At 44.6% G+C, this 72089-nt stretch overlaps 1 protein-coding gene and 1 pseudogene across 1 annotated transcript; both read left to right on the plus strand.

The window, feature by feature from the left end:
• Positions 1-774: 774 nt before the first annotated feature.
• On the plus strand, positions 775-32846 carry LOC141075794 (uncharacterized; annotated as a pseudogene).
• A 23635-nt stretch (positions 32847-56481) lies between these two features.
• On the plus strand, positions 56482-68054 carry LOC141075815 (uncharacterized). Its single transcript, XM_073562955.1, has 3 exons — positions 56482-56574; positions 56774-56864; positions 66416-68054. Exon 3 carries the CDS (start codon positions 66565-66567, stop codon positions 67855-67857), a length of 1293 nt encoding a protein of 430 aa, XP_073419056.1. The 5' UTR covers positions 56482-56574; positions 56774-56864; positions 66416-66564; the 3' UTR covers positions 67858-68054.
• Positions 68055-72089: the final 4035 nt, after the last annotated feature.

Below are 72089 nucleotides of genomic sequence, written 5' to 3' on the forward strand. Positions count from 1 at the left end.
CAGGAGTTAATCAGCCTGGAAGCAACTTAGGAATCTCTTTATGCAGATGGGTTGTGTAGTCTCCTTCCTAGCGCTTATCTGAGGTACTTGCAGTACTGAGTTACACTGAAGTTCCCCTTGCTTGCTCTCTTTTAGAACTCCCCTTGTATGGCAGACAGCCGTAGCCTCCTTCTTCTCTGGCTCACATTCGTTGCTGCTGTGCCTCCGAGTCTTATGTGGGAACAGAGCATTTACAGCCTCCTGTTCCTCCGGTTTCTGTTTCCGGAACATCAGCATCCATACAACCTTGGAGACCAGAATCCCGTCCATGCGCTACAGCTAGAAGTGAGCCTGAATTCCGCTCAATCCTCCAGCTCATCTCTCCCACATCCACACACTTCGCCTTCTCCACACGAACTCACTAACTTCCCTTTCCTGGCCACAGAGAGCAGCTCCTCAGCAGTTTGGGTTCAGAGCTCACTCTGCTGGCCTGGAGTGGGAACTGTGCTGTGTGCTGGATTTACCTGACAGAGAGTTCCTTCATTGCTTCCAAGCAAGACATCACACTCCCTAGGAAGAAGGTAATGCCACTGTGGCGACCATACTCCTGGGGGTGCCACAGAAGCACTCGGCTGAGTGGTTCTGTTCTGAATTTAGACGTTGGGCAGCTGAGATTTCTTGGAGTGATGCCGCCCTTTGGGGGTTCCGTAGAGGCCTGTGTGAACGTCTGAAGGATGCCCTGGCACTTCATCCACCACCTGACTCCCTGGAGGATGCATGACCCAAGCGGTTTGTATGGATCGCAGACTGCGGTCAAGAGGCGTTATACAACTCAAAACATCGTTATTCTCCAGTCGAGGTGATACCTGGACTCCTCCTGTGGCTATGGAGGTGAGTGCTGTCACCTGTGAGGAGAAGGAAAGAAGACGCCGCCAGGAGAAGCAGTTGTGCTTCTATTGTGGGGAATCTGGATATTGGAAGAAGGACTGCCCTTCCTGTCCGTCGTCCTCCAAGGTGGCGGGAAATGACTAAGTCTGGGTAGTAGTCGAGGAGGCTACAAAGACAATCAGGTACACTTTTCCTCACTTGCAAAAATTTTGCTTCAGTTGGAACTGGAACTTGATGATGGTCCTGTTCAGACTACCACCTTTGTTGACTGTGGTTCTGTTGTTAACCTGATTGATACCCATATTATGACTCTTAATAAGATAGGGACAGTCAGCAGGATCCTGTTAAACTTGTGACAATTGACTCGTCCCTTCTTACCCAGGATGGTATCTGTTTCAGGTCTGAACTTTTTTCTCTGAAAGTGGGTCCCACTCATGTGGAAAAACTAAGTTGTCTTGTGTTAGATAACTTGCCTGTGGGACTGGTACTGGGGATGCCTTTGCTTCAACGCCATAATCCTACCATTGATTGGGTAATGGGGGAGCTCACTCAATGGGGATGCAAGGATAAATGTTGTAACCTGAGACCTCTTGTTAACTCTGTTAAATCCGTATCTGTGTCATCTGTCGGTCTGGAAGGTATTACGGAATACCTGAAGGATTTCGAAGATGTGTTTTCCGAAAGCAAGGCTGAGGTGCTGTCACCACATAGACCATACGATTGTGCCATTGATTTACTACCTGGAGCCAAGTTACCTAAGGCTCGGTTGTTCAATTTGTCTGGGCCAGAGTGCCAAGCCGTGAAGGAGTACATAGCTGAGAGTCTCCGCAAAGGGCATATCAGGCCTTCTGTTTCACCCGTGGCAGCAGGGTTCTTCTTCTTTGAAGAAGAAAGATGGTGGTTTGCGGCCGTGCCTTGACTTTCGGGAACTTAACAAGATAACGGTTCGGAACACTTACCCGCTTCCCCTCATCCCTGACTTAAGGCCCCGTCACACACAGCGATCTTGCTAGCGAGATCGCTGATTTTGTGACACATCAGCGATCTCTCCAGCAAGATCGCTGTGTGTGACGGGGATCAGCGACCGACCCCCCTGCTGGTTATCGCTGATCGTCGTTGAATGTCCCGGGCCATTTTTTGAACGCTGGTTTCTAATGTAAACGTCAGGTAACTAGGAGCCCCGCGGCTCTTGGATACCCGCTGTTTACCTTGGAAATGAGCGTGCACGCTGGTTTCCAGGGTAAACAGCGGGTATCTAGGAGCCGTGGGGCTACTAAAAAGAGAAGCAAAATGGATTTTGGATTGTGATGCACAAGTTCCCCTTGGCCTCAATGATAGATTTAATATGTGTGGCTTTGATCTATGTTATATTTCTTTTAATCTTATATATTAATCATCTCACTGTACTCACTTTACATGTTTTGCACTTCTCAGTTAACCATTCCCTAACCCTTGTTAAAACGAAGTGGTGTATCCACCTGACAAGCATGGACCGGCAGAAGTGCTAAGCAAGTGCGAAACGGCCGTAGTCCGTCAGGCTCTCTCCTCTGTATAGCTCCCTGCTACCTGCACGCCGCACTCTAATATGGTCTGATGTCACGTTTCACCATGGAATAAACTTGCAAGAAGGATCTGGGTGACAATTCTTTCAATTCCTTATGATTACTGTTATACGTATACACAATGGTGATGAATGGAAGCCCGCATTCAATACACGGGAGGGTCATATTGAAAATTTGGTGATGCCATTCAGATTAAACAATGCTCCGGCAGTCTTTGAAAATTTCATTTTTTTTCTCCCCGATGGGTAGATTTGCGGTAGTTTACCTGGATGATATATTGAGTTACTCACGTCCTCTGCAGGAGCATCATGAGCATGTCAGACAGCTGGAGTGGGAAAAACATTACCCAGCAATCCCTTTTTGACATTTTGAAGACTTCCATCGTTGAAAAATGTCCTAGCACCCAGAAACATAGAAGAGAAGAAGGAAGATTTGCTAAAAATCGCCAGTCTCCCGAATAAAATCATTACATGCAATCTGAAAACTTGCCTCTGTTGTGACTCGATCTGCCATGGTCTCTCTGAATTCACCCTTATTTCTACTGGTGAAATTTTCCTGACCAAAACTCCCATGTCATGTTCCACCAGTTATGTTATATATGTGATTATATGCTCATACCAGAAATTATATGTGGGAAGGACGACCCAACCCCTCCACAAAAGGCTGAACTCACACCGTTCCAATACTCCATAGGGTTTTCTCCAACATGGGCTTTCACGTCACTGCACCATCAAACACAAGAAAGATTCCACACAACTGAGAATATTCCCCACAGAGGAGATTCCCCCACAGGGTCAGAATCGCATTGGACAACTACATCGGGAAGAAATCTTCTGGATTTATAAACTAAACCCCCTTACTCCAAATGGCCACAGTGAGATTACAGATGTTACAGAGCCTCCTGCTGCACCAACCTGGGATAAGTCAGATCATCGCCGGATCCCCGAACTCCTCCTGTGACCCGGCTCCACCAGCGCTGCCGATTCCCCCCCTCCCGGGTTTACTGAATTCAGACTGTGGGACAGACCCCCATTTGACACATTAACTTTTGCCTTATTTTCCTCCTGAAACTTTGGGGTGCGTCTTATGGCCCGGTGCGGCTTATAGTCCGAAAGATACAGTATATTTTTATTCATTCTTTTAGGTGACCTCACTTCATTCATAGGCACTTTATAATATAATTATTGTATGTAAGTGTGTTCTGTTTTCTCATGAACTATAATTTACCTTTGTGTGACAGACTTTCTCATGAACTTTGACATTTTGTGATTTGTTGGCGTTTTTTCATTCCAAAGACATACTGATAGGGAATTTAGATTGTGAGCCCCATCGGGGACAGCGATGATAATGTGTGCAAACTGTAAAGCGCTGCGGAATATAAGTAAATAAACGTTTTTAATGAAAATCTCCATCTCCGATCGTCTCCATCAGCAGCGCAGGTACAGACACATTATACCCGGATCAGCTCTTCTGCTCGGTCTTTGGCCCCGGGTCCGGCAGCAGCTGATTTATGCATTGAGCATGGTGTAAAGGCGCCGCTCCATCAGGTGAGTGTAATACTCCCCTACTCTCATTACATCTGGTTATCAGGTAAGACCCTATTTTTCACTTGTTTGTTCCTCAGTTTCTCGACTACAAGAAATCTCTGTAACACTTTCAGGTCACTTGGCTAAAACCAATGAAGGGACTGCTGGGACCGTAACGGGGTCCATCTGAAACCCCAATGCAGAAGCCACATGTCCTGAGAACTGGACCTGCTGGACCACAAATTGTCATTTCTCCAGGTTACCAAATAAATAGTTGTCACGTAGAACCTGGAGACCCTGTCTGACATGCTCAGCATGCTCCTCCAGAGGACGCGAGTAACTCACTATATCATCCAGGAAAATTACCACAAATCTACCAATCAGTGACAAAAATATAATTACTGACATTGTCACAGACTGCCGGAGCATTGGTGACCCCGAATGGCGGCATCAGGTTGGGTTTTCTTACAGCGAATATTGGATTTATGTTGGGGCCCCCTGTCCCTGACAGCCGGTGTCGTTTCCCCTACAGAGGCTAATCCACAAGGACACTGAGGAGCGAGACTCGGGCGAGTTTCTCCCAAGTGTGACCCCGGCCTCAGCCGGACTCTGGAAGGGGGGAAATAACCGAGATTTGGGGATTTTAGCTCCTGGTGTGGAGTCGATAGCACAATCATATGCCGCCATATAGTAGACGGCCGGTAACTGGTGAGAATTCCCTCCTGTGTGGGGTCTATTTCCCTCCAGAGAAATCACACGTTACATTCCACACATAACACTGTGCAGAGAAGGCGGCGCGGGGTAATTGTGCCAGTAATGAGGGGCAAATAATGGCGGGAATGTCACTGACTGAGGAGAAGGCTCCATAGAGCGTCTTCACTCCGGAGATCATGTGACCCCTGACTCCTCCCCTCCTGTGACCTCATCACAGGTCCTGTGCACAGAGCAGCCATATATGTGGAGTACGGCTCTGCAGGTTAGTGATGGGCAGTCCGGCTCTTCTGGCTCCTTTCCCCACTTTTCTCCCTCCTGTCCCTTCACTATAAAGCCTGGGCCTCATTATACAGCTGTACAGGGGTCTAGTGAAGGCTTTTTAGCCCTTTCCTCAGACTGTAGCTCCTGAGAACAGACCCTCACTCCTGTCCCTTCACTATAAAGCCTGGGCCTCATTATACAGCTGTACAGGGGTCTAGTGAAGGCTTTTTAGCCCTTTCCTCAGACTGTAGCTCCTGGGGACCCTCACTCCTGTCCCTTCACTATAAAGCCTGGGCCTCATTATACAGCTGAACAGGGGTCTAGTGAAGGCTTTTTAACCCTTTCCTCACACTGTAGCTCCTGGAAACAGACCCTCACTCCTGTCCCTTCACTATAAAGCCTGGGCCTCATTATACAGCTGAACAGGGGTGTAGTGAAGGCTTTTTAGCCCTTTCTTCAGACTGTAGCTCCTGTAAACAGACCCTCACTCCTGTCCCTTCACTATAAAGCCTGGGCCTCATTATACAGCTGAACAGGGGTGTAGTGAAGGCTTTTTAGCCCTTTCCTCAGACTGTAGCTCCTGAGAACAGACCCTCACTCCTGTCCCTTCACTATAAAGCCTGGGCCTCATTATACAGCTGTACAGGGATCTAGTGAAGGCTTTTTAGCCCTTTCCTCAGACTGTAGCACCTGGGATCAGGCCCTCACTCTTGTCCCTTCACTATAAAGCCTGGGCCTCATTATACAGCTGTACAGGGGTCTAGTGAAGGCTTTTTAGCCCTTTCCTCAGACTGTAGCTCCTGAGAACAGACCCTCACTCCTGTCCCTTCACTATAAAGCCTGGGCCTCATTATACAGCTGTACAGGGGTCTAGTGAAGGCTTTTTAGCCCTTTCCTCAGACTGTAGCTCCTGGGAACAGGCCCTCACTCCTGTCCCTTCACTATAAAGCCTGGGCCTCATTATACAGCTGTACAGGGGTCTAATGAAGGCTTTTTAGCCCTTTCCTCAGTCTGTAGCTCCTGGGAACAAGCCCTCACTCCTGTCCCTTCACTATAAAGCCTGGGCCTCATTATACAGCTGTACAGGGGTGTAGTGAAGGCGTTTTAGCCCTTTCCTCAGACTGTAGCTCCTGGTCACCATGTGATCTCACCTTAATCCTAACAAGCTAATTAAGGTGTGAAATCTTGGTCAAAATTATCTCAGTACACAAATCTCCAAGGGTGCCCAAAGTTTTGCATCGCCTCTTTTTCCAGTTATGAAATTGTAAAAAAGTCTATATATATATTTTATAATTATTACTTTTGCCTAAAATGCAAAGGCCATGTGTCATCTTAGAGGTTCGGCCTTTTAGAGATCATTTCATCTTCATCTTACTACTGCTCACAATAACAGTCATTTTGACCCGGGGCGCCCACACTTTTACATGCCGCTGTCAATGCTTCGTCCCGCTGGTGCTCAATATTTAATAGGGTCTCGCTATTAAACTTAATGAAAAGTTCGGTGAATTTCTTTGAGCTGTTATTACTAGAGATGAGCGAATATCGTCGGAGAAGTTGTTATTGGCTAATATCGCTTACCGAATAGCTGCATCGGGACCCCGGATCCCTGGAGCGCTCCCGATAATCAGCTGCATGTGTCGCCCTCCATGCAGGTGCTGTGACTATCACACAGCGCGACACACGCAGCTGATTATCCGGAGCGCTCCAGCACACTGAGTCCTGCACACACTGAGGCCCCTGATCATGTGACCCCTGACTCCTCCCCTCCTGTGACCTCATCACAGGTCCTGTGCACAGAGCAGTCATATAAGTGGTGGACACTCCTGGATCTTCTGCTTTCTGGGCCGGTTCCTCCTGTGAGTCCTATTAACCCTTTCACTCGCTGTATTCTTTCTGACAGGACAATATCTGAATTCGGATAGTGTGACAGGAATTTCAGCAATGTGGAAGGAAAAAATGACAATTTTACTTTATTTCCTCACAAAAATGTGACTTTAGCCCCAAAATTGTCAGCGTAACAAATCCTTATTTCCCCACTGTAGTTTGTAGACTCCATATACAGATCCCTTAAGTGTGAAAAGAGCTGAATTCCCCACTTAAGTTATTGCATTTTGGAAATTGCCCCCACTGGGAATTTATCTCCAGGTAAAGGCACAATTGTGTCTCCATGGGGGTTGTGCTCACAGCCCAACATCGTGTGGCCTCCAAAGAAATGCCACCCCGCACCATTACTGACCACTGCCAAACCGGTCATGCTGAAGGATGTTGCAGGCAGCAGATCGCTCTCCACGGCGTCTCCAGACTCTGTCACGGCTGTCACATGTGCTCAGTGTGAACCTGCTTCCATCTGTGAAGAGCACAGGGCGCCAGTGGAGAATTTGCCAATCCTGGTATTTTGTGGCAAATGCCAAGCGTCCTGTACGGTGTTGGGCTGTGAGCACAACTCCCATCTGTGGAGGTCGGGCCCTCAGACCATCCTCATGGAGTAGGTTTCTAACGGTTTGTGCAGACACATGAACATTTGTGGCCTGCTGGAGATCATTTTGCAGGTCTCTGGCAGTGCTCCTCCTGTTCCTCCTTGCACAAAGGTGGAGGTAGTGGTCCTGCTGCTGGGTTGTTGCCCTCCTACGACCCCCTCCACATCTCCTGGTGTACTGGCCCGTCTCCTGGTAGCACCTCCAGCCTCTAGACACTACGCTGACAGACACAGTAAACCTTCTTGCCACAGCTCACATTGATGTGCCATCCTGGATGAGCTGCACTACCTGAGCCACTTGTGTTGGTTGTAGAGTCCGTCTAATGCTACCACGAGTGTGAAAGCACAACCAACATTCAAAAGTGACCAAAACATCAGCCAGAAACATTGGTACTGAGATGTGGTCTGTGGTCCCCACCTGCAGAACCACTCCTTTATTGAGGGTGTATTGATAATTGCCAATAATTTCCATCTGTTGCCTATTCCATTTGTACAACAGCATGTGAAATTGATGGTCAATCAGTGTTGCTTCCTAAGTGGACAGTTTGATTTCACAGAAGTTTGATTTACTTGGAGTTATATTCTGTTGTTTAAGTGTTTCCTTTATTTTTTTGAACAGTGTATATAGATAGATAGTTTTTCTTTACGTTGGAGGGCCCAATTCCAGCTATTGCTGTGGGACCTGTGATTTCTATCTACTCCACTGTGTACAGGATAATAGAGTATAATAAAGTAGTTATGGACGTGACGTAACTAACATTGTGCAGTGACTCTGCTTTCCATATAGTGATGGATATTTCTTGTTGCTGAAACTGTGATATTTTTTCCACTTTAAACCTTTTTAAACCCCTCTGATCAGTGCGATCATACAACATACAAGCCTCTGATGGCTCCGGTGATGCCCTGTACTCCTGTAGTGCCGTGTGTCATCACTGCCTGTCAGTGTAATACTAACGGCCCCATACACATGAGATCAGAGTTGGCTGAACGGACATTTGGCAGACGGCGATCTCTCCCGACTCCCCCATACACACAAATATTCCAGCTTTCCTGTGGTCTGTATGACAGAGTCGCCTCCAGACTCCTCTAGAGGAGGATTATCTACTGCAGGGGTGGGGGACATCCGGCCTGCGGGCCGTATACGGCCCGCCATATCATTTTGTGCAGCCCAGAGCCGCTTTCCCCACTTTCCCTATTTTTTGGCCGCGGGTCCTTTAAGAATTGCGCGCGGTATCTTGCCGTGCTTTTCCCATCAGTGGGGACTCGGGAGACTCCTGCTGTGCGGCTCCAGGAGAGGGAGAGTTATAATCCTGCTGCAGCAATAGACGAGGGGGCTGCATTGTCAGCGAGCCTGCACCAGGGAGACGCCGGACTCCGTGCACAGGCTCCATCCACTGCTGAGCAAGATAGCAGAGCTGAAAGTGTCACGTCCTCCTGTGCGGCTGCAGTGTGCAAGGTAATCACGATACCTCAGGCCCCATGTACCCCCATGTGCTGTATACCTCAGGCTCCATGTACCTCCATGTACTGTATACTTCAGGCCCCATGTACTACCCATGTACTGTATACCTCAGGCTCCATGTACCCCCCCTGTGCTGTATACCTCAGGCTCCATGTACCCCCCATGTGCTGTATACCTCAGGCACCATGTACCCCCCATGTGCTGTATACCTCAGGCTCCATGTACCACCCATGTGCTGTATACCTCGTCTCCATGTACCTCCCATGTGCTGTATTCCTCAGGCTCCATGTACCCCCCCATGTGCTGTATACCTCAGGCTCCATTTACCACCCATGTGCTGTATACCTCAGGCTCCATGTACCCCCCATGTGCTATATACCTCAGGCTCCATGTATCCCCCATGTGCTGTATACCTCAGGCTCCATGTACCACCCATGTGCTGTATACCTCAGGCTCCATGTACCCCCATGTGCTGTATACATCAGGCTCCATGTACCCCCTGTGCTGTATATCTCAGGCTCCATGTACCCCCCATGTGCTGTATACCTCAGGCTCCATGTACCACCCATGTGCTGTATACCTCAGTCTCCATGTACCCCCCATGTGCTGTATACCTCAGGCTCCATGTACCACCCATGTGCTGTATACCTCAGGCTCCATGTACCACCCATGTGCTGTATACCTCAGGCTCCATGTACCACCCATGTGCTGTATACCTCAGGCTCCATGTACCCCCCATGTGCTGTATACCTCAGGCTCCATGTACCCCCCATGTGCTGTATACCTCAGGCTCCATGTACCACCCATGTGCTGTATACCCCAGGCTCCATGTACCCCCCTGTGCTGTATACCTCAGGCTCCATTTACCACCCATGTGCTGTATACCTCAGGCTCCATGTACCCCCCATGTGCTGTATACCTCAGGCTCCATGTACCCCCCTGTGCTGTATACCTCAGGCTCCATGTACCCCCCTGTGCTGTATACCTCAGGCTCCATTTACCACCCATGTGCTGTATACCTCAGGCTCCATGTACCCCCCATGTGCTGTATACCTCAGGCTCCATGTACCCACCTGTGCTGTATACCTCAGGCTCCATTTACCACCCATGTGCTGTATACCTCAGGCTCCATGTACCACCCATGTGCTGTATACCTCAGTCTCCATGTACCCCCCCATGTGCTGTATACCTCAGGCTCCATGTACCCTCCATGTGCTGTATACCTCAGGCTCCATGTACCCCCCATGAGCTGTATACCTCAGGCTCCATGTACCCCCATGTGCTGTATACGTCAGGCTCCATGTACCACCCATGTGCTGTATACCTCAGGCTCCATATACCCCCCATGAGCTGTATACCTCAGGCTCCATGTACCCCCATGTGCTGTATACGTCAGGCTCCATGTACCCCCCATGTGCTGTATACCTCAGGCTCCATGTACCCCCCATGTGCTGTATACCTCATGCTCCATGTACCACCCATGTGCTGTATACCCCAGGCTCCATGTACCCCCCTGTGCTGTATACCTCAGGCTCCATTTACCACCCATGTGCTGTATACCTCAGGCTCCATGTACCCCCCATGTGCTGTATACCTCAGGCTCCATGTACCCCCCTGTGCTGTATACCTCAGGCTCCATGTACCCCCCTGTGCTGTATACCTCAGGCTCCATTTACCACCCATGTGCTGTATACCTCAGGCTCCATGTACCCCCCATGTGCTGTATACCTCAGGCTCCATGTACCCCCCTGTGCTGTATACCTCAGGCTCCATGTACCCCCCTGTGCTGTATACCTCAGGCTCCATTTACCACCCATGTGCTGTATACCTCAGGCTCCATGTACCCCCCATGTGCTGTATACCTCAGGCTCCATGTACCCCCCTGTGCTGTATACCTCAGGCTCCATTTACCACCCATGTGCTGTATACCTCAGGCTCCATGTACCACCCATGTGCTGTATACCTCAGGCTCAATGTACCCCCCCATGTGCTGTATACTTCAGGCACCATGTACCCTCCATGTGCTGTATACTTCAGGCTCCATTTACCACCCATGTGCTGTATACCTCAGGCTCCATGTACCCCCCATGTGCTGTATACCCCAGGCCCCATGTACCACCCATGTTCTGTATACCTCAAGCCCCATAAATGGGGTTACCGTAATGAGCAGGTTAGTAGCGCTCTGAACCTGCCTGGCTCCTGCATATAAAACCCCACTGCTGGGAGGAAATGAACTCTAAAGGCCCCGTCACACACAGCGAGATCGCTGATTTTGTGACGCCACAGAGATCTCGCCAGCGACATCGCTGTGTGTGACATGCATCAGCGACCAGCCCCCCCGCCGGGTATCGCTGATTGTGCTCGAATGTCCTGGGCCATTTTTTGATCATTGGTCTCCCACTGGCCAGCGCGCATCGCTGCATGTGACAGCGAGAGACCAACGATCAACGACGCTGGGAGCTGGTATCCAAGATATATAGATACCCGCTGTTTACCTTGGATACCAGCTTACTAATGTTTAAGACAGTTATTAATGAGTGATGAGCGAGTATAGTCGTTGCTCGGGCTTTCCTGAGCATGCTCGGGTGTCCGAGTATTTTGACATGCTCGGAGATTTTAGTTTTCGTCGCCTCAGCTGCATGATTTATGGCTGCTGGACAGCCTGTATACATGTGAGGAATGCCTGTTTGTTAAGGAATCCCCACATGTATTCAGCCTGTCCAGCAGCCGCAAATCATGCAAATGTGTCGACAGAAACTAAATTTCCGAGCACGCCAAAAAACTCAGAGGACACCCGAGCATGCTCGGGAAAACCCAAGCAACAAGTATACTCGCTCATCATTATTAATGAATTTATACGACCCCGAACGCTATTATAAAATTCCAAATGGCCCTTGGCACAAAAAAGGTTCCCCACCCCGATCTACAGGAAGAACAAACGGATTATCCTCTGAAATTCAGGATGCCGGATCCTTCTCTGCCCTGACATCACCTGTCGGGAGGCCCCCAAATACATTTTATTGTCGGTCAAACGCTCCGAAATCAGTGCTTTCATGGAACTTTAGTCTAATGTGTATGTGTCAGGGGTGCTTCAGTGGCACCGCCACCTCAAGTAACAAGGACACAGATAGCGTGCACGTGAAGGACTCTTACCCGCAGCCACAGGAGTCTTGGCGTCTAACGTGGGTAGGAGCAGAGTAGCTTGAGGACCTGTGGGAGGTGGAGCAACGATGAAGAGCTAGGTTGTGACCGCAGGGAGCGGGGCTTAGCGTCCTACTGCTGCAGATGATGTAGTATACTCGCTACAGGAATACTGAAGTAGAGGAGAGGGGAACTCAGGTCAGGCAAGCCAGGAGGTCATACACAGGGCGGGCAGCGAGGTACAGGAGGGATAATCACAGAAAGGTCAATACGTAGCCGGGGTCATACACAGAGCGGGCAGCGAGGTACAGGAGGGATAATCACAGAAAGGTCAATACGTAGCCGGGGTCATACACAGAGCGGGCAGCGAGGTACAGGAGGGATAATCACAGAAAGGTCAATACGTAGCCAGGGGTCATACACAGGGCGGGCATAGAGGTACAGGAGGGATAATCACAGAAAGGTCAATACGTAGCCAGGGGTCATACACAGAGCGGGCAGCGAGGTACAGGAGGGATAATCACAGAAAGGTCAATACGTAGCCGGGGTCATACACAGGGCGGGCAGCACGGTACAGGAGGGATAATCACAGAAAGTTCAATACGTAGCCGGGGTCATACACAGAGCGGGCAGCGAGGTACAGGAGGGATAATCACAGAAAGGTCAATACGTAGCCCGGGTCATACACAGAGCGGGCAGCGAGGTACAGGAGGGATAATCACAGAAAGGTCAATACGTAGCCGGGGTCATACACAGAGCGGGCAGCGAGGTACAGGAGGGATAATCACAGAAAGGTCAATGCGTAGCCGGGGTCATACACAGAGCGGGCAGCGAGGTACAGGAGGGATAATCACAGAAAGGTCAATACGTAGCCGGGGGTCATACACAGAGCGGGCAGCGAGGTACAGGAGGGATAATCACAGAAAGGTCAATGCGTAGCCAGGGGTCATACACAGAGCGGGCAGCGAGGTACAGGAGGGATAATCACAGAAAGGTCAATACGTAGCCAGGGGTCATACACAGAGCGGGCATAGAGGTACAGGAGGGATAATCACAGAAAGGTCAATGCGTAGCCGGGGTCATACACAGAGCGGGCAGCGAGGTACAGGAGGGATAATCACAGAAAGGTCAATACGTAGCCAGGGGTCATACACAGAGCGGGCAGCGAGGTACAGGAGGGATAATCACAGAAAGGTCAATACGTAGCCAGGGGTCATACACAGAGCGGGCAGCGAGGTACAGGAGGGATAATCACAGAAAGGTCAATACGTAGCCGGGGTCATACACAGAGCGGGCAGCGAGGTACAGGAGGGATAATCACAGAAAGGTCAATACGTAGCCGGGGTCATACACAGAGCGGGCAGCGAGGTACAGGAGGGATAATCACAGAAAGGTCAATACGTAGCCGGGGTCATACACAGGGCGGGCAGCACGGTACAGGAGGGATAATCACAGAAAGTTCAATACGTAGCCGGGGTCATACACAGAGCGGGCAGCGAGGTACAGGAGGGATAATCACAGAAAGGTCAATACGTAGCCGGGGTCATACACAGAGCGGGCAGCGAGGTACAGGAGGGATAATCACAGAAAGGTCAATACGTAGCCAGGGGTCATACACAGAGCGGGCATAGAGGTACAGGAGGGATAATCACAGAAAGGTCAATGCGTAGCCGGGGTCATACACAGAGCGGGCAGCGAGGTACAGGAGGGATAATCACAGAAAGGTCAATACGTAGCCAGGGGTCATACACAGAGCGGGCAGCGAGGTACAGGAGGGATAATCACAGAAAGGTCAATACGTAGCCAGGGGTCATACACAGAGCGGGCAGCGAGGTACAGGAGGGATAATCACAGAAAGGTCAATACGTAGCCAGGGGTCATACACAGAGCGGGCATAGAGGTACAGGAGGGATAATCACAGAAAGGTCAATACGTAGCCGGGGTCATACACAGGGCGTGCAGCGAGGTACAGGAGGGATAATCACAGAAAGGTCAATACGTAGCCGGGGTCATACACAGAGCGGGCAGCGAGGTACAGGAGGGATAATCACAGAAAGGTCAATACGTAGCCAGGGGTCATACACAGAGCGGGCAGCGAGGTACAGAGTCAGAATACAAGAGACGTTAACCGTGACAGGACCAAGTCAAACACCAAGCAAGCATACGAAGACAGGCATGAAGCACAGACAGAACAGGGTCAGACACACTCAGCCAGGAGTATAAAGGACAGGGGACGGCTCCTCCATGAGGCTATAAGAACCCTCCCCAGATCCGCAGAGAGGCTTCCCAGATTAACCTCTGCACCGCTTAACCTGGAGCCTCAGTAAACCATGACAGTATGGGGGCGTTATAAGGTAACTTATTGGACGCTGCCTCTGGCCCGGCCTAATAGACCTTCATACATTGCAGCCCAGACCCCATTATTAGGCATGTAAGTATCGGAGTAACTAGGCCGCCCCATACTATCGAGTACTTGGAGGCGGGGGGCATTCAGCCAAACTCTGTCACACCTTCTTAGATGCCATGTTTGCTTCTCACAGCAGCAAGTGGTTAAACTGTCAGGGTTTTTGTTGCAGCCTCACCTGTGCCGTCCCTGCGGTGTACATCTATGTTCTGGGGACCAAAAAGATTCATTTCTTTTTAATAAATGTTTAACATGTGAAAAAGTATAAAATGTGTCTTCTGCTTTTTTCTTAATTTTTTCTTCTTACAAGAATTATTGGAGCCAATTTTCTTTAGAAACATTTTAATATCGGCTTTTTCTGGAGTTTTTCTTGTAATATAGGAAAGCCTAAGGCCAGAAATAATCCCCATAAATCACTGTACATGGAGACTTTGGGATCAGATCATTTCTGTCCGTTGTGTTTGTGGAAACAAAAAGTCTTTTCTAAAAGCCTCAAACGTCTGTGTGTGACTCAGAGCTGAGATCTAACGTGAGAGAAGATTCCAGTGCGGGGAAGACGGGAAACCTTCATATAGACGGCCGGTGGGGATGGAGGCAGTGACCGACACTGGCCAAATCTGTCTCTAGAGCCGCAGTAGAAGATGAAGATGTCGTCCTCATCATGAAGGAGTTATTTCTCATGTCGCGTGTAATGAATATCTCCTGCAGTATTACTAATGCCGATTCCAGTGTCGGTAATGAGAGGAGAATTAGCGTTATGGAAGATGAGTCTATGAGGAACGTGTTCAGCTGCCGACTCCGAGGAGGAAACTGCTTGTTGTCTGTGGCCTAAATATATAGGTTTTATTAGTAGATGTCAGGGGAGAAAACTAAACCCTGTAAGATAATAAATCTCCTCATATGTTTCCCTTATTATCTCCAGTAATTGTATTATTACACAGGATTCTTATGATGTTACATCGGATCATCTTCTTCTCATTCAGGTCTCTACAATATCGGATCCTCTCAGTGAAGATCTTCTACAGAAGAGAATTTTCCTGATTTACCCATCAAAGATGGATATGGACAGAGACAAGATGGCGGAGAGGATGTTACACCTCACCCTAGAGATCCTCTTCCGTCTCACTGGAGAGGTGAGAGATTCTGATGACGTCACATTACATCATTCTTATCTATGGGAATAACAGATGGACAGAACTGGAGAGGTGAGGACTCTGGAAATGTCTGTAGTGAGATTTATTAATGTGTCTCTCCATAACCAGGATTACACAGTGGTGAAGAAGACCTCTAGTGATCGCTGTCAGGACCCTGTGTCTGAGGGATGGGGAAGACCCCTGAGCCCAATCACGGGGCCTCCACCTCACCCCCTGATCCATGAGGACATCAATGACCAGAAGATCCTAGAACTCACCTACAAGATGATTGAGCTGCTGACTGGAGAGGTGACACTGCTGGGAATGCTGGGACATTATACAGTAACGCTATGAAGGGATCGGGGGGATGACGGTATCATTGTATGTGTCAGGTTCCTATAAGGTGTCAGGATGTCGCTGTCTATTTCTCCATGGAGGAGTGGGAGTATTTAGAAGGACACAAAGATCTGTACAAGAACGTCATAATGGAGGTTCCCCAGCCCCTCACATCACCAGGTAATAGACAGGACTAAATACACACGGCCTATAATTATCTGTATGTAGAGAATGAATTCAGTCCCTGTATGTGTTTCCTCCAGATCTATCCAGTAAGAGGACAACACCAGAGAGATGTCCCCGTCCTCTTCTTCCACAGGACTGTAACCAAGAAGATCCCAGTGCTCCTCAGGATCATCAGGTAGATGGAGAGAAGGTGTCAGGAGATCTCCCCTATGATGTGTAGACGGCTGTGAAGGTCTTGTGCTCAGTCTTGCTTTATCCACCAGTATTATATGTTTTATACTTGTGTAATGAGAGCGGTGGAGATGGCAGAATTAGAGCTGACACCAGTTACCGGAGGTAAACTTTTTACCTCCGATCACAAGTGAGTGGTCACGCTATCTTCTGACAGCGCAGGAACCCCGACTCTGTGACCGGCGGGGATGATTTTACCGCCGATCAGAAGCGCTACGTCGGTGTTTACCACACTGTCACACAGCGTGGGAAACCCCAGCTTTTGTGCTGTGCATGGTTGGCTATGTTCTGCGATTAAATCGGTGAATATTGCAAATTCAGCAAACGTGAGCCAAACCCAACATTGAAATATTCGCTCATCTCTCGCCATAGTACTGTGTGAGGTGCTGTGGGGGCGTCATACTGTGTGGGAGACCTCATACTGAGCTACATGGCCACACAGGAGAACAATTTCCTTGTGATGAGTCAGATAGAAAGTGAGAAATCCAGGCCTTTGGTCAATCTGATTGCCGTCCTCCTGAATTGATATGGTGTTGTGTGCCAGGAGGGAGACATCGGATAGTACGTTCTGAGGGAAAGCAAAGATATAATGGCAGTAAAGGTACTGTCACACTTAGCGATGCACCAGCGATCCCAACCAGCGATATGACGCGGTCAGGATCGCTGGTGCATCGCTAAGTGGTCGCTAGTGAGCTGCCACACAGGCAGATCTCACCAGCGACATCGCTAGGGACGGGGGTCGCTACTTACCTGTCAGACGCGGTGGTCCTGCGTCCTCCCGCCCGGCTCCACGCTCGTCGCTCGTCTCTCCACAGGAAGCTGACGACGAGAAACAATCCAGGACGTTCTCGCGCGATCAGCGATAACCAGCGGGGGAGCGGTCAGAGGTAAGTATCAGACACAGTGATATCGCTAGCAATATCGCTATAACGTCACAAGTTATAGCGATATTGCTAGCGATATCGCTTAGTGTGACAGTACCTTAAGAATTCGGATTCCAGGCAGGGAGCATAGCGGAGACACAGAGCAGGAAGAGGTCATTAGCTCAGTTTTGCTGCACTATTGTGGCTTATAACAAAAGTTATGTACTGCCGCATGTCACCGGAAAGTTCCTGACTGCATAATGCAGAAGAAGCATTCATAAAGTGTTGTGCCTGCCGTCTGATGTATATACTTCTCATCAAGGTCTTGTTAAGTGAAGGAAAGTCTAGTTTTGAACTTTGGTCTCCCTCATTCGTCTCCATACCATCTGGTCTGGGCCTGCAACGACAGCAGCAATCTGCGGAGTCGGGAGATTGGACTCTGCCAAATATATATATAAGTTGAAGAGCCTGGTGTTGCCCCGCCATAGTAACTAACTATGGTTAGTTATAGCAAATTATAATGATTATCCTCCATCCCATAGTCCAGTGCCCATATACCCATCACACATCCTCCATCCCATAGTCCAGTTCCCATATACCCATCACACATCCTCCATCCCATAGTCCAGTTCCCATATACCCATCATACATATCCTCCATCCCATAGTCCAGTGCCCATATACCCATCACACATCCTCCATCCCATAGTCCAGTGCCCATATACCCGTCATACATATCCTCCATCCCATAGTCCAGTGCCCATATACCCGTCATACATATCCTCCATCCCATAGTCCAGTGCCCATATACCCATCACACATCCTCCATCCCATAGTCCAGTTCCCATATACCCATCATACATATCCTCCATCCCATAGTCCAGTTCCCATATACCCATCACACATCCTCCATCCCATAGTCCAGTGCCCATATACCCATCACACATCCTCCATCCCATAGTCCAGTTCCCATATACCCATCATACATATCCTCCATCCCATAGTCCAGTTCCCATATACCCATCACACATCCTCCATCCCATAGTCCAGTTCCCATATACCCATCATACATATCCTCCATCCCATAGTCCAGTTCCCATATACCCATCACACATCCTCCATCCCATAGTCCAGTGCCCATATACCCATCATACATATCCTCCATCCCATAGTCCAGTGCCCATATACCCATCACACATCCTCCATCCCATAGTCCAGTTCCCATATACCCATCATACATATCCTCCATCCCATAGTCCAGTGCCCATATACCCATCACACATCCTCCATCCCATAGTCCAGTGCCCATATACCCATCACACATCCTCCATCCCATAGTCCAGTGCCCATATACCCATCACACATCCTCCATCCCATAGTCCCGTGTCCATATACCCATTACACATAGACTCCATCTCATAGTCCAGTGCCCCTATACCCATCACACATGCTCCATCTTTTAGTCCTGTGCCCATACACCGATCACACATCCTCCATCCCAGAGTCCAATGTCCATATACCCATCATACATATCATCCATCCTATAGTCCAGTGCCCAAATACCCATCACACATCCTCCATCCCATAGTCCCGTGCCCATATACCCATCATACACATCCTCCATCCCATAGTCCAATGCCCATATACCCATCATACATTTCCTCCTGCCCATAGCCCCATGCCCATATACCCATCATACATAGTCCAGTGCCCATATGCCCATCATACATATCCTCCATCCAATAGTTCAGTGCCCATATACCCATCACACATCCTCCATCCCATAGGCCCGTGCCCATATACCCATCACACATCCTCCATCCCATAGTCCCAAGCTGGGTGGCGCTGAGCAGGGAGTTCCTGGAGATGTGCTGTTGTGTAACCTGGCAGTGTTGCTCTGTGTGCGGCCGCTGATGAAACGATTTTCTACGCCGCTAACAATAGAGTGTGGCAGGAATAGAGGAGGTGTTGATTCATTTCTGTTATGTGCTCTCTGCTCCTTTCTGGGGCCAGACAATGGCTGGGAGCTCATGTTCCCGGGGATGCTAGATTTCTCCCACCCGGTCAGTGTCTGCTGAGGTGTTGTGGAGTGGGAAAATTGTTGCTCATAGCAACCAATCACAGCTCAGCTTCTTTTAAACAGCTCTGGTGAAATGAAAGATGCTTAGTGATTGGTTGCTATATGGAGTGGGCGTGGCTTGATACACACACATACATACATACATACATACACTCAGCTTTATATATAGATAAAGGTTTTTTTCTTTACGTTGGAGGACCCAATTCCAGCTATTGCTGTGTGATCTGTGATTTCTATCTACTCCACTGTGTACAGGATAATAGAGTATAATAAAGTAGTTATGGACGTGACGTAACTAAAATTGTGCAGTGACTCTGCTTTCCATATAGTGACAGATATTTCTTGTTGCTGAAACTGTGATATTTTTTTCCACTTTAAACCTTTTTTAAACCCCTCTGATCAGTGCGATCATACAACATGCAAGCCTCTGATGGCTCCGGTGATGCCCTGTACTACTGTAGTGCCGTGTATCATCACTGCCTGTCAGTGTAATACTAACGGCCCCATACACATGAGATCAGAGTTGGCTGAGCGGTCATTTGGCAGACGGCGATCTCTCCCGACTCCCCCATACACACAAATATTCCAGCTTTCCTGTGGTCTGTATGAGAGAGTCGCCTCCAGACTCCTCTAGAGGAGGATTATCTACAGGAAGAACAAACGGATTATCCTCTGAAATTCAGGATGCCGGATCCTTCTCTGCCCTGACATCATCTGTCGGGAGGCCCCCAAATACATTATATGGTCGGCCAAACCCCCCGAAATCAGTGCTTTCATGGAGCTTTAGTCTAATGTGTATGGGGGCGTTATAAGGTAACTTATTGGACGCTGCCTCTGGCCCGATCTAATAGACCTTCATACATTGCAGCCCAGACCCCATTATTAGGCATGTAAGTATCGTAGTAACTAGGCCGCCCCATACTATCGAGTACTTGGAGGTGGGGGGCATTCAGCCAAACTCTGTCACAGCAGCAAGTGGTTAAACTGCCAGGGTTTTTGTTGCAGCCTCATCTGTGCCGTCCCTGCGGTGTACATCTATGTTCTGGGTCCCAAAAAGATTCATTTCTTTTTAATAAATGTTCAGGGTTTTTGTTGAAGCCTCAGGCTATGTGCACACGCTGCGGTTTTTGCTGCGGTTTTTGCTGCGGTTTTGGCCGCTGCGGATGTGCAGCAGTTCTGCAGACAGTGGACAGTAGCATGTTATCCTATGGGATTTACATTCTGCTGTGCAGATGCTGCAGATTTTTAACTGCGGAAAAGCTGCGGTTTTGAATCCGCAGAAAGAATTGACATGTCAATGGTTTCTGCGGATTCTGCTGCAGTTTGCCACCTATTCCATTGTCCAGGTGGCAAAACCGCAGGTAAGAATCCGCAGACCAATCCGCAGTGTGTGCACATGTGTCTTCTGCTTTTTGCTTATTTTTTTCTTCTTACAAGAATTGTTGGAGCCAATTTTTCTTTAGAAACATTTTAACCCCTTTCCCCCAAGGGTGGTTTGCACGTTCATGACCAGGCCAATTTTTACAATTCTGACCACTGTCCCTTTATGAGGTAATAACTCTGGAACGCTTCCATGGATCCCGGTGATTCTGACATTTTCTCGTGACATATTGTACTTCATATTTGTGGTAAAATTTTATTCATATAACTTGTGTTTATTTGTGAAAAAAGCGGAAATTTGGCGAAAATTTTGAAAATTTCGCAATTTTCTAACTTTGAATTTTTATGCTCTTAAATCACAGAGATACGGCACACAAAAAACTTGATAAATAACATTTCCCACATGTTTACTTTACATCAGCACAATTTGGGAATCAAAATTTTTTTTAGTTAGGAAGTTATAAGGGTTAAATTTGACCAGCGATTTCTCATTTTCTACAACACCATTTTATTTTTACGGACCACATCACATCTGAAGCCACTTTGAGGGGTCTATATGATAGAAAATACCCAAAAGTGACACCATTCTAAAAACTGCACCCCTCAAGGTGCTCAAAACCACATTCAAGAAGTTTATTAACCCTTCAGGTGTTTCACAGGAATTTATTAAATATTTTTTTAAAAAAAAGAACATTTAACTTTTTTTCACAAAAAAATTACTTCAGGTCCATCTTTTTTTATTTTACCAAGGGTAACAGGAGAAATTGGACTGCAAAAGTTATTGTGCAATTTGTCCTGAGTACGCTGATACCTGATATGTGGGGGGTACCACTGTTTCGGCACATGGCAGAACTCAGAAGGGAAGGAGCGCTGTTTGACTTTTTCAATGCAAAATTGGCTGGAATTCAGATCGGACGCAGTGTCACGTTTGGAGAGCCCCTGATGTACCTAAACAGTGGAAACCCCCCCTATTCTAACTTCATCCCTAACCCCAACACACCCCTAACCATAACCCTAGCCCTAATGGGAAAATGGAAATATTTTTTTTTTATTTTATTATTTTTCCCTAAGTAAGGTGGTGATAACGGGGGTTTGATTTACTGTTTATGGCGGTTTTTATGTTTGGCGGCTGTCGCACGCTAAAAGACCCTTTTTATTGTAAAAATAGTTTTTGCATCACCACATATTGAGAGCTATAATTTTTCCATATTTTGACCCACAGAGTCATGTGAGGTCTTATGTTTTGCGGGACGAGTTGACGTTTTTATTGGTACCATTTTCGGGCATGTGACATTTTTTGATCGCTTTTTATTCCGATTTTTGGGACACAGAATGAACAAAAACCAGCGTTTCCTGAATTTCTTTTGGGGGAGTGCGTTTGCACCGTTCCGCGTGCGGTAAAATTGATAAAGCAGTTTTATTCTTCGGGTCGGTACAGTTACAGCGATACCTCATTTATCTCTTTTTTTATGTTTTGGCACTTTTATGCACTGAAAACAATTTTATATAAAAAATAATTATTCTGTGAGCTATAACTTTTATAACTTTTATATTTTTTTGCTGATGATGCTGTATGGCGGCTCGTTTTTTGCGGGACAAGATGATGTTTTCAGCGGTACCATGGTTATTTATATCCGTCTTTTTGATCGCGCGTTATTGCACTTCTTGTTCGGCGGTATGATGATAAAGCATTATTTTTTGCTTCGTTTTTTATTTTTATTTTTTAAGAGGTTCAACAAAGGGGTTAATTAGTGGGACAGTTTTATAGGGCGGGTAGTTACGGATGCAGAGCTACCAAATATGTGTACTTTTATTTATTTTTTTTTTAAAAAAATGAATTTATTAGGGAATATATATATATATATATATATATTTTTTTTTTTTTTTTTAAATTTATTTAGTGATTTTTTTATAAATTATTTTTAAACTTTTTTTTTAACTTTATTACATTGTCCCAGGGGGGACATAAATGTCATGTGACAGATCGCTGATCTGTCACATCACAGATCGTTGTGAGAGATCAGCGATCTGTCACAGACAGTGCTGCAGTCTTCCTCATGCTGGCGCTTTGCAGGCATGAGGAAGCCGCCTCCCTGCAGGCCCCGAAGGTCCCCGCCGCCATTTTGGATTCGGGGACCTGCAGGGAAGGAGGCCCCCGCAGCAGTGATGCACATCGCGCTGCTGTGGGGGTCTCAGGGAAGCACGGAGGGAGCCTCCTTGCCGATGCATCCCTAAACCCCCGTTACACTGCGAACGTGTTTGATCGCAGTGTGCCAGGAGTTAACGTGTCGGGGCAGTTCGTGACCGCCCCTGATACATAGTGTCGGGTGTCAGCTGTGATAATCAGCTGACACCCGGCCGCGATCAGCTGCATTCCCCCCGTGAGTGCAGCTGATCGCGCTAGACGTACTATCCCGTCCTTGGGACTTAGGTCCCAGGTCACATGGACAGAATAGTACGTCTAATGTAGGAAAGGTGTTAATATCGGCTTTTTCTGGAGTTTTTCATGTAATATAGGAAAGACTAAGGCCAGAAATAAACCCCATAAATCACTGTACATGGAGACTTTGGGATCAGATCATTTCTGTCCGTTGTGTTTGTGGAAACTAAAAATCTTTTCTAAAAGCCTCAAACTTCTGTGTGTGACTCAGAGCTGAGATCTAACGTGATAGAAGATTCCAGTGCGGGGAAGACGGGAAACCTTCATATAGACGGCCGGTGGGGATGGAGGCAGTGACCGACTCTGGCCACATCTGTCTCTAGAGCCGCAGTAGAAGATGAAGATGTCGTCCTCATCATGAAGGAGTTATTTCTCATGTCGCGTGTAATGAATATCTCCTGCAGTATTGCTAATGCCGATTCCAGTGTCGGTAATGAGACGAGAATTAGCGTTATGGAAGATGAGTCTATGAGGAACGTGTTCAGCTGCCGACTCCGAGGAGGAAACTGCTTGTTGTCTGTGGCCTAAATATATAGGTTTTATTAGTAGATGTCAGGGAAGAAAACTAAACCCTGTAAGATAATAAATCTCCTCCTATGTTTCCCTTATTATCTCCACTAATTGTATTATTACACAGGATTCTTATGATGTTACATCGGATCATCTTCTTCTCATTCAGGTCTCTACAATATCGGATCCTCTCAGTGAAGATGTTCTACAGAAGAGAATTTTCCTGATTTACCCATCAAGGATGGATATGGACAGAGACAAGATGGCGGAGAGGATATTACACCTCACCCTAGAGATCCTCTTCCGTCTCACTGGAGAGGTGAGAGATTCTGATGACGTCACATTACATCATTCTTATCTATGGGAATAACAGATGGACAGAACTGGAGAGGTGAGGACTCTGGAAATGTCTGTAGTGAGATTTATTAATGTGTCTCTCCATAACCAGGATTACACAGTGGTGAAGAAGACCTCTAGTGATCGCTGTCAGGACCCTGTGTCTGAGGAATGGGGAAGACTCCTGAGCCCAATCACGGGGCCTCCACCTCACGCCCTGATCCATGAGGACATCAATGACCAGAAGATCCTAGAACTCACCTACAAGATGATTGAGCTGCTGACTGGAGAGGTGACACTGCTGAGAATGCTGGGACATTATACAGTAACACTATGAAGGGATCGGGGGGATGACGGTATCATTGTGTGTGTCAGGTTCCTATAAGGTGTCAGGATGTCGCTGTCTATTTCTCCATGGAGGAGTGGGAGTATTTAGAAGGACACAGAGATCTGTACAAGGACGTCATAATGGAGGTTCCCCAGCCCCTCACATCTCCAGGTAATAGACAGGACTAAATACACACGGCCTATAATTATCTGTATGTAGAGAATGAATTCAGTCCCTGTATGTGTTTTCTCCAGATCTATCCAGTAAGAGGACAACACCAGAGAGATGTCCCCGTCCTCTTCTTCCACAGGACTGTAACCAAGAAGATCCCAGTGCTCCTCAGGATCATCAGGTAGATGGAGAGAAGGTGTCAGGAGATCTCCCCTATGATGTGTAGACGGCTGTGAAGGTCTTGTGCTCAGTCTTGTTTTATCCACCAGTATTATATGTTTTATACTTGTGTAATGAGAACGGTGGAGATGGCAGGATTAGAGCTGATCATAGATGGGACTTCTCCATCTGTCTGTGACTTTTACAATATTTGTTTCAGGGTGAAGATCTGACCCATATTAATACTACAGAGACAGATGTGAGAGATGATGAGTGGTGTAAAGAGGAGATTCCCACATATGACTACCCAGGTGAGTAGTAACCATTGAATGCAGAGAAGTCACAGATTCCTCTCAGTCACCGGCTGTGGCTGCTTTATCGGTGGTGTAGTCCGGCCGTATTACCATGATCACCATTTTGCCTCTAGACCACAACATTCTCCTCCACCCAAAACTGTTCAAATGACTTTGGGCATTGAAAGCCCTTTTCTATAGAACTTACAACCAATTACATTGTTTTCCATCGTAAGGAATTCAGATTACTGCACAATCTCTCCTGAAATGGGGAGCAATATTATTTCCTCTAATCTTCTGCTCAGGATTCATAGTAGCTCCAATGGTCCACCATAAATGAGGGCAACTCTGGTTTACTGTTGTGTAATCTGTATTTGTAGTTTTCAGTTAATGAGATTCTCATTCTCTGGGGCGGGGCTGTGGGCGGGGCTGTGGGCGGGGCTTTATGTGGTGCTCTGATTACATACTCATCTGTATTGGCTTATGACAGGTCGCTGACCCCTCACTGACCTGCCCCCATTATTACATAATGCATATAATAGCATTGATATTATTGGTGATAATGCCTATAATATTGTGGCTATTGTGAGGCTTAGAAAAAAATTACATCCAGCAAAATGTCACCGGCGATGGCGGCACCTGCGCAGTAGCATCTATATCAACTATATCAATTTTTATTGTTAGGAAGTTATAAGGGTTAAAAGTTGACCAGCGATTTCTCATTTTTACAACAAAATTTACAAAACCATTTTTTAGGGACCACCTCACATTTGATGTGAGTTTGGGGGGTCAATATGACAGAAAATACCTAAAAGTGACACCATTCTAAAGAGTGCACCCCTCAAGGGGCTCAAAACCACATTCAAGAAGTTTATTAACCCTTCAGGTGCTTCACAGGAATGAATGGAATGTGGAAGGAAAAAATAAACATTTACTTTTCTTTCACACAAATTTTCCTTTACACCTAATTTTTTTTACTTTCACAAGGGTAACAGGAGAAAATGGACTATACATTTTGTTTTGCAATTTCTCCTGAGCATGCCGATACCCCATATGTGGGGGAAATCTACTGTTTGGGCGCACGGCAGGGCTCGGAAGGGAAGGCGCAGCATTTGACTTTTTGAATGTAAAATATGCTGTAATAATTAGCAGTTGCCATGTCGTGTTTGGAGAGCCCCTGATGTGCCTAAACAGTGGAAACTCCCAAAAAGGGACCCCATTTTTTAAACTAGACCCCTTAGGGAACTTATCCAGATGTGTATTGAGCACCTTGAACCCACAGGTGCTTCACAGACGTTTATAACATGGCGCCATGCAAATAAAAGAAAAAAAAAAAAAGATTTTTCACAAATCTTTTTGGCTCCATATTTTGCATTTTCATAAGGGTAACAGGAGAAATTGCTCCATACAGTTTGTTGTGCAATTTCTCCTGAGCACGCCGATACCCCATATGTGGGGGTAAACCACTGCTTGGGCGCATGGCAGAGCTTGGAAGGGAAGGAGCGCCATATTGGAGAGCAGATTTTGCTGGAATTGTTTGTGGGTGACATGTCACATTGTCAGAGCCCCTGAGGTGCCAGAACAGCATAAGCCCCCAAAAGTGACTGCATTTTACCAAATACTTCCCTGAATGAATTCTTCTAGTGGTGCAGTGAGCATACTGACACCACCGCTGTTCCATAGAAAATTATACCATTGGGCAGTGAAGAAGAAATAATTACATTTTTACCACTAAAATGTTGTTTTAACCCCAGATTTTACATTGGAAAATAGGTAGATAGGTAAAGGGTCACTCCACCCATAGATGAATTCCCCCCTGAAGTGACCCCATTTTGGAAATGACACCCCTCTGGGAATTCATCTATGGATATAGTGACCATTTTCACTACATGGATGATTTCCAGAAACTCGTAGAAGTTTCAGAGCAAAAATTGCCAAAATGTCATTGTAGTGCCCAATATATTGTGCCCAGCTTGTGTCTCTGGAGACCTCCCCCCACCCACCCCCGGAAATTGTTACGTCAGCTCTACTCAAATGTGTCTGTCACTAAATAAAACAAATGCTTGAATGTCAAAACAGTTCAAAAACGTGGTTCTGTGTGGAAGGTTGTAAAGCCGTCATGGAGGCATAAGGCTGGCAATGATGGGCATTGTGGGTAATAATAGCGGGGATCATGCCTCATTCCTCTCTAGGAGCATACACGACATCTTCTCTGGGGGTTCTTTCTTGTTTCAGTTACTGGGATGAGTGCAATAAAATGTCGCTCAGTGAGTCTTCTCACATCTTCACATTCTAAAGGATTGGCGGGGACAAAATTATCAAAAACAAGATTTTCAGTGACCTTTTCCTGATAATCAAGGAAAGTATCTGCATTTCCGGCTTTTTTGTATAACACAAAAGAATTATATGTGGCCACCTGAAACAAATACATGACTAACTTTTTATACCAGATATATGATTTTCTTGATACCTGGTATGGCTGTAGAACCTGATCTGCAAGGTCCACACCCCATATATTTGTTGTAGTCAATGACAGACACAGGTTTTGGAGTAGTGGATCCCTGTTGGTCTGCAGTGGCCCTTGTGGCATCTGTGTGGATCGAGCTCAGGATAAAAATATCTTTATCCTTATACTTAAGGACAAGCAGCTCTCCATTGTGTAAAGCCCCTGACTGCCCCTTTCAGAACTTTTTGCTGACCAATGATTGTGGAAACCCCTGACGGTTTTTGTGAATGGTCCCACAAGCCCCTATGTTATGTTCAACCAGACTTTTAAATAGGGGTATGCTGGTGTAGTAGTTGTCAACATACAGATTGTAGCCTTTTTGTAAAAATGGAGTTATCAGCTCCCCAACCATTTTTCCAGATGTCCCCAGATAAGTAGGGCATCCTGGTGGGTTTACTTGGCTATCTTTCCCCTCATAAATGTGAAAAGCTGATGTGTATCCGGTTGAACTCTCGCACATTTTATAGAGCTTTATTCCGAACCTTGCCCTCTTAGAAGGAATAAATTGCTTGAGGTGCAGTCTTCCTTTCAATTTTACAAGGGACTCATCAATGGAAATGTTTTCTGTTGGGGTGTAGAGCTTTAAGAACTTTTCTGTCAAGTCTTTGATGATGGGTCTGATTTTGAATAGTCTGTCATGTTCTGGGGCATCTCTGGGCAGGTATTGACTATTGTCATTAAAATGCCAAAATCTCATGAGCATTTCATAATGGGTCCTAGGAGAACGGCAGGAAACATACGGGTGGCTTGAACAGGGCGGTTGGACCAATAGGACCGAATGCTCGTTTTTTTAACAAGCCTCATAATGAATGTAAGTCCTAAAAATTTTTTCATTTCTAGGACATTAGTTGGTGTCCATAAATTTGACCTAGCATAATCTGATCGTGGATTCTGGCTGATGAATTGGGACACATATAAATTTGTAGGACAATATGCTCTAGCAAGCTATCTGTCAGAAACAAATTTAAAAAAATAATTGGTCCAAAATTTTCCACCTCCACATTTATACCAAGAATGGCATTAAAATTAGGGATGAATGGAGTACCCGAATCCGAAGCCTCCCATCTGGGAAATGCTACATCAAGAGGCAAAGCCCCTTGGACATTGGTGTGCGGCAATTCCCGAGCACTAGGGACAGCGCTAGTACTGGGCATTGTTCCCTGAGTTGGAGACATTTCTCCAGAAGCGCTATTTGTCCTTCTTGTTGTACTGGTCCTTGTGTGTGAGGATGGACCAGAATCACTGCTCATTTCTGAGCTATCACTGTCGCTGCTACTAAAGCCCTTGAAATCCACATCGCCATCTGACACTGCACTTTCTTCACTGTCAGAACATAAAAGTGCATAAGCCTCCTCTGTACTATAATACTGACGGACCATTTTATTCATTTTTATTTTTTTACCGAAAATTGAAAACTACGACGTGACCAAATAATTGGGGAAGCATTTGAGTAAAGCCTAATTCTTTAGCCTAACCCTAACTTTAGAAGAAACCCTAGCTTTAGTCCCAACACTAACCCTAACTATAGCACTAACCCTAACCTGCCTTATCTGTATTGTTACTTTATAGCACAATCGCTGACTGACACAGCTGTTGGCAGCAGCACTTGTAACACTGCTTCTCCTCTAATCTCTCACTGACAGGAGATCTGAGGAGAAACAGCGTTTTTATGGGGCAGATCGCTCGGGAAAGTTGATTGCTGCAACAAACTTTCCTAGTGATTTGACTCATTGGCTGGTGTGACGCTGACGTCATCAGGACCTGAACAAATCAGGTCTCGATGAGGTCATGGATCACAAGAAGCGTTGTGCGGTGAAATCCCCTAGTTATAAGGTACGTGGGGTCCCGATGAGCACAAAACTGCCGACCGTAGACAAACGTCCACACTGCACAAAGTCCTGCTAGCGCCGATGTTTATGTAACGTTGGTGGTCATGAAGCGGTTAAGTTAAGGGTACCATCATTTCTGTCTAGGCCTATTTCATGATTTTTATTTTTTTTTTAATTCTGTGGAAGCATGGTTGAAAAGCAATGTCTGACTTTCATTTGCTCATTTTCATTTTTATTTATTATTACTTTTGTCAGATTCAAGTTATTTCTGTGACCATTGTGGGTTTTTCTGTCATTAAACGAGGGGTACCAACAATTTTGACCACGTGTGTAGGAGGATTGAATATTTTGACTCCACAGCCACTTTCTGGAAATTAACACACAGTGGATGTTGGAGAGTGAAAATTACACATTTGCCATTTTCTTACCCAGCACATAGTGCCCAGATTGTGCTCCAGGAGACACCACAAATTAAGTGGATTCTTCTCACTATAATATTGCTAAATACAGGGATCCTAAATGTTGTTTGCGCACACTGCAAGACTCCGAAGTGAGAGTGGATTTTGCCGGATTGGTTTATAGAAACCTTGCTGCTTTTCAACAGCCTTTGAGCCACTAATAGTGTGGGAACCTCTGTTTTTCCATTGACAGATGATGGACCTGAGTGGGGACTTGTTTTTTGTGAGATGAGAATTGGTATTATTTTCACCTACATAACATTGATTGGTTTCTTTATATTTGATATTTGGGAGGCAGAATGAACAAACAGTTGAACACCACACACTACTGGCTCATCCAGCATGGTTTTCTATTAGACTGTGAACTGTCATTGTCTTGGTAAATAATTAAAGTTTTTACATAGCTTGCCATTTTTATGTACAGTTTAAGTAGAAATGTTCAAAAATATTAAACTCAAGGATATTTTATTAAAAATAATTGATTTTTTTATCTTAGCAGATGACTGTACCAGGAGATCAGAGGGACAGCTGACATCTTCAAGTTTTAAATCTGATGATCTTGAGATCCTACAAGATACAACTGAAGTGAATGCCATTACTCCAGATATACCATCATCCATTCACAGCAAAGATCTGTCATCTGATCCTATGAAACAGGTCCCATCTTCTGATTCATTACTGACTACTAAGGAGAATCAAAGTCACAAAAGAGGCAATGAAAAACAAACTGCTCCTAAGGCAAAGAAGCTTTTTTCCTGTTCAGAATGTGGGAAATGTTTTGCACGTAAATCACTGCTTGTTGCTCACCATAGAACTCACACAGGGGAGAAGCCTTTTTCCTGTTCAGAATATGGGAAATGTTTTAATCAGAAATCGGTTCTTGATAGACACCGGAGAGCTCACACAGGAAAGAAGCCTTTTTCCTGTTCAGAATGTGGGAAATGTTTTACACATAAATCAGATTTTGTTACACACCATAGAACGCACACAGGAGAGAAGCCTTTTTCATGTTCAGAATGTGGGAAATGTTTTCACAAAAAATCACTTTTTCTTATTCACCATAGAACTCACACAGGAGAGAAGCCTTTTTCCTGTTCAGAATGTGGGAAATGTTTTAACAAGAAATGGCATCTTGTTAGTCACCAGAGAACTCACACGGGGGAGAAGCCATTTTCCTGTTCAGAATGTGGGAAATGTTTTAACCAGAAAAGGAATCTTAATGAACACCAAAGAACTCACACAGGAGAGAAGCCTTTTTCCTGTTCAGAATGTGGGAAATGTTTTAACCAGAAATGGCATCTTGTTAGTCACCAGAGAACTCACACGGGAGAGAAGCCATTTTCCTGTTCAGAATGTGGGAAATGTTTTAACCAGAAATGGCATCTTGATCGCCATCAGAGCAGTCACACAGGGGAGAAACCTTTTTCCTGTTCAAAATGTGGGAAATGTTTTAACCAGAAAGGGAATCTTAATGAACACCAAAGAACTCACACAGGAGAGAAGACTTTTTCATGTTCAGAATGTGGGAAATGTTTTAACCAGAAAGGGAATCTTGATATACACCAAAGAACTCACACAGGGGAGAAGCCTTTTTCCTGTTCAAAATGTGGGAAATGTTTTAACCAGAAAGGGAATCTTAATGAACACCAAAGAACTCACACAGGAGAGAAACCTTTTTCCTGTTCAGAATGTGGGAAATGTTTTAACAAGAAATGGCATCTTGTTAGTCACCAGAGAACTCACACGGGGGAGAAGCCATTTTCCTGTTCAGAATGTGGGAAATGTTTTAACCAGAAAAGGAATCTTAATGAACACCAAAGAACTCACACAGGAGAGAAGCCTTTTTCCTGTTCAGAATGTGGGAAATGTTTTAACCAGAAATGGCATCTTGTTAGTCACCAAAGAACTCACACGGGGGAGAAGCCATTTTCCTGTTCAGAATGTGGGAAATGTTTTAACCAGAAATGGCATCTTGATCGCCATCAGAGCAGTCACACAGGGGAGAAACCTTTTTCCTGTTCATAATGTGGGAAATGTTTTAACCAGAAAGGGAACCTTAATGAACACCAAAGAAGTCACACAGGAGAGAAGACTTTTTCATGTTCAGAATGTGGGAAATGTTTTGCACATAAATCACTGCTTGTTACTCACCATAGAACTCACACAGGAGAGAAGCCTTTTTCCTGTTCAGATTGAGGGAAATATTTTATCCGGAAAGAGAATCTTGTTAGACATCAGAGCAGTCACACAGGGGAGAAGCCTTTTTCCTGTTCAGAATGTGGGAAATGTTTTGCACGTAAATCACTGCTTGTTACTCACCATAGAACTCACACAGGGGAGAAGCCTTTTTCCTGTTCAGATTGTGGGAAATATTTTAACCGGAAAGGGAATCTTGTTAGACATCAGAGCAGTCACACAGAGAAGCCTTTTTCATTTTCTTATTGTGGGAAATATTTTACTTGGAAATCAACTGTTAATAAACATCAGAGATGTCACATAAGGGAGAAGCCTTTTTTATGTTCATAATGGTGAAATAGTTTTAACGGCGAGTACTCCAGCAGCTGTGCTCTGCTTGTGAGCAACGCATTATGTCCCTGCCATGTGCTGCTTCCAAGCATAAAGCAGTTGCTGGTATCAGAGCAGGATTCAGCAAGGGAGCGCCGGGTAGGTAAGTGTAATGCTTTTTTCTTAATGTTTTGTGATGGGGCCATGGATACCAGGATGGGGGCCAATTATAAGGATTGGGCTATGCATAGCAGGACTGGAATGGGGTGCCAGTCATACCCCAAATAGTGATGGTGCCCTGCATACTAGGAAGAGATGGGGGCCCTGCATACCAGGATAAGGATGGGGGCCATGCATACTACGATGAGATGGGGCACTGCATACCAGGAGCGGGATGGGGCCAATCATGCCACAATAGGATGGGACCCTGCATACTAGGATAAGGATGGGGCCATGCATACTACGATGAGATGGGGCACTGCATACCATGAGTGGGATGGGGCCAATCATGCCACAATAGGATGGGACCCTGCATACTAGGATAAGGATGGGCCCATGCATACTAGGATAGGGATGAGGGATCTATGTATACCAGGGTAGGGATGAGGGGGCCATGTGTATCAGAATAGGGATGAGGGGACCATATATACCAGGATAAGGGATATTAAGTACAGAATTAATCACATTTTTTGCTTCAATTTTTTTTTTCCTAATTTCCTCAAAACCTAGGTGTGTCTTATAGTCCAAAAAACACGGTATATATATATATTTTTTTCTCAGTGAACTCATTCCTTATGTTTGGCCTCATTAAAATAAAAACACTCATACTCCGCTGGCGTGCCGGCTCCACTTCAGCGGTGTTGAGACTCACTGTCCCGGGGCTTATGTGAGGTTCTCACATCACACGAGCCCTGCACCCAATCAGCGGCAGCTTCACTGCTCCTTCCTTCGGACATATTGAACATCAACATGAAGCCAGGGCTGCGGCTGCTCTCTGACGGCTTCATGATGCTTGATTTGTCCGAAGGTGGGGACAGTGACATCAGCGCTGATTGGGCACAGGGCTCACATGATGTAAAAATCTCAAAAGAGACCCAAGAAAGCAGGTACCGACAACCTTTTTAAACATCAAAAATCCCACACAGGGAAAAGTCATTATTATACCTAGAGTGTGAGAAATGAATTACAGGAAAATCGTATTTTGTTGACCTTCAAAAATAACTCAGACGAGGAGAACCTATATATATTATTCACAAATTGTACAAAAACATGATGCACGCGGCGTGCGTTCAAGATGGAATATTATATGGGAGTTTTATAGAATAAATTCAAGGTGAGAATATTATATGGGAGTTTTATAGGATAAATTCAAGGTGAGAATATTATATGGGAGTTTTATAGGATAAATTCAAGGTGAGAATATTATATGGGAGTTTTATAGAATAAATTCAAGGTGAGAATATTATATGGGAGTTTTATAGAATAAATTCAAGGTGAGAATATTATATGGGAGTTTTATAGGATAAATTCAAGGTGAGAATATTATATGGGAGTTTTATAGGATAAATTCAAGGTGAGAATATTATATGGGAGTTTTATAGGATAAATTCAAGGTGAGAATATTATATGGGAGTTTTATAGGATAAATTCAAGGTGAGAATATTATATGGGAGTTTTATAGGATAAATTCTAGGTGAGAATATTATATGGGAGTTTTATAGAATAAATTCAAGGTGAGAATATTATATGGGAGTTTTATAGGATAAATTCAAGGTGAGAATATTATGTGGGAGTTTTATAGGATAAATTCAAGGTGAGAATATTATATGGGAGTTTTATAGGATAAATTCAAGGTGAGAATATTATATGGGAGTTTTATAGAATAAATTCAAGGTGAGAATATTATATGGGAGTTTTATAGAATAAATTCAAGGTGAGAATATTATATGGGAGTTTTATAGGATAAATTCAAGGTGAGAATATTATGTGGGAGTTTTATAGGATAAATTCAAGGTGAGAATATTATATGGGAGTTTTATAGGATAAATTCAAGGTGAGAATATTATATGGGAGTTTTATAGGATAAACCAAATACCAACAGAAAATAAACGACCCAAAACAAATATCAGTAAAAATAACTCCTCTTCATTAGGTAAAGTATGAAAGAATTGCTCCATATTCCGATACCCGTCGCATCTTCATTTTTCATGATCTTGCGTTGGGTGAAGGCTTATTTTTTTGTGGGCCGAGCTGACGTTTTTAATGATACCATTTTGGTGCAGATACAATCTTCTGATCGCCTGTTATTGTATTTTAATGCAATAGTGTGGCAACCAAAAAAACTTAATTCTGGCATTTTTTTACTTTTTTTCTCATTACGTCGTTTAGTGATCGGGTTAATTCATTTTTTATGTTGATAGATCGGGTGATTCTGAATGCAGCAATACCAAATATGTATATTTTTTTATTGTTTTATTTTAAATGGGGCAAAAGGGTGAATTTGAACTTTTATATTTTTTTTACATTTTTTAATATTTTTAAAAACATTTTTTTTTTACTTTTGGCATGCAGCATTGTTCCTTAATTAACCAGACAACTATTTTTTAGCAAACGAAGAATAATAGAATGTTATCTGTATATTGGCTTTAAATTTAAGTGTTGATTTCTGGTTGGTCAAGAAAACAGACTTTTGTTTGTGTAAGCCGGTGATATTGACTTTTATTGTGCGCTTATCCTTGATCACTGGTGATGTTTGCTGATATGCTAATTATGCCTTGTGTTATGGAGCCAGTTTGTTGACTTCTGTAGCAGAGAGGGAAAAACTATGCAAATAGTTTAAGTAATTAAGTAATCCTACTTGTTCTCATCTCCATTCTTACCCTTTATGTAAATACTGAATGAGGGACACTTGTTAAGTGTGCAAATAGGTTACAGGCCTCTGTATAAAGAGACAAAGAGAGATAGAAACAGCCAGAGAGATTCTGCCAAGACATCTATACATCCCAAAAGGACCAGAGACAGGACAGCAGCCATTTACATCATGGCTCCATCACGAAGGTCACGGATCTATCATTCCATAGGAAACAACCTAGGGGGTTTCAGCCTTGGTTGGAAGAATACAGATCTGCTCCATTGACCATCGCTGAACCATGGATATGTTTGGAGAAGCCAGGTTGTGTTCCTCAGATCAACTGGCCTTGCACCTTGTATGGACTCAATGGACTGTCATCTTCCTACACTTGTTGTTACCCCGTCTCTGTGTTCGTGCCACAGGTGGAGTAGTTGACAGCTGACATGTGCCGAAAAAGATGTGGGCTCAGCGACGGAGCCCACATCAATGGAAGGGAGTCCGACATTGGCGTACATTTATGCCCAATGTCGGAAAGGGATTAAAGGGGATTGTTTTTACAGAGACAGAAGTGGTAATCAATCATGTATACATACAGATAATTACAAAACTACACAGCTTCTAATGGTAAATAGTATAGAGTTAAGACAAGAAAATATAATTTGTGTAAACCATGTGTAGATATAAAAATTCAGGCAAATGTCAAATGTTGTAGCTCCACAAATAATTAAGAGTGGTGTAAGGTATGAAAGTGTGGTGCACTTAATTATTTGTACCAACTGGGGGTCTGTATGTGGGAGAGACAGGGCAAAAACTTAGAACAAGGATGAATTCTCACAACTACACAATAAGAGAAAAAAGAATAGATCTACCTGTGGCAAAATATTTTTGTAGCCCTGATCACAGCACCATGGACATGAAATTACTTGTATTAAAAAGGTAACTTCAATTCTCAGAGAAACAGAAGGATCTGGGAGTATAAACTCATGACAGCCTTTGACACTCTCAATGCAGGAATGAATGTGTCGCATGGATTCATGTCTTTTTATATCATTAAGGAATTTTCTCCTCAGACCTTGTTGGGTATCACAACACAGAACCAGACCCCTATCAGGGGACAATAAAACTTTCACACTCCTAATATATGAACTGTTCAAATATTTATGGCCACCACTGTTTATCCCTCTCCCATAATGATAGTTCTACTTCACGTCATTTGTCTTACCTATTGCATTATGTCTGTGCTATGTGATTCTTCAGATTTTGTATTATTCTATGCCTGAAGAGACCTGAGTAGTCTGGAAAGCTTGCAATGTGTTACCATCTTTTCAGTTAGCCATTAACCCCTTTACCCCCAAGGGTGGTTTGCACGTTAATGCCCGGGCCAATTTTTACAATTCTGACCACTGTCCCTTTATGGGGTAATAACTCTGGAACGTTTCCATGGATCCCGGTGATTCTGACATTGTTTTCTCATTATATATTTTACTTCATGTTAGTGGTAAAATTTCTTTGACATGACTTGCATTTATTTGTGAAAAAAATGGAAATTTGGTGGAAAATTTTAGCGTTTTCCAATTTTGAATTTTCATGCCCATTAACCCCTTCACGACCAATGATGCCACATAGGCGTCATGAAACCTGGTTCAAATCTGACCAGTGATGCCTATGTGGCGTCATGACTTCAAAGCCCCCCTGCGGGTCGGGTGACCGGGGTCACTGAAAGGTCACCCGACCCGCAGATACAGGGGGCTTTGTAATTCACCACAGGGGGCGTGGCTTCGCCCCCACGTGGCTACGATCGCTCTGATTGGCTGTTAAAAGTGAAACAGCCAATCAGAGCGATAGTAATATTTCATCAATGAAAATTGATGAAATATTACAATCCAGCCATGTCCGACGCTGCTGTAGCATCGGACATGGCTGGAGACACCGATTCCACCCCCCCACTGGCGATCGCCCCCCCGCAACTGAATGACAGCGGCGATCTGCCGCCGCTGTCATCATCTGCCCCCCTCCCATTCCCTCTGCTCCCCGCCAGCCTCTGATCCCTCCTCACCCCCCCGGTACCTCTTGAGTCCCCCCGTCCCTCCCGGTGTCCCTCGGATCCGGATGATGGGCGCCGCCATCTTTGAAAATGGCGGGCGCATGCGCAGTGCGCCCGCCCGAATCTGCCGGCTGCAGATTCCATTCTTTCATTTTGATCACTCTCACAGTGATCAAAATGAAAGAAAAAGTAAATAAACCCCCTGATTATCACCCCCATAGGTAGGCAGAACTAATAAAATAAAGAAAATATTTTTATTTTTATTTTTCCATTAGGGTTAGGGTTGAAAAGAGGGTTAGGGTTAGGGTTGAAAAGATGGTTAGGGTTAGGGTTAAAAAGAGGGTTAGGGTTAAAAAGAGGGTTAGGGTTAGGGTTGGAAAGAGGGCTGGGTTGGAAAGAGGGTTAGGGTTGGAAAGAGGGTTAGGGTTAGGATTGGAAAGAGGGTTAGGGTTGGAAAGAGGGTTAGGGTTGGAAAGAGGGTTAGGGTTGGAAAGGGTTAGGGTTGGAATTAGGGTTAGGGTTGTGGTTAGGGTTATGGTTAGGGTTGGGATTAGGGTTCGGGGTCTGTTGGGGTTAGGGTTATGGTTAGGGTTGGAATTAGGGTTAGGGATGTGTTGGGGTTAGGGCTGTGTTTAGGGGTGTGTTGGGGTTAGGGCTGGAGTTAGAATTGAGGGGTTTCCACTGTTTAGGCACATCAGGGGGTCACCAAACGCGACATGGTGCAACCATTGATTCCAGCCAATTTTGCGTTCAAAAAGTTAAACGGTGCTTCCTCCCTTCCAAGCCCCGACGTGTGCCCAAACAGTGGTTTACCCCAACATATGGGGTATCAGCGTACTCAGGAAAAATTGCACAACAACTTTGGGGTCTAATTTCTCCTGGTACTCTTGGGAAAATAAAAAATTGGGGGCTAAAAAAATATTTTTGTGGAAAAAATTTTTTTTTTAATTTTCACGTATCTGCGTTATAAACTTCTGTGAAGCACTTGGGGGTCCAAAGTTCTCACCAGGCATCTAGATAAGTTACTTGGGAGGTCTAGTTTCCAAAATGGGGTCACTTGTGGGGGGTTTCTATTGTTTAGGCACATCAGGGGCTCTGCAAACGTAATGACGACCGCAGACCATTCCATCAAAGTCTGCATTTCAAAACGCCACTACTTCCATTCCGAGCCCTTACGTGTGCCCAAACAATAGTTCCCCCCCATATATGGGGCACCAGCGTACTCAGGACAAACTGTACAACAACTTTTGGGGTCCAATTTATCCTGCTACCCTTGTGGAAAAAAAAATTGCTGGCTAAAAATCATTTTTTTTGAGGAAAAAAAAATATTTTTTATTTTCACGGCTCTGCGTTATAAACTTCTGTGAAGCGCTTGGGGGTTCAAGGTGCTCACCACACATCTAGATAAGTTCCTTGGGGGGTCTAGTCTCCAAAATGGGGTCACTTGTGGGGGGGGTTCCACAGTTTAGGTACATCAGGGGCTCTGCAAATGTAACATGACACCCGCAGACCATTCCATCAAAGTCAGCATTTCAAAATGTCACTACTTCCCTTCCGAGCCCCGACGTGTGCCCAAACAGTGGTTCCCCCCACATGTGGGGTACCAGCGTACTCAGGACAAACTGGACAACAAATTTTGGGGTCTAATTTATCCTGGTACCCTTGTGAAAATAAAAAATTGCGCACTAAAAAATAATTTTTTGAGGGAAAAAATTTTTTTTTTATTTTCACGGCTCTGCGTCATAAACTTTTGTGAAGCACTTGAGGGTTCCAGGTGCTCACTACACATCTAGATAAGTTCCTTAGGGGGTCTAGTTTCCAAAATGGGGTCATTTGTGGGGGAGCTCCAATGTTTAGGCACACAGGGGCTCTCCAAACACAACATGGTGTCCGCTAACGATTGGAAGTAATTTGCATTTCAAAAAGTCAAATGGCGCTCCTTCCCTTCTGAGCCCTGCCGTGTGCCCAAACAGTGGTTTCCCCCCACATATGGGGTACCAGCGTACTCAGGACAAACTGGACAACAAGATTTGTGGTCCAATTTCTCCTGTTAGCCTTGTGAAAATTAAAAATAGTGTGCTAAAAATCATTTTTGAGGAAAAAAAATTATTTTTTTATTTTCACTGCTCTGTGTTATAAACTTTTGTGAAGCACTTGGGGGTTCAAAGTGCTCCCTACATGTCTAGATAAGTTCCTTAGGGGGTCTAGTTTCCAAAATGGGGTCACTTGTGGGGGAGCTCCAATGTTTAGGTGCACAGGGGCTCTCCAAATGCGACATGGTGTCCGATAACGATTGGAGCTAATTTTCCATTCAAAAAGTCAAATGGTGCTCCTTGCCTTCCTGGCCATGCCGTGCACCCAAACAGTGGTTTATGACCACATATGAGGTATCGGTGTACTCAGGAGAAATTGCTCAACAAATTTTAGGATCCATTTTATCCTGTTGCCCATGCGAAAATGAAAAAACTGAGGCTAAAAGAAAATTTTTGTGAAAAAAAAGTATTTTTTTTTTTTTACAGATCAATTTGTGAAGTACCTGGGTGTTCAAAGTGATCAGTATGCATCTAGATAAGTTCCTTGGGGGGTCTAGTTTCCAAAATGGGGTCACTTGTGGAGGAGCTCCAATGTTTATGCACACAGGGGCTCTCCAAACACGACATGGCAACCGCTAAATATTCCAGCATATTTTCCATTCAAAAAGTCAAATGGCGCTCCTTCCCTTCTGAGCCGTGCCGTGCGCCCAAACAGTGGTTTATGACCACATATGAGGTATCGTTGTACTCAGGAGAAATTGCCCAACAAATTTTAGGATCCATTTTATCCTGTTTCCCATGTGAAAATGAAAAAATTGATGCTAAAAGAAAATTTTTGTTGGAAAAATTAAAATGTCCATTTTTTCTTTCCACATTGCTTTAGTTCCTGTGAAACACCTGAAGGGTTAATAATCTTCTTGAATGTAGTTTTGAGTAGCTTGAGGGGTGCAGTTTTTAGAATGGTGTAACTTTTGGGTATTTTCTGCCATATAGACCCCTCAAAGTGACTTCAAATGTGAGGTGGTCCCTAAAAAAAATGGTTTTGTAAATTTTATTGTAAAAATGAGAAATCGCTGGTCAACTTTTAACCCTTATAACTTCCTAACAAAAAAATATTTTGTTTCCAAAATTGTGCTGATGTAAAGTAGACATATGGGAAATGTTTTTTAATAACTATTTTGTGTCACATAACTCTCTGGTTTAACAGAATAAAAATTCAAAATTTGAAAATTGCAAAATTTTCTAAATTTTCACCAAATTTCTGATTTTTTGACAAATAAACGCAAAAATTATCAACCTAAATTTACCACTAACATAAAGCCCAATATGTCACGAAAAAACAATCTCAGAATCGCTAGGATCCGTTGAAGCGTTCCTGAGTTATTACCTCATAAAGGGACACTGGTCAGAATTGCAAAAAATGGCCTGGTCATTAAGGTCAAAATAGGCTTGGTCATGAAGGGGTTAATCACACAGATATGTCACACAAAAGACTTAATAACATTTCCCACATATCTACTTTACATCAACACAAATTTGGAACCAAATTTTTTTTGTTAGGAAGTTATAAGGGTTAGAAGTTGACCAGCGATTTCTCATTTCTACAACACCATTTTTTTTAAGGGACCACATCACATTTGAAGTCACTTTGAGGGGTCTATATGATAGAAAATACCCAAAATTGGTACCATTTTGAAAACTGCACCCCTCAAGGTGCTCAAAACCACATGTCAGAAGTTTATTAACCCTTCTGGTGCTTCACAGGAATTTTTGGAATGTTTTAAAAAAAATTAACATTTAACTTTTTTTCATAAAAACATTACTTCAGATCCAATTATGTTTTTTCCCCAAGGGTAACAGGAAAATTTGGACTGCAAAAGTTATTGTGCAATTTATTCTGAGTACGCTGATACCTGATATGTGGGTGTAAACCACTGTTTGGGCGCATGGTTGAGCTTGGAAGGGAAGGAGCGCCATTTGACTTTTTCAACACAAAATTGGCTGGAATTGAGATTGGACGCCATGTTGCGTTTGGATAGCCCCTGATGTGCCTAAACAGTGGAAACCCCCACAAGTGACCCCTTTTTGGAAAATACACCCCCCAAGGAACTTATCTAGATGTGTGATATGAACTTTGAACCCCCAGGTGTTTCACTAAAGTTTATAGCGTGTGGGCGTGAAAATATGAAAATCATTTTTTCCACAAACATGATTTTTAGTCCCCAATATTTTATTTTCCCAAGGGTAACAGTAGAAATTGGACCCCAAAAGTTGTCCAATTTGTCCTGAGTACATTGATGCACCATATGTGGCAGAAAATTACTGTATGGGTGCACAGTGGGGCTCAGAAGGGAAGTAGTGACGTTTTAGAATGCTGACTTTGATGGAATGGTCTGCCGGTGTCATGTCGCGTTTGGAGAGCCCCTGATGTGCCTAAACAGTGGAAACCCCCCACAAGTGACCCCATTTTGGAAACTAGACCCCCCCCAGGAAACTTATCTAGATGTGTGGTGAGCACTTTGAACCTCAAGTGCTTCACAGAAGTTTATAATGTAGAGCCATAAAAGTAAAAAAATATTTTTTTCCACAAAAATGATCTTTTCTAAGCCATTTTTTTATTTTCTCAAGGGTAACAGAAGACATTAGACCCCAAGAGTTATTGTGCAAATTGTCCTGAGAATGCTGATACCCCATATGTGGGGGTAAACTACTGTTTAGGTGCATGGCAGAGCTCAGAAGGGAAGGAGCGCTAGATTTTACTGTTATGGTTTGCAGGTGCCATGACACACTGGGAGAGCCCATGAAGTGCCAGAACAGCAGAACCCCCTATAAGTGACCCCATCTTATTAATTACACCTCTCAATGAATTCATCTAGGGTTTGCAGTGATCATATAGACATCATAGGTGTGTCACAGAATTTTATACCATTGGGCAGCCATGCGGAGAGACTCGGGAGAAACGGAGCGCTATTTGCCTATTCAAGTGAATGGGTCTGTGCACATGTCAGTGTGTTTCCACGGACCGTGTGTCCATGAGCAAAACACGCTGACGTCGATTTTTAATGTCAGCGTGGGCCACAAAACAGCCAGCATACGTGCACACATAAAACACATGGATGTCATCCATGTGACATGCATTGGCATCGGGGAAGAAGCGTTACAGTAAGCACTGTTCCCCAGCGCCAGGTGCTGAACACAACTCATCATTCTCCCCTGCTTGTGCCGATCGCCAGCACAGTACCAGTACCAGAAATATCAGGACATGTGAATGAGGTGTTATAGCGGGTTTTTACGTTTGGCAGCTGTCACACACTAAAAGATGCTTTTCATTGTAAAAATAGTTTTTGCATCACCACATTTTGAGAGCTATAATTTTTTGACATTTTTTTATCGCTTTTTATTCTGATTTTTGGACGCAGAATGAACAAAAACCATCAATTCATGAATTTCTTTTGGGGGGGGGCGTTTATACCGTTCCAGGTGTGGTAAAATTGATAAAGCAGTTTTATTCTTCGGGTCAGTACGATTACAGCAATACCTCATTTATATCATTTTTCATGTTTATACAATAAAAACTATTTTATATAAAAAAAATAATTATTTTTTCATCGCTTTTTTCTGAGAGCTATAACTTTTTTATTTTTCCACTGATGACACTGTATGGGGGCTTTTTTTTGCGGGACAAGATGACGTTTTCAGCTGTACCATGTTTATTTATTGATCACGTGTTTTTCCACTTTTCGTTTGGTGGTATGATGACAAAGCGTTGTTTCTTGTCTTTGCTTTTATGGTGTTCACTAAAGGGGTTACCTAGTGGAACAGTTTTATAGGTTGGGTCGTTATGGACGTGGCAATACCAAATATGTGTACTTTTACTGTTTAGAGTTTTTTTTAATTCAAATATTTATTTAATGTTAGAATAAATATTGACATTTTTATTATTATTTTTTATTTATTTTTTTAGATTTTTACAATTAGTTACATGTTTTTTTTATTTCATTCTATCTTTTACACTTTGTCCCACTATGGGACAGTCATTTTTTGCAGGCTGATCGCTTCTATGGCAGGCAGATGAAGCAGCATCCCCATGCTATAGAACAGGGGTGGGGAATCTTTTTTCTTCCAAGGGCCATTTAGATATTTATACCATCCTTCGGGGGCCGTACAAGCTCCGCCCACAAAGTACATCTTGACTCTGGCACTGGTTTCATGACTTAATCTTTCATTGCATGCCCTTCAATGTTCAGTAGTGAACACTGCGTGTGTGTGCTAACAGAGCAAGAAGAAATTAATGAGCTTCTAGCAATCAAAATACAGCTCCCTGCCCAAGAATGCGGTCCCTGAGAATCTGCTCGGGGGCCTGAAAAAAGGTCATCGAGGGCCGTAAATGGCCCTGGGGCCTGAGGTTCCCCACCCCTGCTATAGAAGCTGTCAGCGCTGCACTCAGTGCCCAGACACTGAGAGACTGCCTGACTTGCACTGCGCATGACCAAGAAGTTTCTTAGCTCTGGTCGTGACAACATCGGGTTACCATGGCAGTGATCGCGACCTCGCGTCACGTTGTAGGGTCTCCGATCCAAAGGCAGAGGGACTGTCAGCCCTCTGCCTGCTCCTGGAATGCTGTGATCATGTTCAATTGCAGTATTTCGGGGGTTAAAATGGCAGGAGTGGTCTGTGACTGCTCCTGGCACTTAGTGCTGGGTGTCAGCTGTGAGAATCAGCTGACACCTGGCCGCGATCGGCCGCACATCACCTGTGTGTGCGGCCGATCCCCGAGACATTCTATTCCGTCAATGGTCAAATTGGCCCAGGGCACATGGACGGAATAGTACGTCTGATGTCAGAAAGGGGTTAAATACAATACCACCCCTCTTATTTATTGTATTATGCTGCATTAGAAACTAAATAATTACCACATGATGAAAATCAGCTTAAAGTTTCATGGAGCAATGTCTACCTTTCCCTCTTACCCCCCCTTAGGTCGTATGATCCCTATTTTTGTGCTTCAGTTTTCCTTGTTTTTCCTTTTCTCTAGAAGCCAAGTCATATGTGACGCCCCTATCACCGACTCTATGGTCTCTGCGCTGACTGTAGGACTTGTAGCTGTTTAACATTTAATAACAATTCATTGGTTATAAAGAAGCTGTCCGGTTGGGTTATGAAACGAGCCGTGTCCTCCTGATTCTCCCCTTCTGAGTTCAGAGCTGACAATGACAATTTTACTTGTCCCTTGTTTCTACGATATCTACAAGTTTTCCTTTTACCGCTACATGTTATTGATACATAAAAGTTTCAGGACTCGGAAACATTATTTCTGCAAATATAAAGATGCGTGATATTTTGTTAGGCCAATTGTCTGATACTTAGAGGAAGCTTAGCAGCAATTCCAATATCTAAGACATATCTAAACACTATTACGGATTACAGTCACAGAAATTGCATTATAAGCTGTGGCCCTCATTCAGTGACAGCTCTTTTTCTTGTCTCTTGTACTCCTGCACCGGGTCATCTCCTACAATGGCCCAACGTTATCTACAAGCATTGATGGATTCCATTGTCCTTGATCTCTTGTTTCCATAGGTGCAATATCTTGGTGGAATCTCTCACCGTGCTCATCGCTCACGACTTCACAGTTTGGTTGAAACATGTCTTGATGCGAATGTAAGAAATGAATCTTTAAGGACATGTACAGCCAAGATCCTGACACAGTGCGGAAAATAAGTATTTGATACGCTGCCGATTTTGCAAGTTTTCCGTCCTACAAAGAATGGAGAAGTCTGTAATATTTATCACAGGTACAATTCAACGGTGAGAGAAAATCCAAAAATAAAAAAAAAACAGAAAATCACATTGTATGATTTTAAAATAATGAAATTGCATTTTATTGCATGAAATAAGTGTATGATCACCGACCAACCACCAAGAATTCAGATTCTCACAGACCTGTTAGTTTTTCTTTAAAAAGCCCTTCTACTCTGCTCTCACCTGTATTAATTGCAACCAGTTTGAACTTGTTATCTGTATAAAAGACACCTTTCCAGATAATCAGTCACAAGCCAATCTCTCCACCATGGCCAAGACCAAAGAGCTGTCTAAGGACACCAGGGACAATATTGTAGATCTGCACAAGGCTGGGGTGGGCTGCAGCACAATAGGCAAGCAGATTGGTGAGAAGGTAACAATTGTTGACAAAATTATTAGAAAATGGAAGAAACACAAGTTGACTGTCAGTCTTCTTCGGTCTGGGGCTACATGCAAGATCTCATCTCGTGGGGTAAGGAAGATTCTGAGAAAGGTCAGAAAGCCCAGAACTACATGGTAAGACTTGGTCAATGACCTGAAGAGAGCTGGGATCACAGGACCGGGCCTGTGCATAGCTAATCAGCTACCTAGTGTTCACTGGTGGATACAGACTGACCTGCAGGTAGCCGCCAGGTACCACTCCTGGGCAGAACCCAATATTGCAGCTGCAGACCCCAGGGGTCAGGTTCGCTGACATTGAATAGGGATATGTCTCTGTTCAGACTAGTAAGTTCTGGTACCTCTACAGAACGGTTACTGACACTGATTAGGGCAAGGTTAAGACACTCTGGTCTATGATACTGGAACAGGGTTTGGCCGAACACAGACCAGATGACAATGTTCAGGCACTGGCCACTCATGGACAAGCTTCAAGCACTGGTCGCTCCGGGAATGAGATTCAGGCCCTGGCCTTTCTGGATCCAGGGGACTACGGATACAGGACGTGCTACACCAGAATGAGTTTCAGACACTGGCTGCTCTGGGACCAGGGGATGACGGATTCAGGACTGGCCACACTGAGGCAAGGAATACAGGTTTAGGACACTGGCCAAACCAGGACCAGGGGACCTCATAACTCACTAGTAGTACACCTTACTGACTAATGATTCTACACGTTGCATGGCGAATCCCTAAGGGAGAGGGAGTCTTTTATATAGGATGACTCCCAGCAATTAGCTGGAAGCCATCTTCCAGGTGTAGTAATTATACTAAACATCTCTGAGCAACAAGCTAAGAGTATTTAGTATATACTTGCCATGCCCCTTTAAGAATGGGGGAGTGCGCGCATGGGTGTACTAGGTGCATCGCTTAGAGCTGCGGCGCTCACACAACCAGGAAGCAGGAGAACGCTGAGGATTGTGCCGAGGGTCTGAGGCAGTGAGTAAGCTGGCATCCCACCATGCAGGGGTGCCAGTAATAGAGCTACAGGCACACTATGCCATCATGGATTAAAATCTTTCCGGGCACGCAAGGTCCTGCTACTCACACCAGCATATGTCAAGGCCCATTAGAAGTTTGCCAATGGCCATCTGGATGATCCAGAGGAGGCAAGGGAGAATGTCACTTGGTCAGATAAGACCAAAATAGAAATTTTTGCTATCATCACCACCCGCCATGTTTGGAGGAAGAAGAAGGATGAGTGCAAATCCAAGAACACCGTTCCAACCATGAAGCACGGTGGGGGGGAAACATCATACTTTAGGGGTGTCTTTCTGCAAAACAGACAAGATGACTTCACCGTATTTAAGGGAGCATGGATGGGTCAAGGATCGAGAGATTTTAGCCAAACACCTCCTTCCCTCAGTTGGAACATTGAAAATGGGTCGTGGCTGGGTCTTCCAGCATGGCAATCACCCAAAACACACAAGAGGAACTAAGAAGCATTTCAAGGTCCTGGAGTGGCCTAGCCAGTCTCAAATCCTGAATCCAACAGAAAATCTTTGGAGGGAGCTTAAAATCAATGTTGCCCAGCGACAGCCCTGAAACCTGAAGGATTAGGAGAAGATCTGTATGGAAGTATGGGCCAAAATCCCTGCTGCAGTGTGTGCAAACTTGGTCAAGAATTACAGGAAACGTCTGACCTCTGTAATTACAAACAAAGGTTTCTGTACCAAATATTAAAACAGTTATCCACTACCCTAATTCGTTTAATTTTGTATTCATTAATCTTACTATTATGTGCCAGTAATGGATCCATACTCTTATTATAGTAATATATACCTTTATAAGGCAGATAGCCTCACTTGGTGTCTGCTCGATGTAACTCTGATGTTTATCAATCACTTCTTGTCCCCCGGCGTACTGCGCTCTAATACTACAAGCTCCGTTATGCGTTGCAGTGGCCTGTGAGCCAGCACTTAGCACGCCTTCTCCATTTTCCACACAAACTCCTCCCTGCCTCCTCACCATCACCATATGTATATACACACATACTGTATATATGTATACATAGACATATGCATACACATTTCCTATTCTTTGTCATGTTTGTCACACTTACATGTATCAGATCACCAAACAAATGTAAATATTAGCCAAAGTTAACACAAAATGCAGTTTTTTAATGAAGATCTTTATTATATAGGGAAAAAGAAATCCAAACCTCCAGGGCCCTGTGTGAAAAAGTGATTGCCCCTAAATCTCATAACTGGTTGGGCCACTCTTAGCAGCAACAACTGCTTGCAATAACTGGCAGTGAGTTTCTGGAGGAATTTTGACTACTCATCTTAGTAGAATTTCCGAGCATGGACTGCCTTTTTAAGGTAATGACACAACAGCATCTCAATTGCATAGCTCCCAACCATCCCAGATTCAGCTGGACTGTCATGTCCCATCTCAGCTGTTCTCCCAACCTCTATATTCCTCTCTTCGACATTTTCATTGCTCCTGTAGCTCCTCCTGCTCAGAGGGATTGGCTGCTTCTCTGCTAAGTGCATAAATTAGATTATATATATTCACTTCCTCTCCCTTCAGTGATTGGTCTCCCCAGGAGTATCAGCTTCCATCTCAGTCTCCACAGGCTGCTGCTTTACCAGTGAGCCACAGCTCACAACGCTGGAGATGGGAGAATTTGGTCATATTGACCGCTATATTGCCGGCAATGAACTCAGAAGCAGAGTATACATATCCATAGCAATACATTGTGTATAAGAATGCTTTTTATGGTGCCTGTATACTGAGGGGAAGAAAAATATATATTTTTATTCTTATAAAAGTATTTAAAATAATAAGCAATTACAAAAATGTATTTTTTAATGTTAGACTCCCAGATCCTGAACCCACAGCCTCAACATTACTGACAGGCACTGTAAGCTGCTGAGCCACAAGCTCCGGTGAAGTGACTGCAGGATTGTGTGCACTTGATCCATATTCCAGGCTCTGACTACAGGCAGATTATTCCGATAGAAATACACTGCTGTGTACAATGGATATTTCTGTATTCTAGAGGAGAATAAGAGATTTTTTTCATCCTATAAAATTACTAATAATAATGAAAAACACTTGATAATGAAAAAAATGTCATTTTTAATGCGTTTTTTTAAAAATAAGAAGCATCACAAATCAGTGAATTACCCGGACATAGTTGTGCCAATATAACTGTAATGACCCGCAGAACACAGCGATCAGATTATTTACAGGAATCGGTAAATTACGGGAGAAACAAAATGGCGTAATTGATATTTTTCTCTATAAAACCCATAAAATAATGTAATAAAGTTGTAATGCGGAGGACGTGTTCACACGTAGCGTAAATGCTGCGTTCTTTCTTCTGTAAATGTCTGACCCAGATGACGTAGTGACAATCTTCTCTGATTATTGCGCGTTTGCTGCGCTTCTTCTTTTTTGCATTTTCCCCCATATTTGATGTTATTTGGCAGATATGAAGCCACATTTAACACTTGTTTATTAGTACAGAAAAGCTTTGATTCTGCGCTTATAAATGTGACGGCGGTTTTCTCTTCATACATTTTTTTTCTTAAGATGTTTTTTTCAGAAGAAGCCTATAAAGGGAAAACGCATCAAAGCCCCGGAGGTCGGCAGGGTCTTCAGACCACAGAGAGCGCAGATTTCATGAGAACTGTGGCGCTATCAGACTCCAACAATCAGTATCTTCCATGGTGTAACAGTCAGGATTCCTCTAGATTCTCGTCTCTCCGCCTGGTTACAGCTGTTCTTCCTTTCTCCCCTTTTCTATCCTCGCCTTTCCCATTCCTTCTCTTCCCCTCCCGCCTCTTAAATGTTTTATATATAAGGTATTACATGTGTCCCGTAACCCCTATCCCGGCCTATCCGGTGCAGACCAATCTTTTTTATTTTCTTTCTATCCCTTTAATTTTTCCCTTTTCCCCATTTTCCTTAACCCCTTCACGACTAGTACGGTGCAGGTAGCTTCTCTCCCTTTGATGTCGGCTCAAGTGGTGAGCCCGCATCTTTCCCAGGTTTTGACTTTCTGACTATTAATTAACATCTGTGTATACCAGTGTCTGTTCACATTGGACCAAAGTACCGATGAAACAGGGACTAAAGGCTCTAATCTTTTGACTATATATAAAATCTATGTATACTAGTGCTTGCTCATATTGGTATAATAGGGTCTATAGGTTTTGACCTTTCAACTATATACAAAACCTGTGCATATTAGTGCCTGTTCACATTGGTCCATAATACCGATATAATAGGGTCCATAGGTTTTGACCGTTGATTAGATATAAAACCTGTGTATACCAGCGCCTGTTCACATTGGACCAAAATATCGGTATAATTTGAAATCTTGTGGATTAGATATATAAAATCTGGGTTCATGGGTGCCTGTTCACATTGGACCAAAACATCGGTACAATTTTATTGACATTGGCTATGCAATGTTTAACCTTTTTATGACATCTGGGTTTTGTGTGTTAGGCCGGGGTCACACTAACCGACGCAAAATACGGTCAGTATTTTACATGCATAATACGGATGAATGGCCCCTAAACAGTGCTCCGTATGTCATCCGTAATCAAGGCGTGGTCGCGTATTTTGCGCATGTAAGCATCCGTATGTAATCCGTATGGCGAGATTTTCTCGCAGGCTTGCAAAATGGACATGTAATGGAGCCCTATGACAGGGTTTATAACATAAACCAAAGAATAGATATAGACACACAGAATGCAGATACATGTATATATACAGTATATGTATTCTATGTGTATATATCTATTCTTTCGTTTCTTTATTAAACCTGTCAGTGTGAGTTTACTGTATCGCGCACTGAATTGCCGGCTTTTCTAAAAGACACTGGGTGCGTATTTCTCGCAAGTCACACGTGTGGTCCGTGTGTAATCCGTATTTTTTGCGCGCCCATAGACTTGCATTGGCGTATTACGGCCGTAGTACGCTGACAGTCCCAGCATGCTGCAAGTGGCACGGAGCGTAGAATACGGATGAGAAATATACGGCTGGTGCGAGGGACCCCATAGAGAATCATTGGTCCGTGTCTAATGCGTGCTTTTAGCGCCTCTCACTCGGCCGTATTCCTCGCCAGTGTGACCCCGGCCTTATCGTTCCACTATTTCAACACCGGTATATTGACACCTTTTTTTTTTCTTTGTGGTCATTAGATGTGTAGCTGTGTTGTAAATGCAGACGCAGCAGAGAGATCTCTCTAAGTCTCTGGAATGAGCTGTGAATAGCGGTTATCCTGCGTAAGCGCAATCAGTCAGACAGTCTTAGATCTTATACCGTGCCAGTCACTTTCGGGGTACGTACGCTGGCACCTGCGCTCTGGATGGAATTCAGCCCGGACAGGGGTTATACAATGCAATCATTGGCCGCCTATGTGTCCTACAGCCTCTTTGGTAGGTGTTAGCGCAGCTGCGCTCGATTACTAATCTAATTGATGTGTAAAAGACACAACTAACAGTCAGTACCCCTGATGAAGCCACAACTGGTGGCGGCACGCGGCGGGGCTCAGGACGCTCAGGCTCCACGCCACCTCTGACTCGTAATTTTTATATGATTAATTTAAAGCTGAGCTCAGTATTCTTTGCAGGCGGCTATTGTTAGCCTGTGCTATCTAATTTCAGCATGCCTGATGAATCGTGACAATTTGAGTTATCTTAGGGAAGTATGCATACCTCTTAGGATGTTGCTAATATCATTGTATTAGGGGGCTACTCAAGCCGGATAGTGTTTTTGGGCTTGTTAGCACGTTTTTTACAGGTGTATTATATTCTCTCCTACATGGTTCAAATCAATTATTTGTATGGACAATACATGCTGTCTTACTGCTGTTTAACTCCTTTGTGACCATTTGTATTTATGGTATGTGCTTCATTCGTTCTTATGAACTAGTCTTTGTACATAGCCTTTATATTGTGGTCTGCTGTCTATATACACACTTGGTTCTCTATTGAGTTACTGAATGTGGAGCCATGAGGGTCTGGCTCTATTTTGAGCCTAGATTTTCATGTCACATGTGTGACCAATTTTAATGTTTTTAATGATTGGGTGTTTTGGTTTGTGTGTCTAAATAAAGATTGTTACAATTTTTGCTAAATCCTATGTTGGGTGATCCCCAGTGTGTGGCCTATATCTTCTCTCTTCTTTGTACATTGGCATCAATCTTGTATAGGTCTGGTTGGATCCCCTTTTATATGTCAGTGGTGCCCCCTTGTGTGTAATTTTAATTTGCATCTTTCCCAGCACACGTCAACTCAAGTGAGGTATTCTGCTACATACAGGAGATCTGATCATCGCCTGCATGTAGCAGTGCCGACCGAGTTATGGCCGCTTCTAGTCTCCCATGGAAACTATTGAAGCAGGCCAAAAGTAAAAAAAGTTTTTAAAAAGTTCAAATCCCCCCCCCCCCTTTCGCCCTATTCAAAATAGAACAATAGAAAAATCAAACATACTTAAATTTGGTATTGCTGAGTTCAGAATCGCCCGATCTATCAATAAAAAAAGGAACAACCCGATCACTAGACGGTGTAGTGAGAAAAAAAGGCAAAATGCCAGAATTAAGGTTTTTTGGTCACCACGACATTGAATTAAAATGCAATAACGGATGATGAAAAGATCGAATCTGCACCAAAATGGGATCAATAAAAACATCAGCTCGGCAATAATAAGCCCTCACCCAACCCGAGATCATGAAAATGGAGCAATGTTTTTTCCCAACAAATTTTGGATTTTTTTTTCACCACTTAAATACAAAAGAACTGAGACATGTTTGGTGTCTATGACCTTGTAATGACCTGGAGAATCATAATGGCAGGGCAGTCTTAGCATTTGGTGAATATGGTAAAAAGAAAATCCAAAAAAAGTTGTTGCGTTACACTTTTTTTTGCAATTTCACCGCACTTGGAATTTTTTCCCATTTTTGAGTACACGATATGGTAAAACCAATGATGTCGTTCCAAAGCACAACTTGTCCCGCAAAAAACAAGCCCTCACATGGCCATACTGACGGAAACATAAAAAGTTATGGCTGTGGGAAGAAGGGGAGCGAAAAACAGAAACGCAAAAACGAAAGAGGGCAAGGTCTGTAAGGGGTTAACAAACCCTATTTTTCCTTCCCCATTCTCCTCCTTAACCCTTTCTCCCCTTTATTCTGCCTCTCTCTTTCATGACTTTACATTTCTCTTTTTTGCTGTTGTTTGGTTCTTGTCTGTATTACTGGGTATTTATAATCGGTCTCTTCCCTTTTTCTTTACCCCATTTATGTAAATAAATCCTTAATAAAAGCTACTTTCCCATAAAAGGCGCCCGCTGTGCGCCCAAGGCACGCAGCTGATCTGGGCCGATTTGGGGATTTTTTCTCTCTAATAAAATCGCAGGTAAAAAACTGCAGAAACTTTATTAAGTGCAGAATCAAAGCTTTTCTGTCCTCTAAAAAGCGCAATAAAAACGCGGCTTCACCTCTGCACCAAGAACGCATCAAATAAGGGGGAGAAGATCGTTATTGTAGATGGTGCGGATCCTGCAGAAAACAAACACCGTATTTCTACAATGTGTGAACATGGCCTTAGGCTAGTTTCACACTAGCGTTTATGAGCGCAGCGACGGCCTGCGCACGGCCGCCGCTAAGCCCCGCCCTGACACGCCCCCGCCGGTAGCTCCGCCCACCGGCGCATGACGCTGCATGCGCCCTGCGTCCCCTATCTTTATCACAGGGGGCGCAGGCCGTGCGCAGTATGCGTTTGGCGGCACATGCGTCCTTTTGACGGTGCGCCAACCTGCGCCAAATGCAACCTGCTGCAGTTTGCTTGCGTCGGCGCACCGTCAAAAAGCATGCGCCTTTTTGACGGTGCGCCGACGCAAGCAAACTGCAGCAGGTTGCATTTGGCGCAGGTTGGCGCACCGTCAAAAGGACGCATGTGCCGCCAAACGCATACTGCGCACGGCCTGCGCCCCCTGTGATAAAGATGGGGGACGCAGGGCGCGTGCAGCGTCATGCGCTGGTGGGCAGAGCTACCGGCGGGGGCACGGCAGGGGCGGGGCTTAGAGGCGGCCGTGCGCAGGCCGTCGCTGCGCTCATAAACGCTAGTGTGTCCCGGATTTGGGTCTACGCCCTGCAGTCTCAGGCGTCTGCTGAATTTCCCTCACTACCAGCGCCCCTCTGACAACTCCTCCTGCTGGGGGAGAAAGCAGTGGTAAATGGCCGCGGATTAGGGTGAGGCCAAAATTTGCTGCTATGCGCGCCGCATGCTCTGTGCCTCTATCTGTGCTTCAAAAGTTGTGAGGTGTGTACAGTTACTTGGTGTAACATTGGTGGATGTGGACCCACTGCACCATCAGCCAGGCTTACCTACACACACGGCTCCGCTCCGTACACCTCGTACACACGCGGCTCCGCTCCGTACACCTCGCACACACGCGGCTCCGCTCCGTACACCTCGCACACACGCGGCTCCGCTCCGTACACCTCGCACACACGCGGCTCCGCTCCGTATACCTCGCACACACGCGGCTCCACTCCGTACACCTCGCACACACGCGGCTCCGCTCCGTACACCTCGCACACACGCGGCTCCGCTCCGTACACCTCGCACACACGCGGCTCCGCTCCGTACACCTCGCACACACGCGGCTCTGCTACATCCACCCTGTAAACCCCTCCTGACCCCACACATAAACTTCCCCTCATCCAGCACCATGACAACCAGCACAGCAGAGTCCTGCACACACTGAGGCCCCTGATCATGTGACCCCCTGACTCCTCCCCTCCTGTGACCTCATCACAGGTCCTGTGTGCACAGAGCAGTCATATATGTGGCGGACGCTCCTGGACCTTCTGCTTTCTGGGCCGGTTCCTCCTGTGAGTCCTATTAACCCTTTCGCTCCCTGTCTTCTCCTTTCTGACAGGACAATCTCTGAATTCGGACAGTGTGACAGGAATTTCAGCAATGTGGAAGGAAAAAATGACAATTTTAGTGTTTTCCTCACAGAAATGTGACTTTCCCCCCAATGTATCATTGTCCTAAAGGTGACAGGAGCGCTGAGGCCGCACAGTGCGCCGTGTCTCCTGAGTGCCGATACCCCACAGGCTCGGGAGGGAAGGGGCGCCATTGTGGCTGGGATAGACGGCGGACGCCGTGTGACGTGTGAAGAGCGCTGACACCAGAACAGCAGAGACCCCACAAGTGGCCCCATGTTACCCCCTCCACCTCTGGGGGCTCATCTAGGGGGCAGGGAGGATTATTAACCCTCAGGGGGTCACAGAATTGTGTAACATTGAGCGGAGGAATGAAATGTTCCCACTAAAATGTCGCTCTGTCCCCAAGTCTGTAATTATCACACGGGAGAAGAGAAAACAGAAACCACTTGTTCCACAATTTCCCCTGAGCGCCGATACCCCATAAGGGGCCGGACACTCCTCAGGAGGGAAGGAGCGCCGTCTGACCGGGCAGAGTCTGCTCTTATGGTGTTAGGGGCCATGTCACATTATCAGAGCCCCCAATAAGAGGCGCCATGTTACACCCACCACCTCTCAATTACTCATCTTTCTCCCAGAATTTTACACCATTGGGCGATGAGGAAAAAATAATTACATTTTACCACAAAAGGCAGTTTTCTCCCCAGAGCAGCCATAGAAGCTGTCAGTGCTGAGAGAGACTGGATTGTTACAGGAGCCTGAAGAAGGAGCCGCTGTGCTCTGCAAGCTGCAAACATACTATTATCTGGTTATAAAGGCGTCACTCCTAGAATAGTTATATCATCATTGGGCAGAAAAGTCTTCACATCCATCTTGTAATATAGGAAAGTCTAAGGCCAGAAATAATCCCCATAAATCACTGTACATGGAGACTTTGGGATCAGATCATTTCTGTCCATTGTGATTGTGGAAACAAAAAATCTTTTCTAAAAGCCTCAAACTTCTGTGTGTGACTCAGAGCTGAGATCTAACGTGAGAGAAGATTCCAGTGCGGGGAAGACGGGAAACCTTCATATAGACGGCCGGTGGGGATGGAGGCAGTGACCGACTCTGGCCAAATCTGTCTCTAGAGCCGCAGTAGAAGATGAAGATGTCGTCCTCATCATGAAGGGAGTTATTTCTCATGTCGCGTGTAATGAATATCTCCTGCAGTATTGCTAATGCTGATTCCAGTGTCGGTAATGAGACGAGAATTAGCGTTATGGAAGATGAGTCTATGAGGAACGTGTTCAGCTGCCGACTCCGAGGAGGAAACTGCTTGTTGTCTGTGGCCTAAATATATAGGTTTTATTAGTAGATGTCAGGGGAGAAAACTAAACCCTGTAAGATAATAAATCTCCTCATATGTTTCCCTTATTATCTCCAGTAATTGTATTATTACACAGGATTCTTATGATGTTACATCGGATCATCTTCTTCTCATTCAGGTCTCTACAATATCGGATTCTCTCAGTGAAGATCTTCTACAAAAGAGAATTTTCCTGATTTACCCATCAAGGATGGATATGGACAGAGACAAGATGGCGGAGAGGATGTTACACCTCACCCTAGAGATCCTCTTCCGTCTCACTGGAGAGGTGAGAGATTCTGATGACGTCACATTACATCATTCTTATCTTTGGGAATAACAGATGGACAGAACTGGAGAGGTGAGGACTCTGGAAATGTCTGTAGTGAGATTTATTAATGTGTCTCTCCATAACCAGGATTACACAGTGGTGAAGAAGACCTCTAGTGATCGCTGTCAGGACCCTGTGTCTGAGGGATGGGGAAGACCCCTGAGCCCAATCACGGGGCCTCCACCTCACCCCCTGATCCATGAGGACATCAATGACCAGAAGATCCTAGAACTCACCTACAAGATGATTGAGCTGCTGACTGGAGAGGTGACACTGCTGGGAATGCTGGGACATTATACAGTAACACTATGAAGGGATCGGGGGATGACGGTATCATTGTATGTGTCAGGTTCCTATAAGGTGTCAGGATGTCGCTGTCTATTTCTCCATGGAGGAGTGGGAGTATTTAGAAGGACACAGAGATCTGTACAAGGACATCATAATGGAGGTTCCCCAGCCCCTCACATCACCAGGTAATAGACAGGACTAAATACACACGGCCTATAATTATCTGTATGTAGAGAATGAATTCAGTCCCTGTATGTGTTTCCTCCAGATCTATCCAGTAAGAGGACAACACCAGAGAGATGTCCCCGTCCTCTTCTTCCACAGGACTGTAACCAAGAAGATCCCAGTGCTCCTCAGGATCATCAGGTAGATGGAGAGAAGGTGTCAGGAGATCTCCCCTATGATGTGTAGACGGCTGTGAAGGTCTTGTGCTCAGTCTTGTTTTATCCACCAGTATTATATGTTTTATACTTGTGTAATGAGAACGGTGGAGATGGCAGGATTAGAGCTGATCATAGATGGAACTTCTCCATCTGTCTGTGACCTTTTACAATATTTGTTTCAGGATGAAGATCTGACTCATATTATCACTACAGAGACATATGTGAGGGGTGATGAATGGTGTAAAGAGGAGATTCCCACATATGACTACCCAGGTGAGTAGTAACCACTGAATGCAGTGACGTCACAGATTCTTCTCAGTCACCGGCTGTGGCTGCTTTATCGGTGGTGTAGTCCGGCCGTATTACCATGATCACCATTTTGCCTCTAGACCACAACATTTTCCTCCACCCAAAACTGTTCAAATGACTTTGGGCATTGAAAGCCCTTTTCTATAGAACTTACAACCTGGAGATTCCACCTACCCCCTGGAAGTCAAATGACAGCCTATGCAGAATGCGCTGAAAGGTTAGAAAATCACTTGAAGAAAAATATTATGCTGGGCCTGAAAGAGAAAGCGGAGGGTAATGATGCTGTTGGCTTCCTAGATCCCTGAGATCTTATTGGATGAATTTTCTCTCCCTTCTGTGCTGCTGAATGTCTCATGACCAGGTCCAGTCTTTCTGGTCAAACTTTGCTTTTATGATGTGCAGTGAGGCCAAGTGTGAATTTTTGTACAATAACTAATTTCACTTTATCCCCACTTTTCAATTTGTGTTAAAACTACCGTAGTTTTAGGACTATAAGACGCTTGAGGAAAATGGGGGGGTGCGTCTTATAGTCTGATGTACCGGCTCTGGATGTGGTGGGAAGGTGGTTGAACGGCAGATGGTCACAGGAGGCTGGAGCCGATGGCTGCGGCTAACTCGTGTTCCCGCTGCTAAAGAGAAATTAATATTCACTGCATCCCACGCCCATGGGCTTGGAGGACAATGAATATTCATTTCTCTTTACTAATAGTGTCTTGATCTGATTACCCCCCCAAACCCGGTCCTGGTATGCATGTCCCCATACTTATAATTGGCCCACACCCCCATCCCCATCCTGGTATGCATGGCTGTTGTGAACACTTGTGACCTGGCTTCTGAGTTTGGGCTCCCTCTGGTGGTTGCTGCAGGTAATGGAGCTGGTCGGGTTGACAAAAGTCAATCACCTGAAGATGATGATTGGAGGTCAGGTGTTACAGACTGGGAAGATTTAAGTGAGCAACCTTCCCTCAATTGTTGCTAGTGATTTGGCTTCTTCCTGTGCATTTGGAAGTCTGCCTGCCCCCTGCTTGGTCCTGCATCGTTCAGATAAGTCATTTGTTTGCTGGAATCTTTTTGCATTTGATCCAGTTTTTGCCTTTCTCTGATTTCTGCTTTGCAGGTGTTAGTTCAGCCTTGTTCCCTGCGGGGACCTGTGCTGGACCCTGTTGTGAACTCATTTTCTGGTCTACCAGTTGTGAGTTCTCCTTCCGGGCTCCCTCTGGTGGTAACAGGAGATAGTGAGGTTGATTTAATTAGTAGAGATCTGCCACCTGATGTTGAGGATAACGATTGGATCTCTGGAATCTCAGACTGGATTTAAGACAGCCGACGCCCTATTCTGGTGCTGGTGATTCCTTCTGGCTTTTCAGGTCTTGGTTTTCAGCTCTGTTCCAGTCATCTCAAGCTAAGTGTTTCTGCTAATGTTCACACTTGATTTTGTTGGTCTATTCAGTTTCTTGTGTGGTCAGCCAGCCCCAGCTGGGGCTGTGCTGAATTTCCACTCTTATTTATCTGTGTTTGCCAATTTGCTTTTTGTCCCTTATTAGATTGGCCTCTTTTTTGCTCTGTCTCAGAATATTTCAGAGTGCTGATATAGTGGGAGAAGTCTAGTGACTTCAGGGTTAATTTTGTTATCAGAAGTGTTGGACATTATTTTTGTAGGGTTTTTTGGGCAGATTGCAGACAGTGTCTTTCCTTTCCTGTCCTTTCTAGTTAGTTTGGGCCCCATCGTTTGCTCAGCCTATTTTCCTGCCTATGTTTGTGTTTTCATCTTGTTTCACTGTCAATACATGTGTGGGGTGTCATGATCTGAATTTGATCTGACAGTTTTAAATTGCACAGGGTGAACTTTTTTTACTTTGGCAAGTGCCAAGTGACTTGACTGTCCCCGGTGGTGGTTAGTGGTATTGCACTTTGGGTTTAATGTGCACATAATTATGGTTCAGGTGTGGGGCTCTATAAATGAGTCTCAGGGTGTGCAATCACTGCTGGTGATATTCATTCATGGATTCTGAGTTGGTGAGAGCCTGGTGGAAGGATGGAGCTGAGGAGGAGTCCTGTGCAGCTTAGCCAGGGGGGAAGCGTGTCAGCTATGGTGTCTGGACGAAGGGCTGGCATGGCGTGGTGGGGTCGCAGTGATGGTGTCAGCGGGAAGTGTCTGCATGGACTGGTGGAGTGGCGACTATGGAGAGTGGCACTCACCATGTGGGACTTGGCTGCTGAGCTGGACTCAACCATGCTTGACTTCGTGTCAGAAGCTGAACTCATCTTTGGGACTCTGTTACTAAGCAGCAGCAACTGGTGGTGGACTCTGCTCCAAGGCTGCACTAAGGTGAAGGATCCTGTTATGGTGATGGATCCAGGTGGAGGAGAAGATGCACACAGGTGGTGGGCTCTGTTGCTAGGAGCGTACGCAACAGAGCAAAGCTAAGTGGTGTTTCCCCTGTATTGTCTCTTTCCTCATGTGTGTTATTAGTGCAGTGGTGGGATTAGTCTCCGCACCGACCTATTCCCTAGTGAGGGTTTAGGTTCAGGGCGAGCAAGGGGTTAAGGTTCGCGTACGGTGACAGGTGCGGAGCCTGTATAGGGAACGTAAGGAGTGCAGGGACACTGGCTCAGGGGAGCTTAGGAGGTCTCCACGTCCCCCATTCCCTATCGCAGGGCCCACCATTGTTAAAGTTACCCAGGTTCCCCCTTTATTATTTGATTATTGTATAACGTGTAATACCTAAATTCGCCAGGTGGAGGCGGCGTATCCACCTGCACATTTTATTATTTAAATGCGCCCCACTGGAGGCGGTGTATCCAGGGTCACGTGTGTTATGGGTTCACCTTGCGGTAACCGCTGTGTGCCCAGAGACACGTGACCATGACATGGGGGCTGTCTATTCCTTTGGGGTCTGCTCTGGGTCAGTTAGTTTTCCCCTTTTCTTGCTTTAGGCTTATTTAGTCCTCCGGCTGTGACGAGGCATCTAGATTCATCGTAGGAACACTCCACGGCTGCTGCTAGTTGTGTGGTTAGGATCAGGGGTCTGCAATCTGCATTGTTACCAACCTCTCTGGCTTTCTGTGACTTAGCTTGTTTAGTTTTCCTCCTCGGTGACCCATTCATAACAGGACCCTGTTCCATATGCCACAGCTCATATCAATGTGTTCAGTATTGCTAATCCCCTGCTATGTCAGTATCTTTTGTTTTGCTTCCAGTTCACACCAGAATTCTGATCTAGTGGGGGACAAGTCGTGTGGCCTCAGTATTTTTGCATATCATACGTGTTGGATTTTTCTTAGGGTTTTTGCATGATTGCAGACAGTATCTTTCCTGTCCTGTTCTATCTAGACAGTTTGGGCCCCATCATTTGCTTACTCTATTTTCTACCTGTGTTTTGTGCCTCATCTTGTCTCATCTGCAATATATGTTCAGGGGCTATCTATTCCTTTGGGGTTCTACTCTGGGGCAGTTTAGCTTTCCCCTTTCTTGCTTTAGGCTTAGTTAATTCTTTGACTGTGCCGAGGCATCGTAGGTACATCCCATGGCTAATTCTAGTTGTGTTGTCAGTTTAGGGGTCTGCAATCTGCTTAGTTACCAACCTTTCTGGTTATCTGGTTGCCTAGCCTATTCCCCAGCTATCCTGCTCAGTTACCTAATCATAACACATGGCCCCATTAGAAAACATTAAAAATGCAAACCATTACACTTACCTACCCCGCGCTTCCTCACAGCGTCCTGCTTCGATGATAGCAACTGCTATATGCTTGTAAGCAGAACTTGGCAGAGACATCATGCGCTGCTCACAAGCAGAGCACAGATGCCAGGACTGTGCACTCAAAGGGCAGTGAGTATTCATTGCTCTTCAGTAGCGCGCAGTGTCAGCAACTAGCTTCCTGCTGCTACCGGTGGTCACATGTGCCGCTACTTAAGAGAAATGAATATTCATGAATACGCACTGTTCCCAGCGCTGCTTACAAGCATAAAGCAGTTGCTGGCACCGTAGCAAGAGGCTGCAAGGGAGCACCGGGTAGAAAAGTGTAATGGTTTGTTTTTTTAATGTTTTCTGATAGGGCCATGCATACCAGGATAGGAATGGGGGTGGGGGCCACTTATAAGTATGGGACCCTGCATACCAGGACGAGATGGGGCTGTAGGTTACCAGCAGGTGTGTTGGATGCTGTGACGAGCAGGGGGCAGAGCAAGTGTTAACGGGTGTCTTTTTATAACCAGAGAAAAAGATAACAACGCTTTCTCCACGCAGGGAGTTAATATATACAAGATGCACAGAAGTTTTGCGCGGACAAATATGTGGAAGTTCAGTATTATGCAGTGACAGCTTGACTTCACCTGTCAACAATGGTAACAACGAAAAAAGAATTGCTAACGACAGGAGAGGAAAAAACGGTAGGGTTCAACTTATCAGACTCTGTCGTCCGAAGGGAGGTGGTTGAAAGATTCCACGATGGCGCCGCAGACGGCGCATCACATTGAGGAAGCGGTCCTGGATGAACCGGAGGCACTCTCTCTTAGCGGTGAAGAAGAGTCCGGGACCTTTTGGTGGGCTGCTGTGTGTCCAGGTACCGGTGGCTGTTGTTTCGGCGGATGAGGCGGAGGGTTCTGGGTTCAAGGCCGCAGCCGCGGATGTAAAGTCAAAGTCTCCGACGGGAGCCGTGGGCTCTACACTGTCTGCTGTCAAGCGTTGCACAGTAGGTCAGCGCTTCCTGCCTGCGGTCACGTAGGGTCGGCGTCCGGCAGCGGGAAGTGGTCACTGGTGCTGTTGCTGGATGTTGGGGGGTGCGCACTCTAGCGCAGTCTGTCGTCAGTAGTGTTACCCACTGGGAGGGAGCAAACTTTCCTCTGCTGCACCTCCTGTCTTTCCGCCAGAAACCCCAGGTTCCGGCGCACCCCCCTTTTTATATCAGACCCGCCCTTTGCAGCAGAGGTCACAGGTCTGTCCCCGTCAGGTTCTCTGTCCCCCTGCCACACTAGTGGCAGTCCCAATGGTTACGGCCCACAGACACTGTTGCCTTTATTGTTCTGGTCCTTCCTCCTACAGGGCCATGCATACCAGGATAGGGCTGATGGGACCATGCATACCAGGATAGGGCTGATGGGACCATGCATACCAGGACGAGATAGGGGACCCTGCATACCAGGATAGGGATGGGACCATGTATACTAGGACAAGATGGGGGCCCTGCATACCAGGATGAGATGGGGGCCCTGCATACCAGGATAGGGATGATGGGGCCATGCATACCAGGATAGAGATGAGGTGGCATGCATACTAGGATTAGATGGGGGGTCCTGCATACCAGGATGGGGATAGGACCATGCATACCAGGATAGGGATGAGGGATACATGCATACCAGGATGGGGATGGGGCCAGTCATACCAGGATAGGGATGAGGGATCCATGCATGCCAGGATAGGGATGAGGTGGCCTTGCATACCAGGGTAGGGATGAGGGGGCAATGTGAATCAGAATGGTTATGAGGGGACCATATATACCAGGATAGGGGATATTAAGTACAGAATTGACCACATTTTTTGCTTCAATTTGTTTTTCCTAATTTTCTCCTCTAAAACCTAGGTGCGTCTTATGGTCCAAAAAATATGGCAAGTGTGAATTTTCTGTACAATAACAGAGTTTCCCTTTAGCCTGAAATTTCAATTTCTTTTAAAAGCAACTAACTTCAAGGAGGATTGTGATAAACTACAGGACAAACATTCCACCTGTGCCCTGTTAGATCTCTAAGCTGTGCGTGGCTGATGGCTGTAATATACATTTATTCCCGCCTGCAGGAGATGTGTTGGCTCCAGCCCTGGTGTCATAGATTTACTAAACGTCATGAATTCCATTATGTTTTCCATCCTAAGGAATTCAGATTACTGCACAATCTCTCATGAAATGGGGGCGCTAATACTTTCTCTACTCTTCCGTTCAGGACTCATAGTGGCTCCAATGGTCCACCATAAATGAGGCAGCTCCGGTTTAGTGTTCTCCCCTCGTACATACGTTGCTGTTGGGGATATAACATAATTTTTTATTCTACGTCTTTTTTTAACCTGTTCATTCTGTATGATAGTTTGATTGTGGTGGGATCGGCCTTCCTGCCTAATGTGAGTCTGTAACTCCCTGATAGTCTTGAAAAAAATCTCTCCATTGCCTCTTCCAAATGCCTAAGATCTAAATTTAAAGGGAACCTGTCAGCAGGATTGTGCTCAGTAACCTCCAGACACTGTCAGGTCAGCGCCGTTATACCGATTACAATGATACCTGGTGATGAAATCCGTCTTGTGGTTGTTGTTTAATCTGTATTAGTAGTTTTCAGTTAATGAAATTCTCGTGTTCTGGGGTGGGGCTGTGGGTGGGGCTGTGGGCGGGGCTTTATGAGGTGTGCTGATTACATATGCATCTGTATTGGCTTATGACAGGTTACTGACCCCTCACTGACCTGCCCCCATTATTACATAATGCATATAATAATGTTGATATTATTCTTGACAATGCCTATAATATTGTGGCTATTGTGAGGCTTAGAAAATAAAAATTTACAAATGACACTGGCGGCACTTGTCCAGTAGCATCTATCTCTTACTTATAGATGGTACTGCGCAGGTGCTGCCATTTTTCTGGATGTAATTTTTTATGTAAAATAGGGGGCAGGTCACTGAAGGAATTAGTGTCATAAGCCAATACAGATGAATATGTACACAGAGCACCACATAAAGCCCCGCCCACAGCCCAACCCACAGCCACTCCCACAACCCCACCCTGATGCACGAGAATCTCATTAACTGAAAACTACAAATATAGATTCAACAGTAACCAGCCCGCAGCTGCCCAGAAAAGACACGTCTATTAGATGCGCCAATTCCGACGCTTTTCCTGGGTCTTCCCACTTGTCCTGTAGCGGTGGCAAGTGGGGTTCATATTTGTATATTTGTGTGGTTGATGTCACCCTTTTATTGTCAGGTGACATCAAGCCCACGACTTAGTAATGGAAAGGTGTCTATCCATTACGAACCCCAAAGTTACATGTTAAATAAAGACACAGCCAGAATAAAGTCTTTTATTAGAAATAAAACAAAACAGTTTTCCTTTTTCAAAAATAACAAACACAGTTATACTCACCAACACCTAAGTGGGAAGAGTCGGGCAAAGCTCCAGAATTGGCGCATCTAATAGATGCCTTTTCTGGGCAGCTGCAGGCTGCTATTTTTAGGCTGGGGGGGTCAATATCCATGGCCCCTTACAAGCCTGAGAATACCAGCCTCCCAGTTGTCAGCTTTAGCAAGGCTGGTTGTCAAAAATGGAGGGCAACGCCACACCGTTTTTTAAATTATTTATTTAAATAATTAAAAAAAACAGTGTGAGGACCCCTCTATTCTTGATAACCAGCCTTGCTGAAGGTGACAGAGGAGGATTGCAGCCCCCAGTTGTGAGTTTTGCCAGACAGGTTATAGAAAATACAGGGGAACCCACACCGTTTTTTTCATTCATTTATTTAGTTATAGCGCAGGCGGTGGGTGGGGAATACTCCAGTCATCCACTTCTGATGTCACTGTACTTAGCAGCAGGTGTAGGTTGATGGGCGTAATAGTCCCAAAAGCCCCCACCTGCTGTCATCATTCTCACTTTAATATAACTCTCATCATTCTACCTGCCGGCAGAGCAGAGGAGAATGATGAGAGCGTCTTCAGCACCCGCCACCGGGGAACAGCACTTACTGTACCGCTTCTTCCCTGCCGGCCATCCATGTGGTACTGATGCTGTACACGGGTGGCACACGGTTGTCACACATGTGCCACAAGTATTACACACATGGACATCTCCGGTACCGGAAATATCAGGACATTTGAAATTGGCCTTATACACAGTTCTCTATAAATGCCTAATATTTCTTCTTGAAACTCATCTGACAGAAAATATTATTGGAGCTTAGGATAGTATAGATTGTGAAATCTCCGAGACCCATACTCTAAATACACCAGAGAGGTTTCACCACTAGCTGCTCATTTATTACTGATGGAGACTGTGGAGTTTGATCATTTCAGCAGTTCCTAATCAGGCTCCATTATTAATATCTGACGTGTGTCACTTTATGTGGTGGTAAGTTTGGAATTATTCACAAAGGATAATAGGAAACAAATGGATCTTACAAATTATTTTCCAGCTTCGCACTATACCCTACATACGGTTGTACACTACTGTCTGGGCACATGGCAGTGTTCAGAAGGGAAGGAGCGCCATTTAGCTATTTGAATGCAGATCTTGCTGGAATAGTTTGCAGACACAATGTATTGGGAGCACTGTTCATGGTCACCTGGCAGCTCAAAAGATGTCACCCATGAACATGCTTGGCACTATCTTCTCTGCTTTCCATATCCCAAGGATTGCCTTGCTCACCGCCCTATAACACCCTTACATGGAATCTGGACATACACTGGGACCCCAAGGCTTGGACCATGGTGTCACCTGCTATTCTGTGGTGTTAGATGGCAAGAAGAATAGTCAGGTAGCCGGGTCAGAACCAGAAGGACAGAATACAGAATCAGAAGACACAAGAGTAGTCGGTAAACGGGCCACGGTCACAGCAGGAAACAAATACACAAGCCGCAAGCTGAGCACAGAGGACTGAACCAGAGGAGAACAGCGCTGTATCTGGCAGATTCCGGCCATGTGCTTTGCACTTTAGTAGGGTGTGGTACTTTCCAATTGGCTGAAGTAGGGAGCAGATTACTCCAGCTGGACAGCAGGAACAGATCCCAGATGAGATTGGACACACCATATGCAGAAGCCCTAATATAACTAAATGACAGAAAACCAGAATAGTAGAAATCCCCATAAAGTGATTCCATGTTATAAATTAATTCACTGAGGGTTATAATCCTTAGGAGGAGTGAATATTTTGACTCCACAGCCACTTATTGGAAATTAACACGCAGTGGATGTTGGAGAGTGAAAATTACACATTTGTCATTTTCTTACCCAGCACATAGTGCCCAGATTGTGCTCCAGGAGACACACACCGCAAATTAAGTGGATTCTTCTCACTATAATATTGCTAAATACAGGGATCCTAAATGTTGTTTGCGCACACTGCAAGACTCCGAAGTGAGAGCGGATTTTGCTGGATTGGTTTATAGAAACTCTGTTGCTTTTCAACAGCCTTTGAGCCACTAATAGTGTGGGAACCTCTGTTTTTCCATTGACAGATGATGGACCTGAGTGGGGACTTGTTTTTTGTGAGATGAGAATTGGTATTATTTTCACCTACATAACATTGATTTTTTTTTTTATTTGATATTTGGGAGGCGGAATAAACAAACAGTTGAACACCGCACACTACTGGTTCATCCAACAAGGTTTTCTATTAGACTGTGAACTGTCATTGTCTTGGTAAATAATTAAAGCTTTTACATAAACTGTCCATAAAAATGGCAAGCTAAGTAGAAATGTTCAAAATTATAAAACTCAAGGATATTTTATTAATAAATAATAATTGTTTTTTATCTTAGCAGATGACTGTACCAGGAGATCAGAGGGACAGCTGACATCTTCAACTTTTAAATCTGATGATCTTGAGATCCTACAAGATACAACTGAATTGATTGCTGTTACTCCAGATATAGCATCATCCATTCACAGCAAAGATCTGTTATCTGATCCTATGAAACAGGTCACATCTTCTGATTCAATACCGACTACTAAAGAAAATCAAAGTCACAAAAGAGACATTAAAAAACAAACTGCTCCTAAAGCAAAGAAGTCATTTTCATGTTCAGAATGTGGGAAATATTTTACATGGAAATCACGTTTTGTTACTCACCTGAGAACTCACACAGGGGAGAAGCCTTTTTCCTGTTCAGAATGTGGGAAATGTTTTGAACGTAAATCAAATTTTCTTAGACACCAGAGAGCTCACACAGGGGAGAAGCCTTTTTCCTGTTCAGAATGTGGGAAATGTTTTAGGAATAAATCAGATTGTGTTATGCACCAGAGAACTCACACTGGGGAGAAACCTTTTTCATGTTCAGAATGTGGGAGATGTTTTGCACATAAATCATATTTTGTTACCCACCAAAGAACTCACACAGGGGAGAAACTCTTTTCCTGTTTAGAATGTGGGAAATATTTTGCACAGAAATCACAGTTTGTTACCCACCAGAGAACTCACACAGGGGAGAAGCCTTTTTCCTGTTCAGAATGTGGGAAATGTTTTGCACAGAAATTACAGCTTGTTACCCACCAGAGAACTCACACCGGGGAGAAGCCTTTTTCCTGTTCAGAATGTGGGAAATGTTTTAATAATAAATCATATTGTGTTCAGCACCAGAGAACTCACACAGGAGAGAAGGCTTTTTCTTGTTTAGAATGTGGGAAATTTTTTGCGCAGAAATCAAGTTTTGTTATCCACCAGCGAACTCACACAGGGGAGAAGCCTTTTTCCTGTTCAGAATGTGGGAAATGTTTTAACAAGAAATCAGATTTTGTTAAGCACCAGAGAATCCACACAGGAGAGAAGCCTTTTTCATGTTTAGAATGTGGGAAATGTTTTGCACAGAAATCAAATTTTGTTACCCACCAGAGAACTCACACAGGGGAGAAGCCTTTTTCCTGTTCAGAATGTGGGAAATGTTTTAACAATAAATCATATTGTGTTCAGCACCAGAGAATCCACACAGGAGAGAAGCCTTTTTCATGTTTAGAATGTGGGAAATGTTTTGCGCAGAAATCAAATTTTGTTTCCCACCAGAGAACTCACACAAGGGAGAAACCTTTTTCATGTTCAGAATGTGGAAAATGTTTAAGCAATAAATCAGATTGTGATAAGCACCAGATAAGTCACACAGGGGAGAAGCCTTCTTCCTCTTCAGAATGTGGGAAATATTTTAACCAGAAAGTGCTTCTTGATCGCCATCAGAGCAGTTCCGCAGAGGAGAGGCCATTTTCATTTTCTTAATGTGGGAAATATTTTACTTGGAAATCAACTGTTAAAAAACATCAGAGACGTCACAATGGGAAGACGACTTTTTCATGTTCATAATGTTGGAATAGTTTTAACCAAAATTGAATCTTCTTAAATGGTTTGTCTCTTGTCATTCCTAATGTTTGCTGACAAAAGAATAAAACTCAACCTTATTAATTCCAAATTTAAAACTATACCCATAATTCACCCCCTGAAGATTCGTTGGAAAGTGACTGATATAAAAAACATATATTCCACATCTCAGTATATAGGGTGAGGTGACGTTTACACACTCACTCTCCAAGCCTCTCATTTCTATGGGTTTCATCGTCCTCGCCAAAGACGACTCATCAAGAGACTATTTAATATTGACCTATATTCAAGCGAGACTAAACGAAAAAAACTTAAATCATGTATCATGTTATTCGAAACAGTCAGAACACTAGCCACATATTGGCAGATCCCAGACCTCAAACTATATACTTCGGAAGTGTATAAGCCACTCCAGTGTCAGGAATAGATAGTATGAATTTGAATTTACCAAATGGCTGCAATGAAACAATTTAAACATTTAAAGGGGTCTGAATACTTTCCATACCCACTGTATCAGTAAAAATAACTCCTCTTTATTAGGTAAAGTATAAAAGAATTGCACCATTTTCCGATACCCGTCGCGTCTCCATTTTTCATGATCTCGGGTTGGGTGAGGGCTTATTTTTTGTGTGCCGAGCTGACGTTATTAATGGAGACCATTTTGGTGCAGATACGATCTTTTTGTCGTCCTTTATTGCATTTTAATGCAATGTTGCGGCAACCAAAAAAAGTAATCCTGGCATTTTGACATTTTTCTCGTTACACCATTTAGCGATCGGGTTAATTCTTTTTTTATAGTGATAGATCGGGCGATTCTGAACGCGGTTACAACAAATGTGTGTATGTGTGATTTTTTTTTATTGCTTTATTTTGAAAGTGGCAAAAGGGGGGGTAATTTGAAATTTCATATTTTTTAAAATATTTTTAAAAACATTTTTTTTTCTACTTTTGGCATTGTGAAGACATACAGCATTGTATCTTAATTAACCAGATGACTATTTTTTTAGCAAACAAAGAATAACAGAATGTTATCTGTATGTTGGCTTTAAATTTAAATATTGATTTCTGGTTGGTCAATAAAACACTTTTGCTTATGTAAGCCTGGAATATTGACTTTTTTGTGCGCTTATCCTTGATCACTAGTGATCTTTGCTGATATGTTAATTATGCATTGGGTTATGGAGCCAGTTTGTTGACTTCTAAAGCAGAGAGGGAAAAACTATGCAAGTAGTTTAACCCCTTCACCCCCAAGGGTGGTTTGCACGTTCATGACCGGGCCAATTTTTACAATTCTGACCACTGTACCTTTATGAGGTCATAACTCTGGAACGCTTCCATGGATCCCGGTGATTCTGACATTGTTTTCTCATGACATATTGTACTTCATGTTAGTGGTAAAATTTCATTCAAATAACTTGCGTTTATTTGTGAAAAAAATGGAAATTTGGCAAAAATTTTGAAAATTTCGCAATTTTCCAACTTTGAATTTTTATGCCCTTAAATCACAGAGATACAGCACACAAAAAACTTGATAAGTAACATTTCCCACATGTTTACTTTACATCAGCACAATTTTTTGGAAAAAAAATTTTTTTTTGTTAGGAAGTTATAAGGGTTAAAAGTTGACCAGCGATTTCTCATTTTTACAACACCATTTTATTTTTAGGACCACATCACATTTGAAGCCACTTTGAGGGGTCTATATGATAGAAAATACCCAAAAGTGACACCATTCTAAAAACTGAACCCCTTAAGGTGCTCAAAACCACATTCAAGAAGTTTATTAACCCATTAGGTGCGTCACAGGAATTTTTTTGAATATTTAAAAAGAAATGAACATCTAACTTTTTTTCACAAAAAAAATACTTCAGGTTCAATTTTTTTTATTTTACCAAGGGTAACAGGAGAAATTGGACTGCAAAAGTTATTGTGCTATTTGTCCTGAGTACGCTGATACCTAATTTGTGGGGGGGAATGACTGTTTCGGCGCATGGCAGAGCTCAGAATGGAAGGAGCGCCGTTTGACTTTTTCAATGCAAAATTGGCAGGAATTCAGATCGGACGCCATGTCACGTTTGGAGAGTCCCTGATGTACCTAAACAGTGGAAACCCCCTACAAGTGACCCCATTTTGGAAACTATACCCCCCAAGGAACTTATCTAGATATGTGGTGAGAACTTGGAACCCACAAGGGCTTTACAGAAGTTTATAACGTGCAGCGGTACAATTAAAAAATTATATTTTTTCCACAAAAATGATCTTTTCACCCCAATTTTTATTTTCCCAAGGGTAACAGGACCCTAAAAGTTATTGTGCAATTTGTCCTGAGTACGCTGATACCCCACATGTGGGGGTAAACCACTATTTGGGCGCATGGCAGAGCTCGGAAGGGAAGCAGTGCCATTTGACGTTTTTGGCTGGAATTGAGATCGGACATTTTTTTATTTTCCCAAGGGTACCAGGAGAAATTGAACCCCAAAAGTTGTTGTCCAATTTGTCCTGAGTATGCTGATACCCCATATGTGGGAGAAAACTACTGTATGGGCACACGTCGGGGCTCGGAAGGGAAGTAGTGACGTTTTGGAATGCAGACTTTGATGGAATGGTCTGCGGGTGTCATGTTGCCTTTTGAGAGCCCCTAATGTACCTAAACAGTGGAAACCCCCCACAAATGACACCATTTTGTAAACTAGACCCCCCAAGGAACTTATCTAGATGTGTGGTGAGCACTCAGAACCCCCCAGTGCTTCACAGAAGTTTATAACGCCCGGGCGTGAAAATAAAAAATTCGTATTTTTTCCACAAGCATGATCTTTTAGTCACCATTTTTTATTTTCCCAAGGGTACCAGGAGAAATTGGACCCCAAAAGTGGTTGTCCAATTTGTCCTGAGTATGCTGATACCCCATATGTGGGAGAAAACTACTGTATGGGCACACATCGGGGCTCGGAAGGGAAGTAGTGACGTTTTGGAATGCAGACTTTGATGGAATGGTCTGCGGGTGTCATGTTGCCTTTGGAGAGCCCCTAATGTACCTAAACAGTAAAAACCCCCCACAAATGACACCATTTTGTAAACTAGACCCCCCAAGGAACTTATCTAGATGTGTGGTGAGCACTTTGAACCCCCCAGTGCTTCACAGAAGTTTATAACGCCCGGGCGTGAAAATAAAAAATTCGTATTTTTTCCACAAACATGATCTTTTAGTCCCCATTTTTTTATTTTCCCAAGGGTACCAGGAGAAATTGGACCCCAAAAGTTGTTGTCCAATTTGTCCTGCGTATGCCGATACCCCATATGTGGGAGAAAACTACTGTATGGGCACACGTCGGGGCTCGGAAGGGAAGTAGTGACGTTTTGGAATGCAGACTTTGATGGAATGGTCTGCGGGTGTCATGTTGCCTTTGGAGAGCCCCTAATGTACCTAAACAGTGGAAACCCCCCACAAATGACCACATTTTGAAAACTAAACCCACTAAGGAACTTATCTAGATGTGAGGTGAGCACTTTGAACCCCCAAGGGCTTCACTGAAGTTTATAATGCCAGGGCATGAAAATAAAAAAATCGTATTTTTTCCAGAAACATGATCAATTAGTCCCCAATTTTTTCATTTTCCCAAGGGTAACAGGAGAAATTGGACCCCCAAAAGTTGTTGTCCAATTTGGCCTGAGTACGCTGACACCCCATATATGGGAGAAAACTACTGTATGGACACACGTCGGGGCTCGGAAGGGAAGCAGTGACGTTTTGGAATGCAGACTTTGATGGAATGGTCTGCGGGTGTCATGTGCGTTTGGAGAGCCCCTGATGTACCTAAACTATTGAAACTCCCCACAAGTGACCCCATTTTGGACACTAGACCCCCCACGGAACTTATCTAGATGTGTGGTGAGCACTTTGAACCCCCAAGTGCTTCACAGAAGTTTATAACACTCTGACGTGAAAATAATAAAATCATTTTTTTCCACAAAAATGATATTTTTGTCCCCAATTTTTTATTTTCCTAAGGGTAACAGGAGAAATTGGACCCCAAAAATTGTTTTGCAATTTGTCCTGAGTAGGCTGATACCCTACATGTGGGGGTAAAACACTGTTTGGGCGCATGGAAGAGCTTGGAAGGGAAGGAGCACCA

The sequence above is a fragment of the Dendrobates tinctorius genome, unplaced genomic scaffold (genome assembly GCF_039654945.1).
Source record: "Dendrobates tinctorius isolate UK_male_01 unplaced genomic scaffold, ASM3965494v1 ptg000372l, whole genome shotgun sequence".
Lineage (NCBI taxonomy): Eukaryota > Metazoa > Chordata > Amphibia > Anura > Dendrobatidae > Dendrobates > Dendrobates tinctorius.

Excerpts from the sequence above, each read along its gene's own strand:
- LOC141075815 (XM_073562955.1), top strand. The coding sequence starts at position 66,565 with ATGAAACAGGTCACATCTTCTGATTCAATACCGACTACTAAAGAAAAT.